The sequence below is a fragment of the Sturnus vulgaris genome, chromosome 12, assembly GCF_052056855.1.
Source record: "Sturnus vulgaris isolate bStuVul1 chromosome 12, bStuVul1.hap1, whole genome shotgun sequence".
Taxonomy (NCBI): Eukaryota; Metazoa; Chordata; class Aves; order Passeriformes; family Sturnidae; genus Sturnus; species Sturnus vulgaris.
Window position 1 is genome coordinate 18,228,203 of NC_142254.1, and position 71,626 is coordinate 18,299,828.

Below are 71,626 nucleotides of genomic sequence, written 5' to 3' on the forward strand. Positions count from 1 at the left end.
CCTCAGGCTATGCAATAGCTCGTGGAAAGTCCAGGAAGAATAAATATTTCTGTGCAAGTGAGGAAAGAGCTGCATGAAATATCTGTTTGTTAATTCCTGGGATGGAATACTTAGGACTTTTGATAAAGAGGACTCCAGGAAGAACTATTCATCTTCAGACTGATCTTTTGGTTAGAATTTTGTGTCTATAGAAACTCTACTAGTTTGCAAATATAATAACATCAGCAAAACTCGATTATGTCCATAACTTCCTGGGGATTCCACAAGAACAATTTATTTAAAGGAGAGGTGATTTGAAGATCTGGCATGAAAATACAGGCGTGCAGAGTGAGCTGAATCTGTCGATTTTTTTTGAACAATCAGCTTTTCCAAGTTGCTAAACTTGAGCAAACTGCTTATTAGAGCACATCTGGCATCACATCTCTTTGGAAAAGTGCTTGTCTGATTCCTGATAACTTATTAAAGCAGCAGCTTGAGGCTCAGCCCTTGTCCAGCAGGGCTGGGATGAGGACAGAGCTCTGCCTCTGGAATTTTGGGTGGGATATTCTGGCTGTTCTCTGGAAAAACTTCATGGACAAGCACGGATTGGAAGGAGTGACACAAAGCACAGGTATGAGCAGCACTGGTGACATCCAGCCATGGTCATGGCTGTGGATGTGTTCACCCTCCAAGTCCAAGCCCCAGTGAAAATCATTTTTTGCATTTATTGCCCACCATGCTTATGTGATATTTATTTAATTTATAGAATCCTAGAATGGTTTGGGTTGCAAGGGACATTAAACCTCATCCAGTTCCATCCCCTGCCATGGGCAGGGACACCTTCCACTGTCCCAGGTTTCTCCAAGCCCCATCCAGCCTGGCCTTGGACATTCCAGGGATGGTGAGTCCTAAAATTCCCTGGGCTTAATTTTTTTTCTCACAAGCCTTCATTTCCCCATCTCTCTAAGAGAAACACAGCCTTTCTGTCCTTGTAATTCTGTGTCATACATTTAAAACCTTTGCTGGGTTCTTCCAAACTGTGATGGAGAATTTGACAAAAGAGAAAAGAAGAAAAGGTGAAAAAAAAATTACTAAAACGAAAAAAATGTTCTTAAATCAGAGACCTGTCAATAGCATCATGCAAACTAAATTTAACAGCTAATTTACTGGTGACAGAAATATAATCCATATAATTTATGCATCTAATATAATCTGTCATTTGTGTTTAAGGAGGAGAGCAAGGCAGCATCTAATAAAATGTAGAATAAAAATGAGTTTGTGAGGTGAGTGACAGAAATGTTCATTACCTCAGTTCTTTCCTGCAGTGTTCCTCTCTTTTAAGGCAGGAATCTTAAGAATTTGATCCTTATGAAGTAGAAAATTACTACTTGAAAGGACATTTTTTTCCTTCCCCTTTCTTGTCAAAACCTAAAATGGTTCCAGTTCAAAACCAATCAAAGAAGAAACAGAAGATTCTGACTTCATCCCTGTCCAAAGAGAGCAAAGAGAAAAGAGGCCAAGGGCTCCTTCAGACATGAAAGACCTGTGGGAGTTAATTTGAAATCACCATCAGTAATTCAGGCCGTGCATTAGGTGAGTGGAACAGGTCTGGATGCTCTGCAGCCTGTGCTGGGCGAGAGGAAACCCAAATTGTTGGAAAGATCCCTGAATATGTGGTGCTAAAATGATCCTAAAACGAGCTCATATTGGAGTTGGAACCACAAAGCAGCAGTGAGGAAAATGTGGGACATGGAAAAACACCTGGAGGAAAAGCTGAGAGAGATCCTGGACGGATTTTCCTATTGCTGTTGTAGTTGCCATGGGATAATTAATGATGCAAAAATCCTAAAAAGCAACACCCGTGGTGTGGTTACTGAGCTGCAAAGAGAGGGGAAAGACAGCAACACACACGGATTTCTTTTGGGGGAAAAAAGGTTAAATTTATTGTATGGACAAGTCGTATTTAAAGTGTGTTATGTGCAGCTAGGATAGGACAGTAGTTTATTGGATAGGACAGTCGTTTATTGGACAATTGGGAAAAACATTTTCGGGACATTACCTCAGGATGTATCCCACGGGAAAGACACCAGGTGTTAATTTTATATTATGAATTTCACTCTGTTTTTTACCATATTATCACCCTGGGAGACTCCTCCCTAACTGAAGCTGCAGTCAGCTTGTCAGCCTGGGAATGGAGCTGAGAGTCAGGAGAAATCCAGGCCTGAAAAGAATTCCCAAGCTGGAATTCCCCAGCTCTGTGAATGTGTGTGTGTCCACTCCGTGGTTGTAGCAGCACAAAGTGCTGCAGCTTCTCCCCCCAGCCCAGAGTAACCGAGGCTGAGGAGCAGGGGAGGAAGGGATAAATAAAATCCTGCTGTGATTCTCACCGGGACTGACTCGCTGCTGCTCCACCCCGCTTTGGGGATTTTGCTCTCTGCAGGTTCAGCAGCCTCACAAAGCTGATTTCTGTGCAATTTGAACCCTGTTAATGTGGCATCTGAGCAAAGACACGACTCCTCCAGTTAAGAGCGTCTTTGAGCGGTATAAAATAAGAAGCTTCTCTGCAAAATTGCATGAAAGCAACTTCCTGAAAAATCTAAATCTGGTGTAAAATCCTTCTGGCTGTGACAGACATTAATTCCTGTAACAATGTTTGCTATTTATTGCACGTTGGCATTTGGGAGTTCAGAGATACTGCAGTACATTCAGACAACGTGATATTTATGTGATGTGATAAACACATTTATCCATAGGCATTTCTCTATTAGATTAAGACAAACTGTTGATTTATAAAATGAAAAATATTGTGTTTGCAGAGCAGACAATGGAGCAGACAACCTCTGGCTTTTTGTTTATTTCTCTTGTAATCCTATGATATTATTCCTTTAAAGCAGAAGGCCAGCTCCCTTGCTAATTTATGATAAATATCATAAATACATCATTTTCCATAAATCTTTTTCATTTCCATAAATCGTTTTCCATTTAGCATGGAACAAAATACATTTTCTATAGGTTATTCTTCTAGAGACATGAAAACTCAGAACTCCTGTGGCAGGTTTTAGAACTAACACTTCTATTTAAGTACTTTTAAAAAAATTAAATGCCTCAAACACTGAAATATATAGGCTTGAAATAGCACCAACTTTAATCACTTTTATTTGAAATAAAAGGATGAATCTGGAGATGCAGTGTTTCAACAAAATTATGGCTGGATGTGTCCCTTCAAGCAGTTTTCAGATGTTACTTTGGGGAAAGAACTTACTGCTCTAGATTTGCACAATCCTGTTTTTCTACCCCCATAATCTGGTTTTCTGTAGGGCTTTTTATTATAAATTCCACTGAAATCATCACTTTTGAGCTGGTTTCATGCCCATCTCATTGGCCATTTATTATTATTAAATGGACATTTCATTATCCAACATGTTTTTTAGGATCCTCAGTGAGGTTTGGGTTTATTCAGTTACAAAAAACAAGCAACTTTGGAGCTGGGAATCCAAACAGGGACCTGGAGGAGCAGAAGAAAAAATGGCAAGTACAGTGCAATTATCAGTACCTGAAACCTTTCCAAGAATATTTTGTCACAAAATAAAATCCCAGTTTTTCCACAATAGAATCTTTCTATGAGTCCATACCCACTTCAGGAAACTGAACTTTTGAAAGAGAAGTCAAAATGACATTTCAAGAAAAGCCAAAACATTTCTGAAGGAGAACTTGTGGGTTTTTTTGTTTATTTGTTTTTTAAAGTGTGTTAATTTTGTCTTTAGAAAATACAGTACTGAAATCAAATATTTCACTTGACTCAAAAAGCCCAACGTGCCAGCTTTATAAGGAGCTCTAAACAGCAAAATTAGAGGAGATTTGGGATGAAAATTAGTTTCACAATTGATGTTTTTGTTGCCTTTGGCCTGGGCTGAAAACCAGAACATCTTGCACTGTCACAGAGGTTCCTCAGAAGTTTGTGTTCTCTTTTGGAGTCAAATTTACATCTTGAGTGTGTGCAAAGGAAAAGCATAAAACCGAAAGTCAGTCAGGAGATATCTGACATATTCCAGATCAGAATAAGGTTCAGGGGCCAAAGCAAGGAGTGCAGGACAACTGAAGAGATGCCAAGAGTGGCTGGAATAACAGAGAAGGGAGATAAAGAATATTTTAAAAATCTATCTGACATCAGTGTCAGAGAGGCATTGATTTTTGTGTCTTTACTCTTTTATCCCCATTTTAGAAGCTTTCTCACTTTCAAACCTACAGGCTGAACGTTTTATCCTGGTGTTTAATGTCATGTACTTAAGTGCTTAATCCCTGCACCCAAAACTAATATGAAACCATATATTTTGATTTTAAAACTCTCTACAAAATGTCTTGTTCTTGCCTTAATAAAGAGGATGAGCTCATATCTTTATGTGTCATCAGGTTCAGCCTTTAAGCAGAGGTTGCCAGGTTTGTCCCAATGGTTGCCAGTGAATATTTAGAGTGTCTGGAGGGAATTAAATTCATGCAGAAACAGGATGGGGAACGTTGTGAAGGAAAGGCAAGCTGGGGGAGGGCAGAATTCCCCTGTGCCCTTTCCAGGTGTGGCTGTGCCTGCACTTGCTGGGAGCCTTGCCAGTAATGCAGTCACACCAGCAAGGGAAGAGCTTTGAGGTCACCAAGAATATGAAGCCCCAAAGTGTCTCTAATGCTTCCAGGTTTACTTCAATTTTGGGTTTTGTTGCAGATCCTAAAAAAGAACATGCTTTGATAGTGTCTCATCAGGATGACTTCTTCAGATTAGGCCTCCTTGGATTTTGATGGCACTAAATAAAGCATGGAGAATGCTGGTAAAAAGTCCTTTTTATTTCATTTACTTCTTTGCCATGATGCTCTTTGTTTTATAAATTATTTTGCACTTAATAAAAAAAAAAAAAAAGACAGGGATGATCAGGTGAAAATGCCAGTGACCTGCACTGCAAAGTCAGCAGCTTTGGGCATCAGTGGGGTTGCCAATATTATAATTTCTAATGTGCATTTGGGATAAAAAATGATAACTGTGTATTTCCTCAGTGCTCAGCTGAAATGAGATCCCACTGAAGGAGAATTGCACTGCCTGGTGAGAAGCACACTGCTCTGATGGAAATGGGGGAGAAATGGGAGCTGGTGGGGTCCTTTTGATCACTGATTGTTAATTCAGCTTTGTCAGGGCTGCACCAAAAGAACAACCTCCAGCTCAAACTTCCAGGAGCAAACAGAGCCGAGTGCAGCCTCGGAACAGAATCTCCACATGGATGTTCTGCTGGGATTCGGGAGCTGCTCCTCATGCAGGGGACAACAAGGTGTTGAGTCCATGTGAGTAAAGGACAAGGTTTGCCAGGTGCAGCTCAGCTGACCTCTGCTGGGAAAAGCAAAATTTTCTAAAAACACATCTTAGGTAGTTGTAAAATCACCTCTGCACTGCCAGCCCGAGTGTCACGAGGCTTTAAAACTCTGGAGGAGCAGGTACAGTTAATTTTCTTCTGGAGGTGTGGTTTTGGTGGCAATAATCCATCACTCTTTGGTCTTTTCACAAAACCTTTCCCCAGAAGGGCTGAGAGGTTTGAGAGCAGCTGCCTCAATGGGCATAGAGTTTAAAAAAGAGATAAAATAATAATATTCCTGAGAGAGCCAGGGAAGTGAAGCCAAGTGAGTTATGAAAGGCTTTGTCTCATGATTGCTCTAATTTTGTAGAAAGTGCTATACCTTATAAAAAAACCTGCCTTGTATTCAATTTACATAAAGTGTTTTAGTACCAAAGCAAGAGAGTTATAATTTGTCTCCCCAGAGAACAGTAATCTCACAACAGAAGGAGATATAATGGGTAGAAATAGTGGCACTAAGCTAGCAAAAAAACCCCCACTAAATAATCCAGTTTTGTCACCTAAGCACAAAAAAAAAAAACCAAACAACTGTTGTAGTAATTGTATTCATATAAAAAATAGAGATTTCCATACTTCTCAGCCAGTGAGAAGTCCAAGAGCCAATATTGCCTTGAGCACAGCTTTTCCTCTGAGCAAATATTCAGAACTCTTAAAAAATAAAGTAATTCCTTTTACAGATAGATTGAAGCCAGTGTCTTATTTGGAATGGAAACCTTCTGTGGTCAGGAAAACCTTCCTGACAAAATAGAGAGAGAAGAGGAGCAGTTCAGAGCTTCTGCTCAGCCTGATGGGTTTGTGCTTTCTCTTCAATCTGTAAATCAGACTATTCCTGTTTCTCTGGCTGGAGACACAGCAGCTCCCAGGGACAGCAATTCTCCCCTCTCAGAATTCAGAGAGATTCCCTCTCAGGAATTCTGCCTGAAGAACTGGCTGTCCCTAAATCTGCTTCCTCCCTGCAGCTCCACTGATGGAACCCTGGATACTGAGAGTTTCAGACTTTCTCTGCTGACAGGCACAGACCCTCAAGAAAACCCTGCTTTTGACCTGAGGCCATGGAGAAGGCTTCCAAAATTGAGTGATAAAATTAAGATCATGGTAGTAGTTTGAATAGAAGTGTGTAGTATCACATAGTGAAAATGTTAGAATCTAAGAATTTAATATTTTAGAATATAACAATATATTGAAGGCAGAATGGAGGTTTTAAGGCAGAGGTTTCTTCTTCACCTTCTTCTTCATGGGTCTAGGTGGAATCTTGTGCAATTAGATTAAAAAAATCTGCATTGCAGGTCATGTGTGTTTAGTTATTGGGGTAAAAGTAAAAGTTATTTAAGTAGCACTTCTTAATTGGACAATTTAGGCTTGAAAGGCCTTGTAAAGAGAGAAATGCTTCAACATTTTTAGCTTGTTAGCTAGAAGTGCTATAGAACTCATTGTAACATAGATAAAAATTAATAAACATCTGAGTCCAAACACAAAATACTGCCTCTTTAGCGTTAATCCTGACCCTGGCAAGAAAAAAAGAAGATAAAACACACTCCACTCTTTGGGATCAGTGCTAAAATCCTCCTTGCCCTCTCGATGGGATTTTTATGGCTCTTGAGTAGCCCTGGGAGCCCTGGGGCTGGAGTTGGGTGCCAGAACCTGTCTGCAACTGCAGATTCTGCTCTGCATCCCCAAATCCCTGAGCTGAGCTGAGCAAGCTCTCCTGCCATGGGAAGGTTTTCCTGTCTCAGGGAGCAGGTGGTCATCCCTGCCTTTGATTTGTGCTATTTTTCATCGGGTTAAGGCCCTTTCCCTGTTTTACTCAGCAAACATTCAATGTTTGAGAATTCAGTAATAAAGCAGTGTCTTTAAATTTGTCTTAATGCACCGAGGCTGCAAAGACAACCAAGGTACCAAGGATTCTGCTTTTTTACAGTTCCTGGTTTTTTCTCAGCTGTTAGTTTGTAAAGCAAAGCTGCATTTATTGCCTTTTAGAGCAATAGGTTTTATGGGGTTAATGTGATGGATGGCTTCAGGCAGCACAACACATTTTCCTTTCCTGAGGTTTTTCTTAGGTGTGTGTATGACTGTGCTTAATGGGAGAGTGGAATTATCCAAACAGGGAAAAAAAAAAAAAGGGAGCAAAGGGATGAGCAGGGAATGGTTCTGACTGGAAACTGGAGCGAGGGAGAGAGCAACAAAAGCAGTGGTAAGTACATATTAGAATTTACATCCCGGTTGAACAGTAAAGCACCCAAATGAGGAGAATCCAGCTCCAGATTCTGCAGCACTCGAGGTAAACATATGCAAACTGCCACTTCAAACATTCACTTGTCTTTTGTTGACAATGTAATCTCTTCTTTAATTGACAATCACAGTTACACTTAAAAACCCTGTTTGAGCACACTTACCTCTCTGCAAATTTATCACTGTGATAAAAGCTATCAAAACAATAGGAACAGTTATATATGCTTCATATCTAATTATTTCCACAGATTTAAATTGCTTTCCCTAACTGAAAGTAGCAGGTTTATGCCTTTTTTTATCCCCACACAGTCCCAAATGTCCCCATAACAGTAGATTTCTACTCCTTTGCTTTGTAAGCAGAATCAAAACACGGTAACACAGAATCCTGAAAGTTTCCTAACAAAGTGAGATGCCTTGTTCTTCTGATGCTCTTTCTTTCCATATAGATAACATATATAAACATATTTATAGTTTTTTTGTAAGGAAATGTAAAGAGGACTTTCCCATGCACTTTCCTTCCACTGTGTGCTTTCATATTTTTTTTCTATCTAGGAAAATAGAAGCAGAAGCATCAATACCTTGAAGATGCAGAATTATTAGATAGAGAATTTATAACCCTGCATGGGTTTGTAGATGTCACTTTTCAGATCTGTTTGTAACTGACAATTTGAACTAAAGGCTTAAATATGTAGTAGAGAACACTGAATTTTTATTTATTACGAGAAGAAGGTTCAGGAATAATCTGGACTCAAGATTAAAGTTGATGTTCTTTACACATTAAAGGACGGGCAAATGGAATTGTTGCACTCAAATCCATGTGAGTATTGATTCAAATGCATAATGAATAAAAATAAAAATTATTATTAAAATACAAATTAATGTGAATTTAAAAAATATATTTATATTATATATATAATTTTTTGAGTTAGGCACATAAGCCTCTTCTTTCAGGTAAAGGTGACTGGGTGAGAGGAAACACCCTCAAGTTGTGCTGGGAAGGTTTAGTTTGGATAACAAAAGACATTTTCATGGAAAGAGTTGTCCAGCATTGGAATGGGCTGTGTGGGGACGTGGTGGAGTCACCACACCTGGAAATGTTCAAAAACCTGTGGGGTGGCACTCGAGGGCAGGGTTCAATGTGAACCTGCTGTTGATGGTTGGATTTGTTGATCCTTTCCAGCTTTAACAATCCCGTGATTCTCTGGCTGTTCCTTGATTGTTTTTACAATTTCTTGTAAACTACACCTTAAAAATATTTTGCTACCTTTCAACTAATTCTGCAGTTTGGATTAGAGATTCCTTAATCACTGTCCATATTAAGTTCACAAATAAATGATTCCCTTGCTGTCTCAGCCCTCCTTTGGTGGGTCAAGGCTGAAAAGGCAATAACAGTTACAAAATTGCCAAGTAGCTTTAATGGCCAATGAGTAGGAGCAAATTTTTTGTGACTCCCATAAAAATCAAAAAGATTAAGGCAAATGAATTCTTTTTCTTCTGAATTTGCAGTTGCAAGATCAGTGCTTAGCACATAGTGGGAGATGATAGTCTTTACATGTAATGGTGTTTCATTAGCTTGCCTATTTATTCAAATTATGCTTTTACTGTTATAGAACTGTTCTGTTTATGTTTACATTTTATAGTCCTATGTTTACTTAAGAGAATAACTTGAAACCATTCCACAGATGTAGCAGCACTGAAAACCTGCCACATTCCAGTGAGAAAGTGCTTCGTTAGTAAATGTCATTTAATCAAAACCATTCAGACTGTTAGGGAGAAAAGCCCCACACACTTTTATGGAAATTGCATCAAATAAAGGATGTGCTGCTGTTTCTTGGCCGGGGTGCAGTTGGAGAGTCAGTGTTCATGTTTTCAGTGGCCTTAATGGGAGGTTCAGTGTCTGCAAGTGGCTGAGGCCTCTGAAAGGATGTTTTAGGGAATGAAAATTATTATTACTATTACTATTATATTGCTATTGCTACTACTACTATTATTACTACTATTGCTATCACTATCAGCTGTGGCAGCAGGAAGCTGACATGGTGAAATATTTCACCCAGCTGCTGGAGGAACACTTGGTTGGTGCTGATATCAGAGGGCTTCAGGATGGGGGAAAATAATAAACAAAGTGCAATCCTTCTGCAGAGGAGCAGCAAACACCAAACTAAGGAACACAAGGCAGAGGAAATCCTAAGAAATATTTGGGAATCCCAAATAATATTTGCAAATGGAGCTGGATTTTGAGGCTGTGAGTCAGAAGCTTGAGCACAGCCACACCAGACCGTGCAGGAGGGGCTGGGTCCAGATTTGGGAATGTTTTCTTTCCAGGACACCCCAATTTTCTCCTGGTGGTCTGAACCCCTCTGTGTCAGGGGACAGAGCCTGCACTGGTTTGGGCAGCAGGGAGATGGATTGTGGGAACCTCACCAGCTGGCTTTGGAATTAGGAATTACTCCCAATTTGTGGGAGCAGTGTGTCCACAGCCATTCCAGGTCAAGCAGCTGCAATTCCATAAATTGTCTCCTTGGCTCTGTTCCTGCTGCTCCAAGGGGTTTTTCTCCAATCACTGAGAGGCTTATGCAATGTTTTCTGTATAAGGACCTTGAGGACTTTACCTGTTTCAGAGCAAGATGAGTAAAGATTATGATGTTTAGTAAAATAATTATTAATTTAGTCATTTATCTTGCAAGTCTGCCATGTTCTCATCCATAAGGATTGGAGAATATGAAAGCATTAATTGATATTTCTCATTAATTGACAACGTTTGTAGATAAATCCCAAAGTGTGAATTTTGGCCAAATCCAGACATTTCTGTGTGACTGGGAACTGAGTTCAAAAGGTTTTCATTTTACATTTTGGCTTATTGAGTCTTTTTAAAGAAAACTGAAAGTTAAAAAGCTCATTTAAAAAATGTATTTAAATTAACTACCATTCTTTCAGCTTCAGGGTTCATAAATGTTTTCAGTCGAACCAATATCTATTAGAAAATATTTAAACAGACATTACGAATGTAAGTATAGAAAGAATTAATTTGCAACATTTTATCATAAAGGCATTTGCAAATTGCCTCCTACATTACTCGACTATTTGTAGTTATTTGTTCTTTTTCCACTGGAGCAGACTAAAATTCTCCTTTCCAGCTTCTTGCTGTTATCTCCTGAAATGAATTGTGCTCCTCACACAGCCCCCACGATCAATGCAAATACGCTTTGATGTTTTCACCAAACAATTACCCCTAAATACCAGAGTTCATTGCCAGGTTAGTGCATCTCCTGCTACTGATTCAAACCTGGAGGACTCATTTGTAACCACTTTCTTCTGCCATTATCATTCAGGAGTTGAGTGATGTGATGCCTCACTATCAGTTTATTTCCAAACACAGTGAAATGTTTGATTCTGTCACCTGAACTTAATCCCTTTTCACAATTCTTCATGAATGCAGCAATTCTTCTTTTGATGTGATTTGGGTTGTGAGGTCTCTTTAAAAAAGTGGAAAGTTTTGCCACTTTTTGAGGGACTTGACTTAAATTCAGAAATGCTGGTGAGGATATTATAAAAAATCAAAGAGCACCAAGATGTATTTTGAGCTAAACTCTGTAAAATCACTGTAAAAGGTGAATTTGAACGAATTAACAGATTCAGCTAAAATATTCCTAATCTGTATTTAAGACATAATCATAGAATAATTAATGTTTGAAAAGACCTCTAAGATCATCAATCCAACATGTTCTTTGTCCTTTTTGGAGGGCATGCAAATAAATAAACAAACAAAAAGCAGAATAAGGAAGTGTGCACAGTGAAAACAAGGGCTTGCTCATCAGCTTATACAGGTATTCCATAAAGAATGAAAATATCTGTGTCGTACTACTAGTGGCTGCCATTTTCTGTTTTACCAAATAAACTTCTGAGAGAGTTGTAAAAAGAAATTTGCACAGTGTTTGGGGAGATAAACTGCAGCTCTCTGAACTCAGAGCACCTCAGAGACACCATTCAATGCGCAGTAAGGGGAATAAGAAAACTGTTTTCTTATCTCAGAGGAGGATCTTGGGTTTTTAAAGTGAAAAGTTGCCTTTTTCCCGAGTGAGGATTGACTTCTGCCAGCCTCCAGCTGCACTGGGGCACAATGAGCTGCTTTCAAGGCTGCTCTTCATCACACATTCACTCCTCACATATTTCCCTTTGTTTCGTGATGTTTCTTCTGTGCCATTTACAATTAATGCCTGGGCTGATCCCCAGATTAATGAATTACTTTAAATGCTTACCCTGTAGACAACATCCCACCTGTATTTATTTATTCTGGATTTCTTCCCTGCACCAAGTTATTATTCAATAGGTATTCAATCCCAAGCTATTTTCACAGAGGAACCAAAGTAGAGGATTTCCTCTTTGAAATCCTTTATTAATTGTTATTAGTTGTAAAGGGACTGGTTCTGCCATGTTTTTTGAATGAAATGCACGTTGTTACATTAAATCAATATCAAATCTGATAGACATGAGTCAGATGAGTTCTCAGAAATTCAGTATGGGCAAAGGTTTGACTTTTTTTTGTTTTTCCACCCTAGAATTATAATGAAGACGACAAAGGAATGTTTTGGATCCTGGATCAGTTGCATATCGATCCCTTTTCCAAGCTGTTTGTTTACAGCAGGTTTCCTGGCTCTTCTGACAGCAGCTCAGTTATTAATTCCTCCTTCTGACCTGGGCACAGGGAGCCCTTTGTGCTTAACCCGTGTGTGTTCATTTGGTAAAATAAACAATGTGACACACTAGATCACTCCCACAGACTCGTTGGGGCTGGGAAGTGGCCATTTATTCACTTTTATCTACCCCTAAACCTCTCTGCTGGTGTTGCAGCCTGGCAGTGGAAAGGGATAAGAGCTAAACTGCCTGAGAAGGAGAAAACTTGGCTGAGTCCCAGAGCTGGGGATGATTCCTGGAGAGGCTGACCTGGAACAGGGGCTGGGCAGTGTTAAAGGAATAAAGTGGGAATTTATTGAAATATTGTTTATATTAAAATCCTTCAAAGGATTCACCTTGGGCAGTACAAGAGCCCAGCCATGACTCCACCCAAGATGGACTCAGGGTCACACATTTTCACATTTTATAAGTTTTGGCTCATTTCCATACTGGGGTTCATTGTCCAATTCCAGCTCCAGGTTCTGCAGTCCCATCCTCCCAGATTCTCTCCTCCATTCGCTGCTGTTTGCACTTTTTGGGGCTGAAGCTGCAGCTGTCCTTGGTTGTGGGGCTGGAAAAGGATTGTTTTGTGTGAGCTGGGAGGAGAACTTGGAACACTTGATATGAAATTCAGAGTCACACACCAATGCAGTGCAGAATTTGGAAAATAAAAAAACTGGAATTTAAGGCCTCAGGGATAAATCAGTGTCTGCACTCCACATCCCTGGTGGCTCAAGGCAGAACAGCCAGTCCAGCCCAAGCATCCTCCCGTAGGGTGTTTGATCCTGGATGAGTCCAGGATAAAAACCTTCCTCCCTCACTGCTTGGGGAGCCAGAAAAATGAGTTTGTGAGAGGTAGCTCACACCCAAGTCAGTGGCAGAGTCAGACCAGAGAAATCTTTCCCAAGGAAAACACTCCGTGCTAATAGGGTGACCTGGGTCTGCAGCATTTTTCTTTCCTGTTTGTGTGATTAGAAAGTTCAGAGGTAATTTCACAAACTTGCATCTGACTGGCTCAGGGTGGCTGGATGTCCTCCCACCCGCTGTGATTTAGTGTAATAATCAGATTAAACGTGTTCTCTATTGAAAAATGATCAAGCATTTCCTGCATTCTGCTCCCCAGGGCTTTCCAGAGCTTTTACACTTTCATAAAAAAACCCTCACCATTTTATTAAAGAAAAGTAGAAACAACCTACAGATTTGTGCTGTTGTCCTAATAATTGCTTTATATTTTAAGCAGGCATTTTTTTCTGTAGTTAACCTTGTGCTATGCACATTAAAATGAAGTTCAGAGGAAAACTTCTTTAGTGATGGTGGCATCACAGTGCTTTGAGCATTAATTTGCTGCATTACCTGGAGGAGCAGTACTTATTTACAGGGTTTGCTTCCTGTGGGACACTTTTCTGAGGAGTATTGAATAATTTTCCTGGTAAAAGCAACAGCTGCAAAAAAATCACATCAGTGCCAATCACAAACGCTGTTGTTAATACATAACAGTGAAGCAGATTACATGAATTGTGAATTTTTTCACTTTTCTTGCAAAGATGTTGTTTGGTGAGCTGAGCATAATCCTGGAAGTTGTGGATTTCTGCAATACTGGAAATATCACTGTCAACAGCATTTTGGAAACTTGATTTTCTGTATTATTGCAGTGCTTTATAAAAATTCTCTTTTCTGTCAAATGAAGATCCTTCCTCAATACTGTACTGAGAACAAATATTTGGTGCTTTTAGAAATGAGAGGTTTATCACATTTTTTTTTTTTGCCTTGGTGTTGCATAAAAACCTTTGGAAACTGAATTTGACAGTAAAGTGTAGAGTGAGCCAGAAAGGACTGAGTTTGTTGGGCAGGGATTAGACTGTGCTGAAATCAGGCAGCAGAGACAAAACCTGCCCTGCCCTTGTGCTTCACTTCAACATTCATAAAATCCAGGAGAAATAATTATGTCACATGTTGTAGGAATAATTTCCTTTGATATTAAAGTTGGCCTGGGTGATAGCTCAGTGTGATAAATGTCTCTGTAGTTTTTTTACTTACCTGTGGTGTAAATCAGAGAGCTCTCAGGAACAGCCATTTGGCATTTGGCTTTTCCTGTCCTGAGCATTTGTCTTTCTGGGAGTCAGGATCACATCCCATCCTTGCCAGAGGTACCAAGGTGGGGAAAGTCTTTTGTTTCACCCCCAGGGATGTACTTGTCTGGCTGATGAGTTTATCCTCTCTGCTCTGCATTGGGAGCTTGGGAGCAATAATTGTTTCAGACAAGGTTTTATTGGGTGTCAGGGTGGCCACGGATCCAGGTTTATATCACTGATACTGTCCAACACATCCTGCTGAATCAATTAATGGTGGTGTATTAAAAAAGAAAACAAATTCATTTCTTAATTCTGCCAAGGAAGGTGTTTTCTGCTCTAGAGTAATAATTGACAAAAGAATTGTGAGTGGGATCAGTAGAAGGAAAATTTTTTATTTGAAAGGTTCTTGGAACCTTTCATTGGAGTAACCCCCATTTTTGAAGATGTGGCAGATGCTTCCTCTGATACAGGTGGGGAAATAAATTAATTCATGGGAGTTAATCAAAAATGTCAGAGATCAGTCAAAAAGAGGTCTGGACCATACTTGACTTTTGGTATGTGACATAAATTGACATTGGTTTGGGGGCTCTTGTACAGAGCAGTTCCCAATTTGCTGATTTTCCCCACCTATAATAATCTCTGAGCACTTTTGGAGCAGGCAGTTTTGCATGAACTTAGCAATTGATTCAGAGTTAAACAAAAAGTGATGCAGGTGGAGAGAAAAAAAATTAAAATTTTATTAGGTTCAGCTGCATCAATCCTGATATATTTCCCACTTCATCTTTCTTTCAACTGGAATTAAAAAATGCTGCCTGGTTCTTCACTAATTTTATTATTTTATAACTGGCTTCAAAAATTTATACAAACCCCAGATGCTCAGCATTTTTTGCAAATGTTGACCCATGACTGGTCAATTTAAATTGCAACAAGGTCAGACCTACCCCCATAATTCTCATCATGAAATGCCTCATAAAATCTGGAAAGCCCCACACCAGGAAGTGCAGAGGGAACAGGATCTTCTTCAGCTGTTGGAAAAGCAATAAAAGTGTTGCAGTATTTTGCTGTGAAGGAGCAATAATGAAACCTTTCCAGCCAAAAGTCTGACTTGATTTTAAAGATTTTAAAAAGCATTCAATTTCTTTATAGTAAAGGCATTTTCTGCCTGTATTTTAAACATAACACAGAACTGGAGACCAGCCTGGATAAATAATGTGGGGTCTGCTCTGATATTTTTTTGTGCAATAATCTCTGCCAGGCTTGGATTTCCACAGCTCAGTGCCTGTGACAGGAAACAAGGATTGGGATTAAAAGCAAAAATATGTTGTGGGTAAATAAATGCTCCCCAAACTGCTTTGTGGGTTTGCAGAATAACAGCAGCATTTGTTTTATCAACACCTTTGCACTTGAGTGGCTTCTCAGGCTATGCTGGAATCATCTTGAACTACTGATTTTCTGCCTGCATTTAAAACTGTGGTTTAAGAATGAATATGGGACTTTTTTTTTTTTTTTCCCCAATAAAAATTTTTCTGAAATTTTATTGAAGTTAACCTGGGGAGAGAATGTTGCAAGTTTTATTAATGCATCACCTGTGTCCAAATGACTAAATGCCATCTCCACTGACAGCTTGGATTAATTTGGGCTCTCCTGAACTGGTGCTGGTTTAATTGAGATCATTTGAGGCATCCATTGCTCCCCAAGGATAAAGCAGATTAAGCTCTAAGAACATTTGTTGCTCTGTGATGCCCTGCAGTTGCTACAGCACAAAATAAACCCAAACCAATGCACAAAACACTGTCTCATATGAATGATTTCATACCTGCTCCAGGACTGCCTGTGTGGTTCTTACATTTGTGCTCATCTGTGGGTTGGAATTGCATTTTCTTTTATGTGAAGAATAGGGAGGTACCAAGAACTTATTTATATTTGCATAGATCTTGATCTGACAAAGCACATGAGTCCCCTGTTGATGAGCAGGATTTAAATGTGTGTTATCCCTCCTGCTGAGCTGCAGCCAGAGTTTGTAGTGCTCAGTGGCAGTGGGGACAACTCTGTTTTGTAAGCTGTTAAATAGGAAAACTTGTGTGTGGAAATTTCTCTGCCATTTCTCCAACACTTAGAATTATTTACATTTCATACTTAAATGGGTGGCTCTTGGGTAAGGGAAATTATTTTGCTTTGCTCAAAGGTTGAGATTATGGTGTAGTTTTGGGGTCTTGGACAAAGCCTGGAACTCAAGTGGGAAGGGTAGAAATGACACATTAGAGTGGTGTGTCATAAAATGGGTTTAAAAATGGATCCATTTTAAGGAAAAAAAAAAAGGATGAAAAGCCAATAGACATAAAGGCATTACTGTAATAGCAGTCAGAGTATGGCTGAGCAAGGGAAGCCAGGGCAAAGATTCCACGGTTTCAGCAGAAAGTACTCCCTAATTTAACATACTGATTATTATATATATAAATACATATATATATACATATATAAATGCTGCTGGTATCATCTAGAACCCATCTTCCAAGCAGCAAACTGGAGTAGCAGAGAAACTGCCTTGTTTTGAACAATTATAGAGCATTCTGAGGGTGCTTAAATGAAAGCAATCAAAGGCTGTGATGCCTCCTGGCACTCCCTCCTGGCTGAATTGCAGCTCTTGGCTGTGGCTATTTTCATTTTCAGCTAAAAAGGTGTCACTAATAGTAGAAAAGTAGCATGCTGTAACCTCTTAAAAATAGAGATTTCTGTGTGCATCTCCTCGTTCCCATCCAGAGGACATTATTCACAGTGGGACATGTCTGAGGACGTTATTCACAAGGAGATTTCGACTTGTGATGCTATTTGGGATATTTAAGGGAGGCTTCCCAGCTGCTGCTCTCCTCTGGGCTGGGCTGGGCTGCAATGCCCCACGGGGAAGATTTCCTGAAGCAGCGTTGCCCCTGGCATGAGGCCACTGCAGGGATGGGGTGGGCTCTAAAGCCCCGAGGGCAGTGGGTGAGCAGCAGCACAGGGATGTTCTGTGTGTGACAGGGATGTTCTATGTCACAGGGATGTTCTGTGTGTGACAGGGATGTTCTGTGTCACAGGGATGCTCTGTGTGTGTCACAGAGATTCTGTGTCACAGGGATTCTGTGTCACAGGGATTCTGTGTCACAGGGATGCTCTGTGTGTGTCACAGGGATTCTGTGTCACAGGGATGCTCTGTGTCACAGGAATGCTCGGTGTCACAGGGATTCTGTGTCACAGGGATGTTCTGTGTGTGTCACAGGGATGCTCTGTGTCACAGGGATATTGTGTGTCACAGGGATTCTGTGTCACAGGGATTCTGTGTCACAGGGATGTTCTGTGTGTGACAGGGATGTTCTGTGTGTGTCACAGAGATGTTCTGTGTGTCACAGGGATGTTCTGTGTGTCACAGGGATGTTCTGTGTCACAGGGATGTTCTGTGTGTCACAGGGATGCTCTGTGTGTCACAGGGATTTTCTTTGTGTCACAGGGATTCTGTGTCACAGGGATGTTCTCTGTGTGTCACAGGGATGCTCTGTGTGTCACAGGGATTTTCTTTGTGTCACAGGGATTCTGTGTCACAGGGATGTTCTCTGTGTGTCACAGGGATACTCTGTGTGTCACAGGGATGCTCTGTGTCACAGGGATGCTCTGTGTGTCACAGGGATTCTGTGTCACAGGGATGCTCTGTGTGTGTCACAGGGATTCTGTGTCACAGGGATGCTCTGTGTCACAGGGATTCTGTGTCACAGGGATGCTCTGTGTGTGTCACAGGGATTCTGTGTCACAGGGATGCTCTGTGTCACAGGAATGCTCGGTGTCACAGGGATTCTGTGTCACAGGGATGTTCTGTGTGTGTCACAGGGATGCTCTGTGTCACAGGGATATTGTGTGTCACAGGGATTCTGTGTCACAGGGATTCTGTGTCACAGGGATGCTCTGTGTCACAGGAATGCTCGGTGTCACAGGGATTCTGTGTCACAGGGATGTTCTGTGTGTGTCACAGGGATGCTCTGTGTCACAGGGATATTGTGTGTCACAGGGATTCTGTGTCACAGGGATTCTGTGTCACAGGGATGTTCTGTGTGTGACAGGGATGTTCTGTGTGTGTCACAGAGATGTTCTGTGTGTCACAGGGATGTTCTGTGTGTCACAGGGATGTTCTGTGTCACAGGGATGTTCTGTGTGTCACAGGGATGCTCTGTGTGTCACAGGGATTTTCTTTGTGTCACAGGGATTCTGTGTCACAGGGATGTTCTCTGTGTGTCACAGGGATGCTCTGTGTGTCACAGGGATTTTCTTTGTGTCACAGGGATTCTGTGTCACAGGGATGTTCTCTGTGTGTCACAGGGATACTCTGTGTGTCACAGGGATGCTCTGTGTCACAGGGATGCTCTGTGTGTCACAGGGATTCTGTGTCACAGGGATGCTCTGTGTGTGTCACAGGGATTCTGTGTCACAGGGATGCTCTGTGTCACAGGAATGCTCGGTGTCACAGGGATTCTGTGTCACAGGGATGTTCTGTGTGTGACAGGGATGCTCTCAGTGACAGGGACCCTGTTACCTGGAAACAGCTGCAAAGGGAAACTGGCCCTGGGGAGCTCCAGCTGCAAGGGAACACCTGACACTGACACCCTGGTGTGTGCTGAAGTTATCAGCATTCACACTTTCCTTCTGCCCCTTCCCAAATATTCCTGCTTGCTCAGCTACCTGCATTTTTTTCCTCCTTAAAGATGCAGCAATTTCCAGCACAGATTTCTCCATTCAATATCACTGCAGTGACACAGTGAAGATGAGGAAAAGCCTGTGCTTTTTGTAATTGGCAGAGGAATGCCTAGTTCTGTTAGTTTGTTAGGAACTGAATTAAAGGATTTTTTTTCCTGTTTAGCCTAAATAATAACTCTATTCAAGGAAGTTTTCAGCTCCTTGTGATAACACACCCTGTGGAAAAAGTTGTTTCCTTCCAAGCTCTAGTTACATCAGTACAAAGGAAAGAACTGGAATTAGAATAAATGTATTTTTAGGCTGAATCTGTGTTCCCTCGTGGTGAATGCATGTATCTTCCTTCAGTTTTCTCCCAGCTGAGAGTTGTGTTCTCTCTCCAGGCCATTAAAGGGAACAGGAGAGAGCAGGAGTGCTCACTCTGACAAAGGTGTTAGACAGACTGGCACCTACTTCTTGCTCAAATAGCACTTTCTATTTGAAAAAGAAAAGAAAAAAAAGAAACAAAGCAAGGGCATCAGCTGCTGTGTGAAATCAATCTTCTTATCTGACACAGGACAGAGCTTGCTTTGTAAAGAGGAGGGGAAAAGCCTCTCCTAAGGGATGCTCCATTTCTGGGTTTGCTCAGCGTCCTTCTTGGCACTCTTCTTTCAACACTGCATCAGATACTTAATAGGCTACAAAATATTAGATTAATTAGGACATGCAGCTGCCAGGGTATTAATGATGGAGTCATTGCTAAGTCACTCATTCATTCTGAGGAATGATTCCAGCCTGACAATTCCCTGATTGTCTGTAGGGACTGGTTTTTGACTATTGTGTTTTCATACTCATTTTGAGAGAACAGGTGAGACGTGGAAGCTTCTGGCTTGATGGAACACAAGCAATCCTCTACAAGGTGTCCATTTCCAATTATTCCCTTTATTAATCTCTGTTGAATAATATAATGCCTCCTTCATCAACAACAGAAGGAATCTCAAGTAATTCTGAGCTAGGTCCTTCATATGAGGAAATTCAAGCCCAACCAGGTGAGCCTGAGCTTCAGGAGTCTGCCAGCAGCCTGGAGTGGGGTCCCATTAATAGAGCTGCTTAAAATAATTAGGGATCTCTTCTTCTGTCAGCTCTGCTCAGGACCCTTTCAGTGGCATGAGAGCCTCTTTCTTCTTCCCTGTAATCCACGAGGCTTAAGGAACATGAGACCTTAGCAGGGAAAAGTTGGGAGAATGGGGAAAGGCAGAGAGATTAGTGCTGCCTAATTTTAGTGATAAATGTTAGAAGCTTAGAGAAATTAATCTTTTAATATGATAAATAGGGAGAAGAACCCTGAGTTAAGCTCAGAAATACCTGGTACAGGAACATTCCTCACTTCCAAGGAACTGGAATTCAGCCTTGGGAAATTGGGGTGGATGTTTTGGGTTTCCCTTGTAATTTGATGTCTGTAGTAAAATACAACATATCAAACAGAGAATTGCATTCTCCACCCCGGTATTTATAAAAATCAGGCAGTCTGATCACTTGTGATCCTGTGGGTGATGTGTATTTAGAATTTTACTCAGCTTCCTCTCTGCCATTTTCCTACACAGTTACTCTTTTGGTTTTTGGCTGTTCATTTCTGGGAGGAAGAAATTCTGCAGAGCTGGAAATTGCAGGGATGATTCTTCTGAAGATGATGAGAACAAAAGTGCACACACCTCACTCCTCTCCCACTTCTGCCCAACAAACTTTAAATTTTCCCTTTAAATTTAGCATCGGTCTTGCACCATTCAGTTCACATTTTTCAAGCTGTTGTGAAATGTGCAGCCTTTCAATAATCTTTGTATTAATTTCCTCACACTGAAAATAAGCAATTACTCGCATTTTTCAAAATGTGATCCAAATTAAGAGGCTCCACTGCCTCTTCTCTTGCTGGTTATTTCAGGAGAGTTAATCTACAACGTGGGTGACCTTTTCCAAATTTGGACCCATCTGGCATTTTCAAATGGAATTGAGTATTGATCCCCACACTGTTAATTTATTGTTTAATTAAGAAATCATCGTGCTGTGATGTGGTTTGATTGCACATCCTTTTCCACATCAGCCAATTAACGTGGAGAGCCATCACAAAACTATCACTTTTTATTATTTTTGTTTAATGGAGCTTCCCAGAAATGGAGGCCTCCTCTCGTGGAGTAATGGCTTGGCATGTGCTTTAGCACAAATGACCTGCAGGAGCTGCTGTGGGAAGTAAATTCTCAGTTTTTATCGTTTGGGCAGGACCAAGGTGCTGCTTCCTGCCCTTGATGGAGTTTCTGGAATTCCTCAGTGCAGCCCAGGTCACAACACCTCCATGAAATAGAGAAGTGGTTGTTAAGGACCAGTCAGAGCTGGGTTTGCTTATTAGGGAGAAGAAACAATATTTCTGCCAGGAGGCACCACCATCAAGATTTCAAGGGTCAAGTTCCCTTCCTGTGAGTGAAAAATATTTAAAGCAGGCTTGTGATGTTGCCAAAGTATTTCTATTTCACATATCTAAACATGTGCCTAAGCAAATGTGAGTTTCATGTGTTTTCTGCAGAACATTTGGGTCTTAAAAGACACCTCTCTCAATATCTTATTGATCCTTGTGTTTTAAGGATTTTTTATTTTTAGTTGTTTGAAAAGAGTTCCTATTGGAGTGTCATCTTCTGCCTCCCCAGCCTCCTGCTTAATGTTCCATCCAAAATCTCCTGTGAATGAACACTGAAACCAGGAGTCCTGGTTGGGATACTCGAGCCAAGAACTTCTCTTACAGTCAGATCTTTGGGGTGTATTAAAGTTATCTAAAATATTCTTGCTTGACCAGGCACCCCCAGCTGTGTTCAGGGAGCAAATCTGATCATGGAAACTTAAATTATAAACTAACAACTTTAGGTCCAACATTTATTTTTTAAAAGGCTGCAAAAGCAGTACAGGGAAAGGAGTGGGATTGGTTTTTTTTTTTCTCTTCCTCCTCTTTAAAGTTTTGCCTAAAAGAATCAACATTTTTCCTATGTAACTTCTTTATTTCACAATTATGAAATCAACAGCTCCTCTGTAGATTCCATTTCTTTTTCATTAGTCAGTTCTGAGGCAAAAAATGAATAATATTTATGTATTTATCAAGTAATTTCTGACCACAATGAAAAGTTACCCATAATATTTTGATTTATTGAAAGTAGATATATTTTTAATTGCCAAATAATTTAGTAGAAATAATATGAGCACATCGGGCACGAAAGCATCCAGAAATAAATCACAGTGGTGTTAAATTTAATTTGGTCTGAACTTCAAACAGAAATCATTATCAGATAACTTCAGCTTAGTTATTCAAGTCATCCTTGCAGTTCCAAGTCCACTCTAAAATAAATAGCCTGTCAAAACAACACATTGTTAACAGCTTCAAGGAATTACAGGACCAGAAGCTCCAAAATTATGGCACTTTTGAATGAGGAACAAACTACAAAAGTTCAAGGAATATTATCGGAAAACCTGGTGAAGAAATGAAACCTTGGTGCTGTTTTTTGCAGATAAAGGTTTGTGCAAAATTAAGACACTTTGAATTCAACCAATGAGAATCCAATGAAAGCAAATTATATCTGATTTTCTGAGAAGAGCCTGCAGTTTGGTGTCATTTAATATCTTGACTGTAAGTGCGAATAAAAGAGGAAGGGAATCTGAAATAATCCCTCTCAATTGTATTTCTCGAGGAGTTTCAACTCTTGGAAGAAAGAAAACAACAAATTTTACTCCTGATTGTGATAATGTTCTTTCCTCAGAATGTAAGTCCCTCAGTGATGCAGAACTGTGACAAAAACGCACATGGAAAGGATTTAAAACCTGCTGGTAAACCAAAATTATGATCTAAAGCCCACTGAAATGGAAAAATGGGATTCTTCCTATCGACATCCCTGGCTTTTAGATCAAGCCCTTGATTTATTACCAGCAAAAGGATCTTAAAATTTCAGATGCAGTGTCAAAAGCAGGTTTCCTTTTAATACCCCATAAAGCATGGAGGGTTAGAAAGCTGCAGAATGACCAGGTAAAGTAGAAAAGCAAATGCTTTTTTAGCAGGTCAGAGGAAGGTCACTTGTTTTACAGTTAAGAAATAAGCCCTCAATTGAGAGTGACAGCAAGACTTTTACTCCTCCAGCCCACGGAAAGTGATGGGTGCCAGGGCAAAGAGCATTCCAGAGGGCTTTCACCACTCCCAGGGCTGTGACATCCATTGAAGCCAGGGGACAAGCTGGACAGGTGAGAAACACTGAGAAGAGCTGGGATTTAGGGAGGTAGAAATCTTTAGCAGCAGTGAGGGATGTGCCTGGGATGCCCAGGGGTGGTTGCCAGGATTTTTGGCAGGTGCTGGGAGGAGGCTGCAGGTTCCCCGATTCCCCCTGCACACAGGGAAGAGTCCCCAGGTGAAAACAGCTCCTGGTTTCCTTCTGCAAATCTTCTCCACACAAGTTCCTGCTCCCTGGGAGCTCTTTAGGGCTGCTTTGAGCTGGGTTAATTGGAATTTCTGGTGTTAGTTTGCTCTGTGGTGGTGCTGAGCCTCTTTTCCCACTCTCCACATCCCTGTCACTGTCCCCTTGATCCACACGAGCAGCGCCATGGATGAGGGAGTTTGGTTCCTCTGCTCACATGGGAAAACCCAGCAACAACATAAATGTCATCCCATTATTCCATCCCATTATTCCACCCCTGAATGCTCCAATTTATTGTTGTCTGAGATCTGCTCTGGCAGGAGATGAGCCTGGGCCCCCAGTCCTGCCTGTTTTACACACAGCACCACATGACATCGTTAAAGTGGGCATCTAAATAGAGCAGATCAGCATAATTAATTCAGCATAAAGAGCTGCACAATCATGCCAGGTACTGAGATAGGATTGTAAACATTGCTGGGTTTACTGCACGTGGACCTGAGTGATGCAGATGTACCACAGGGTGAATTTAAAAAGCACTGGGATCATAAAAACTCACTTTTCATAACCATCTGATTATGATTAATTGTACCAATACAACTTATTAATTAAACTTGGGAAGCAGCATAATGGGAACTAGCATTCTCAATTCACTTGAATGAGTTTCAGCATTTATTCTGCAGCTCTTTTAATGAGATGCTGAAATCATCTGCGTATCAATCTATTCATTACCAAATGAGACAAATGCAACAATCCTAAGTATTCATGAAAATATCTTCATTAGAAAAATCATATCATTAACCTGGAGTGTTCTCTAAATGAAGCACCTCAAATGTTACATATTTTCTTTCATAATTGCAATTTGAGAATATTAGTTTCTCATTCTCCCTGATTATATTTCAAGTAAAAATAGCATTCAGCATGATTTGAAATCTTTTGCACAAAAGAATAAACTTCAGGGAAATACAGGCAACGTGGGCTTTGTTCCCGGGTGGTTTTGCTTTATTTTCTGTTAATGTCCATTATCAAAGACTGTATTTTAGCAAGAATTGATGTGGTTGTGGGTGCCATTTTTGTGCTGAAGTCTCTCTGCAGCTCTGCTCATGCCACTTCCACTGAAAGGTTTATTAGTCCATGATATTTTGCCTTCCCCTCATCTCCAAACACTTCAGTTAAAATGTACAAATTATCTCCATCCTGAAACTTGCCAAGAAACGCCAAGCACTGACTCAAAGTCTGTGTCAGCTTTTGAGAGCCTTGCATTTGAGGAAACATCCTTTGTTCTGGTTGGAAACTTTGGATGTTTCACACTGAAGGGGAGCTGCAAATTTACCTGGAGTAGCGAATTTTGCCCAGCACGTCCTCGCCTCTCCTTTCCTCTCCAGCCAGCAGTGACACCACACAAGAGTTCTTGCTGTGAAGCATTTCTGGGGCTTTGAGAAGCAATCCTCACCAGCTGGAATATCCATGGGTTGTCTGGTGATAAGGAATTTTCCAGAAATACTCGTAGGGACCCTAAAATTGCTGCATGGTCTGGTTTCCTCTTCTTCAAGCACGTTCTGCCTCTCTGGGGTGTGTGCACTTCTCCTCCTGCTCTTGTTTTCCTTCTGACATGGCACAGGCTCCTCTGGGTTCCCTCAGGACCTGATCCTGAGTTTTCAGAGACATCAGAGCCCATGGAACAGCCAGATATGGATGGACTGGGCTTGTCTTAAATATGCCCCCTTTTTTTTTTTTTTCCTTAAGGAAATGAAGGGATCAAGTGGCAAAGATGTGCAGGGATCTGTCCAGTTCATATCATTAAAATGGTTAAATGGTTCATTATCATTAAAATTTGCATTCTTGACTCATTTTGAGGGCGATGGGATAACCCTGGGGGGGGAAAAAGGGAACTAAAAGAGACCCCACACAAAAACAGGGGGGGAAAAATCCCCAAGAAGATATCTTCATTATCTACTGCAAGCAGGTGCCAGCACTCCAAGGACACCTGCTCCAAGAAAAGATGACGTGAGCAGTACATGTATCCTGTTTATTTTTACCTGGAGATGAGAGGATAAAAGGGAAAATGGGGAAACATGACAGGCACAGTGTACAAAACCTGACAGCTTGTAAGGAGTCTGACAGAGAAGCAGCACCACTGATGTTCCTGGGAGCTTCCTTCCTCACAGGCTGGGTGTGGATTTGTCTGGCAGGATTTGTAGGAATGCAGAACCACTTTATCTCATTTGAAGATCTCTGAATATTTTGCAAGCACTCTGCCTTTTCCCGCCCCTATTAATACAGAGGGATTTCCCTGACTCTTAATTAAGTGTTAGGTTATGAGTATGCTTGGATATTAATAGTATGCTTGTCTCTAGAAGACTGCAGAATTTTAAAAATAAGAATAGAGTTTTAAGCATCAACCCCTGTTTATTTTTAAGGGTGGAGGACACAAGGAGTTAATAGAAGGAGAATTTGCATTTCCTAGAGGGAGCTGTGAACATGACTTCAAAGGAGTCTGTGCCCAGCTGTAACAAGTGCCTGAATATTTCTACTGTACCTGCTGGATGATTGTGATCTCTGTTTAAACAAAAGATTTCTTCTTTTTGATCCCTCTATTTATCCTCCTTTCAGTGAAGGATTTTCAGCTCATTTAATTAGAAGCTGCTCTCTAAGAAATTATTGGGACACCATGGCTTAACATCCTAACTTGGAGCAATGATAACGAACTCCCTCAAGGAAATTGATTGAAAGGCACTTCTTGAAATACAAGTTACCATCAGTCATTATCATCAACAGGTGAAATTCTCATGTTCTGGTGTCATTTTTTTAATCTAATACAACAGGTTATCTCTTTCAATTTGGTTTAGTAAGGAAACAAGATTTATGAATTCACTGCCTCTTTGTTCCTCCAACAACTTTGGATTCTATTTGCTATTTTCAGTGGAACTTGATAAAGATATAGTGGCATCAAAGAGGTTTTCTGTTAACACTTCTGCAAAAGGAGGCAGCTGGGCAGGGAGAAGAAAACCAGCCTGGTCTGGTGGGAATTGTCCCTGCCCATGGCAGAAATTGGAGATGATTTTTAAGGTCCCTTCCCACCCAAACCATCCTGGGATTGATTCTGTGTTGTCTTTTGTTATCAGACACCAGCAAATCTGCACAAGGCAGTGCAGGTGACTGAGATTTATGAAGGCTCATGAAGGAACAGTTCCTGTAGATGACAAGATAAAGAGCATTTTTATGCAGAAATGACATGTTTTTACTACTATTTCCTCTATAGAGGAATCCTACACTATCTTGCCAAATTGGTGTCTGCTATTGCTCTGTGTGTTGAACTTATCTCTGAAATATTCCAATTTCCTCACTTTGGTCATTTCTGCCTTTCCCTGAATTTGAAACCGTCCTTTGTGGAACTCCTACATGAAGTCAGGGGAAATTTGCTTCTGATTTTGGTGGGAAAAGAGACCTGAGGACAGTGAGAATTTAGAGAATTCTAATTTTGTCATGCATCAGGGCTGTCTGGAGCTCAGCCCACCAAGGGAATGTAGAAAGACAAGGCAAGAGATGACTGAAAAGCAAATCCTGTTCAGGTACTGCAGCTCCATAGGAAGCAAGATTTAAGTCTGAATGTTCTACCAGACAATTAAATCCAAACCTGGTGAAATCCAAATGTACTTACAGAAGGTTACTGATCATCCTGATACAAAGTTTTTGTGGAAACTGCAGAAGGTGAAGACTTCCTGGGAAAATTCCTGTTTAAAGATCTGAAATCCTTGGGGATGTTGGCATCTCAAAACCCTGAGTCCTTCAGCTTTACAGGGTGTCAGCTTTCCAAGCTGAGAAATCCAGAAGCAATTCAGCAGCTTATTTCAACCTGAGGAAGGGAGGAAAAAAAAATAAAGTTTCACAGGTGCCATTCACTTTTGTGGGGTAGATCAGCTGCTTCCCAAAAACAACCTGAGAGCAACCCAGTCATCACTTTCCCTTCCTGCCCAGGGGCTGGGAGTCTGTTCCAGTACAATCCCCAGGCACAGACCACACTGCCTTGTTTTATCCTCTCCATGGAGCACACAGAGCTTTGTTGTCTCGCTGCCTCTGAAGGGATTTCTCTGCTGGTCACAAAGAAATGACTTTGCAAGCAGTGGTTTTATCTCCACCCCGCTGCCTCTCGTTTTCTTTGGCTCCAGGATTTCTCCTGCATTGATTCTGTAAGTTTTTTCCTTCCATGCTCTGCTGGCTTGGACACTTTCCCCACTCCAAATACTGAGCCTGAAAAAAAAAAAAAAAAAAGAAAAAGAAAGAAAAAGCTGCAAGCCACTGATTTGACATTGTGAAATTTGTTGTGTTTAATGGGTTTTCTGCAGCAGGGAGTTGTTGAAGCCTTTCTGTCTCTTGGTTTTCCTACAACATCATGGAATTCAAATCTGGAGCTACATTTTCAATCAGAGAGAAGCTTTTTATTTTCAGGGCTATAGATGGAGCATTCTGAGTAGCCTTAATCACATACATAAAGGTTTTTAGTATTTCTATTGTGTGATATTTTATGTGTCAACCACTGTAGCCAGAGCCATTTCTGAGATTCGGGATGGATCTCATCGCAGAGCTGAGATGAGAAATTTACATCTTTATGGAAGATGTAAAGGGACCTGGAATATAAGAAAATGGGGCATTTTATTAAATGATGCATTAATGAGGCTTTCTATTTCCAGCATAGCACCTGTTTATACTGCCAGCACTGGAGTCCATGGGTGTAACGTTCTCATATTGAATATATGGCTTGTTCCTGCTCTTGTTACAGCCTGATTATTCTGGTGTAAATGCACCACTGCAGGTAGATTCTTTTTTATTGTAGAACAGCCATCTGTGTTTTTAAAGTCTTGATGAGGCTCTGAAAAGCCAAGCAGCATCAACTGCTTACAATAGCCCAATTTTGATAACTTTAGAATCAGAGCATTCAGAAATAATCTCCAGCAATAAGTGAAACTAGATTGTGTGGTGCGATGGGAGCCTTGTGTGCTGATTGGCTCTGTGTGCTCTCCTCAAGCATCTTTTTTCCCTCTGCTTGCCAAATTTAGGTATTAGATAAAAGATTTTAAAATGGTGCCCTAGGCTCCACTTTGGTGGTCTTAATTATTTACTGCCTCCTTGTGCACAGCCTTCCCCACTTAAGTAATTGCACTAACAAATTACAGTATTAAAGTGTCTGTCTAAACAATTTGTAGGTGCAGCCTGATATTTAGATGCTTAAAGTGCTGCTCTGAAATCCACAGTTTATTGTGCATGTGAAATTACACTTGAAAAAGAGGAGTGTTCCTGAAAAATAAGGGTCATTTGTGCGAGTGTATCCTGTGGTTGGAACCGGGGTAATTTGCATAATTATAGAAAAGTGCTGTGCTGGATCCCAGGGTGACTTCATTGGGGTCTGTGATACCTGTCAGGTGGAATAAGATGCATTATAGCCTTTGCCTCTTAAAAAATACACCTGTAAGTGATGCCTTGTCTTGATCCTGCCTCTTTCCTGGGATTCAGCGTTGGCTGCACATTAATTTTACACTGGGCACTGCTATTTCCTCTTATTACTTTCACTTCTGGGAAGCACTTGAGGTTCTAAGCCAGCTGAGGGAAATGAAGGGCCTTGCCCAGGGTGACATGCACAGTCAGTGACAAACTCAGAAAAGGAACATGGATTTTTATTTTACCTCAATTACTCCTTTGGAAAATTGGGTCTTTATCCTGTGTCCACGTCCAGGATCATGTTCAGCACTGCAGGAAGGTGTGAAATCTTTGCTGGGTGCTCTGAAAGAGGAGAATGGAATCCTTCATTTGTCCTCAGATGTCTTCTTCCAGCTGGTCTGGCAAGTGGAAGAGTCCAGAAAGTGATGGTTCCATGGCCAGGCAGTGCCCCCTGTATCTCTGGGGGCAGTGGGGATGGGTGGCTCAGACCCCATGCCCAAAATCATCCCAGCAGAGCAGATAAATTAACTCTCACCCTGAAGACACAACCCAGGTCTTCCCTCTTTGCAAAAAAGAGGTGAAAAAAAGCTCCCAGTAAATTAATCAAGCCAGCATTTAGGGCAGAATTCAGCTCCACGGAGCTTCCAGATATCTCAGTTTCATCACAAATGCTGGGAATGCTTAGAAACCTCCTTGGAGGGAGAAGCAGAGCCCTGGGTGCCTCTCCTGTCTTAAAGGCAGGTAAGACTCAGTGCAGGCTCATGCAGTGACACCAGGACAGAGCTGGGGTGTCCTGCATTCCTGCTGGAGGATGTGCTCCTTCTGGGATGCCCTGCACTCCTCCTGGAGGATGTTCCTTCTGTTCAAGAGCCCTTGGCAGGTGGGATATAAAGGCTGAAATGGGGACACCTTCCTGCCCATGCTGAAAACAGACCTGGCTGAAAGTCCTCGACAGCAGAGACCTCAGCACACTAAAAACAAGCACAAATACAGCATGAAGTAGTGAGGACTGGTATTTTGGGGAAGAGGGGGGATAACTGTAGCAGAAATTGTGGAGATTTATCTTTAAATTGAAGTATCTTGATAGAGATCTGTGAGTAAGTGAGGGGATAGTACAGAAAAGGAGTGAAAATCCAGCAAGAGCTGTTTTTTCATCTGATTTGGTATTCTCAACAGTGGCAGATGATGTTTGAAAGCATTTGCATTGCATCTGTCCTTAATGTTCACAATGAGATAACAGAAGCAGAGGGATCTGATCAAAGCACAGCCCTGTGCCTCCCATTCTGAAAGCAGCAAAATATTCCAGGGGAAAAAAAAAAAAAAAAAGAGAAAGCTCAGGCAGGTGTATAGAAGCAAATTCACAGCAGATATGTGATGGCTGGGAGGAGATAGTGCAGAGGAAAGAGGTGCAAATGGAAACTCTGGGTTTGAGCTTTCTGGTCAGGCTGGATGCAGACACTCTCTTTCCACTTAGTTAAGTACAACAGGGAAAGTGTTTGTCCATCTCTTGCAGGTGAGAGATGCCTGTAAACAAATCAGTGAGGGGAAAAGAAGAGAGGGCATGTTCCTGCATTTAGAGTGGGATATCACCAGTGCAGGCTGTGTGTGTTTACAGCCCTTTAGGGAAGCAAATTGACAGGCAGGTGATAGTGATCTGTGACTCCTTCTCCCAGCAAGCCCATCTTGTGCTTCTGTACCACTTCTCCAAGGATTTCTGGGATAAAGAAATGGAGGAAAGACCAGCTCAGTTATAAATTAATATCTTAAGAGTCGAAACTATATTGAGATTTTTAATACAGATGGGGGGGTTTCGTGCTGGATATTTCCTATATGGTCTTTCTCTCTCTGGATAAATACCAAATTACCCAATAAAGTTCAAAGATGTAGTAGTTTGGTGTTTCAGCATCAAGAGCTTGGTGACAGATTTAATTTGTTTCACAACACCTTGGATAAAAGACAAAATTCAAAGAATAATTTAAATCTAGTGAAACCAAAACTCATGAATGAGACAAGTGGTTGTGTTGAGAGCAAAAACTTGCTTTGTCTGTGGAAGGGACTCCTGCTTTCTGAGCTTGTCAGTGCTGTAGGAGCTGCAGAGAAAGAAGATGACACCACCCCAGGCACTTAAATGTTGTCTTTCCAGGCTATTGAAGCTGAGAGAGATTAGACTGATCTCAAGAATAAAGCACTGCATGGAGAGCCAAGGGGCATCACTTCATTTCCCAGCCCTGATACAGTTTTGTCCAACTGTCTCAGGCAAATCACTTAATGTCTGTGTTTATTTTCCCCTCTGCAGATTTGCAGGAGTGCTTTTCTACCTTCTTGTGGTGGTGGTTTGATTTCTGGAGATCTTACCAGGAGCAGGGTAAAGTATACAATATAGAAAATTTATTTTAATAAATGTCACTTCATCAATAAGGTCCATGAGGAAATAGCATGGCCTCAGGAGATTTTTGATGGAAGAACTGTGCTCTATTCCTCAGAACTTTTAGAATAATGTTGACAAGTCTGAAACTGAAAGGTGCAACTTAACTGAAATCAAGGGAGCTCTCCCAAGAACTGATTTATTCAAATTGTTTGAAAAATGAGATACTTGTGGAGTGGTGACTGAGAGATTAGGAAATATTGTGAAAATCAGACCTGAGGCACGCAGCACAGGACTCCTGAAATGATATTTCATCTGACTGAGAGTGGAGGTGAGACCTTCACCTAATTACCCAGGGGGGAAAGCCTGAGCCCGGCTGGAAGCGATGGGAGCTGGAGTTGAAAGGATCCCTGCCCTGAGGGTGCTGTGGCATTGTCCTGTGGTGAAAAATTGAAAACGCTGCACAACATCTGCTTTCCTTTGCTTTGCTTTGTCCGAAGATTCCCAAATCTAAAAATACTTCATCTGGGAGGGGGCAGGGGAAACGACCAATGTTTCCAAACATTCTGCTTCTGCCTGAAATGCCAAAAACATTTCTTTTGGAATGCTGCCAGCGTGGCTCCTGTCCCTCCCATGGCCCGTGTGCGTCTCCAAACAGGGAGCGTTTGCTGCAGGTGAAATTCCCTTTGGCACAGCCACGTCCCAGGCAGGTTTAACAAGGCTTCAGGAACCCGGGGGACTGCAGAGCTCACTGCTGTGACAGCAATTTATGAGCTGTGAATAGAACACTGTGCTGATTCTATTGATTCTGAAAGCTCCCACCAAGGCTGCCGCTCATTGACATTCTTGTTGGCAGCGTGTCACGGGAGCTCCATCCACGTTAGAAGTGAGATGTATTAATGCCACGCTTGTCACAGGTGTCTGCACTCCCACCCAGACACTGCAGGCTCCAGTGGGGTCATCACCAAGCTGCTCTGGGTCCTGGGCGTTTGGGGATTTCCTTGAGTTGGGTTTTACTGTAATCTGCATGGAATCATCTGAAATATTCTCTTTCTTACCTGGAAGAGCAGTCACAGCATCCCACCAGCCCATTTCCCCAAGCTCACACCTGTGAGGGCTCCAGGATTGTTCCCAGAAGGAAATGGGGACAGCACATTTGTTTTGGGGTCAGCTGCAGTACCTGTGGTGACACCTGGAGAGGCTGACCTGGAACAGGGGGTGGGCAGGGTTAAAGGAATAAATTGGGGATTTATTAAAAGGCCTTCAAAGGATTCACCTTGGGCAGTACAAGAGTCCAGCTATGACTCCACCCAAGATGGGCTCAGGGTCACACATTTTCACACTTTTATAAGTTTTGGCTCATTGACATATTGGGTTAATTGTCCAATTCCAGCTCCAGGTTCTGCAGTCCCATGCTCCCAGATTCTCTCCTCCAGTCGCTGCTGTTTGCACTTTTTGGGGCTGAAGCTGCAGCTGTCCTTGGTTGTGGGGCTGGAAAAGGATTGTTTTGTCTGACTAAACTGTGAAGAGAACTTGCTGACACTTGATATGGAGTTCAGAGTCACACACCAATGCAGTGCAGAGTCTATAAAATATCAAAAAGCTGAAACTTGAGGCCTCAGTGGCAGCACAGGGGTGGCACTGCCTGGCTTGGAAAGTAGGGCAGGGCTCTGGCTGCTGTGCTGCCCACAGCCCACCCCAAACTGCCAGCAAAGGCAGGAAATTTAATGAATTCCAAAGTCTTTTTGAAAACCTTGTGGGGCTGGAACTCTCCCTCATCTCCCTGCAATAAGGAAAGTCTTTAACTTTTTTAATTGCTTCCATTTTTTTTCTCCTTGATGGTGACATTTCTTCCCCAAGTGGCTCCAATGGTGGCTCATTTATCATTTTTTTCCCTTTCCCAAGCCCATGTGACTTTGTTTTCCTTAATTTTATTTAATTGATTATAACTAATTGACTCTCACTTCAGGGACTAGAGGTTTCTGAGCCTGATCTTAATTTATTTTTGGTGAAGTCTTTTTCTTCCAGTCTAGGCCTGAGCTATAAGGTTATACTTTTAATAAAAAAAAAATAATTACTGAATGGAGAGATGCCTTACCACAAACTGAGTCTGTGGCCTTGGAAGGCACTGGAAACTTACCTTAATATCCATTAACTCTTCTGTCTGCTTTTAATTTCACCATGCCTTGGATGCAAGCACAGCCTGGTCTCCTGTGAATCAGGCTTTTAGATTTTATCTACATAAACATTTCTTTCCTTTCCTTTCCATTCTGGAGCATGCATATGTTGTTTGAAATCTAGGAACAAGGCACAGTGGCTTAATCCAAGGCTTCATCTCCACAGCACAATAGAAGCTTTGCTCTTTTAAAAGGGAAGGAAAACAGATTTCCTTGGCAGGGAAAATAATTTCAGTTCAATCTCTGGCATGTGGGTAATTATATTTATTTTCTTATGCAAAATACTTGGAGATCCTCGAGAGAAAATGGTGTTTATTCAAGAGATCCATTTTAAAAACACTGGGTTTTCTGCATTTTGATGATACCAGAGCATCCCAGGACAATTTCGTGGTGACAGGAAATTTCTGGAAGTGCTCTTCATATTTGACCACTTCTCCTCCCCACACAAGCTCTGCCACATTTTCTGCTCTGGGTTTTAGAGGACTCCAAGTCATCCCTTGATTCTGAACAGATTTTGATGGAGCTGCCAGCAAAGCTATTTATTATTTTTGCTATTTTGTGGTTTGTGTGTGCATGAACCCAAAGGGGTGAGGGGCATTTCTCAGTGGCACAGCCCCATTTCCATCCTGTGCCTCCTGTGCCTCCCTCTCTGCTGCTGCTGATCATCACAGCATCCTCTGCAGATTAGGAACAAACTGTGAAGGAGTCCTTGCTACACCGTGAAAGCCAAGGGAATCTTAATTTTATTTTATTTTATTTTATATTATTTTATTTTGGTCCAAACGCTGTGCTTTGCCCGAGAGCACCATCTTCTGGCTCTCCATTTCTGGGAGCTGAGCTGAATTCTGCTGCCAGGGGAAGGGAAAGCTGGCAAAGCTGTGCCTGGTGGGACATTCGCTGTCATTTCCTGTTTAAAAAGCTCTCTCTGAACCATTTTCACTTGCTTTGGCACAGCCTCCTGACCTGTTCCTTGATGGCAGAGCTGGAGAGGGGTTTCAGAATTCCTTGTAAATCCTGGCTGACTTTGGACACTCCTCTGCATGCTCCTGCTATTCTTGATATCCTTGCAGTGAATTCCCACTTCTGGGATCCTATGTGATTGCTCTGGCTTAATTTTATTCCTCAGAGCTGCTTTCTGACCACTAAAATCAGTGTATCTTGGCCAGAAACACTTTGAACACCTCAAGAAGAAATTCTCTTAAGAGCTCATTTTGATCCCATATAAGATTATATCATTGATGTAGGATTTGGGAGAGATTTTTGGATGGAATTGATATTGGTTCAGGTCAAGAGAAATATTATTTAAAAGCCTGTCTTTAAAAATTGAAGCATTATGTCCAGAAGATTCTCTTTTGAATGAATGCCTCTGTCACAGCAAAATCAGGTGGGGACATTAAATGTGAAGAGGACCCAATTAACAATCAGGCCAGGATTAAACTTAAATTCATTTCAGCTCATAGATGCACTCTTTTCACAGGCAACAATTTAAACTTTTTTTCTATTTTTCCATTACAGTGTGAAGGATAAAGCCAGAACTGGAATGAAGTTCATCACAAAACTCCTATCACTTGTTTGGTGTCTTGGACAGAAGAGGAACAGGGACCTATCAAATGTATCCCAGCCATGTGTTCTAAGTAAAAAAATCCCAACCAACCCCTGCAGTGAAATGTGTGGGATGGAGAAGCTTTGCACTGTTTGCCATTTCATGAGTCATTGAAACCAGGGGAGATTTCCCTTCCTGGGAGAAGCTTTGGGATTGCAAGGGTGGTTAAGCACAGAAGAGATTTCCCTGGGGATGGTGAAGTTTTTCCCTTTAGAGGCTTTCAGAACAGATTAGAGAAAGTCTGCCAAGGGTGGTTTGTGTGGCTGAGGCTGCCTGGGGCAGGGGGATGGACTGAGGGACCCCTGGCAGCTCTGTTTGGATGAGGAATCCTCAGAGGGAGCTCTCACACTTGGTGCTGCTCTGCTCTGGGCCAGGAGGTGAGCACAGGGCTGTTCTGCACGGCCAGCTGAGCATCACCCATGGATTTCACCCCCAGTGCCTGCACTGCACAGTGGGGAGCTGCTTCTCTACAGCCTGGAGGAGCCTGAGCTCCCAAAAATGATCTCTGGCATCACTGCATGGTGCTGAGCTCTGCCAGAGCCAGGACGATGCCCATGCTTCAGGTTTGGGGTAGATTCAGCTAAACCCAGCTACAAAACCTTCCTTCTGTGTCCAAACATCACTCAGCTCATATTCATGTCAGTGAAATCTCTATCCATGCCAGTGAAATCTTCATTTATGCCAGTGAAATCTTTATTCATCTCATGTTCCTGTTTCACGTTTGGGGTAGATTCAGCTAAACCCAGCTACAAAACCTTCCTTCTGTGTCCAAACATCACTCAGCTCATATTCATGTCAGTGAAATCTCTATTCATGGCAGTGAAATCTTTATTCACCCCGTGTTCCTGTTCCCAACACAGACACTGCACGTTGTCCTAGCAAGGCTAAATAAATCTGAGTTTCCCAGGGCATCTTCTTAGGTAAAACTGGAGAATTTAGCGTGGCAGGCCCTTGGGGTGGCTTTTTGGAAGACTTTGGGCATTGTTACAAGCACATATCGTCATATGGGAAGAGATAAAATGGAGAATTCCTTTTGGAAACACTTGGAGACCTCCAGTGCTGCAGTTATCACTCCCTATCTCCCTGACTGACACAGCTGCAGAGACAGAATTACAAGATCTTATCACATGAATCTCATTAGAAAATGCCCAGAGAAGTCTTTTCAAAGAGATTTTTTTCAAAGCTTTCATCTCCCTTCTCCTAAAAATGCATCCACCATGTTTCTGAAGAAAGTCAATGAGAACGTAATGCATCCATCCTTTTTTTTTTCTCTTTTTTTTTTGGTAGTTTCCCTTGATAAACCAATATTTCGCTACCATGAGCCTGGAAGAATAGTGCTCAAGTTAAACATGGAAAACATCGTTCAGCAGGACTTGCTCTGGGTCTTACACACTGTAAATGAGGTCCTATGTTCAAAAGGGATCGAGATGCTGAGGTTTGAGATAGGATTTGCATTGTGCTCTTGACAGGCAGTATTTATGCCTCTGTAAAAAAGTTCCTTGCAGATTAAAGTTACAGCAAGGGCTACAACCAGCCTCTGGGTCTATTTTCAAGCTGCATAATGTGCTGCTCGATATCCTTTGATTATAGCAGAGATTTGGATTTGATTTGAAGAACATGTCCGTGTGTCAATGTGCTGCACGAGTTGCAAATCCATTATTTACAGCAGACACAGGGATTTTCTTCATTGCTTTTAAAGCCAATCCAGTCTGGTCCCTGTGCTGCAGCTCAGTGTGACACCATCTGGCAGCTCTGTGCTGATCCCAGACCTGGGAGAAAGCCACGAGCAGAAGTTTAAAATTGTGATGTTTTGGTTTATTTTAGCAAATATCCTTTTGAGACATTGAAGCTGCAGGATAAATTGTCCTGCAGAACCTCCTAATATGCCTCTGCTCACTCATCCCCTACTCAAAATTACATGTAAATGTGAAAAAAGGAGGTGATTCCAACTGGCAACATTTGGGTGTGAAGGGTGAGCATCCACCAGCAGGATCTGGGCTGAGATCACTGGAACAGCAGCACCTCAGTTTCATAATGGTTGAAATAGATTTCAGTTTAAAGAGACAGGAGTGACTGCTACTGAAATTCATATTTGGATCCTGAACATCCCAGAAGCCCTAGAGATATTTGGAAATAGATTTATCCTACACCAGACCCCTGAAGTGTGTGAACAGTGAGATTATTTTAACCCCTTTTGTTTCGTCATCTTGAAATATCTTTCCCTATTCATTTTTCTTCAGGGTGCCAAGGATTTGGAGAGATATGGAGTTACTGCTAAAAGAGAGGAACAGCAAGGATCTCATCTGGATGTCACACGGCCTGGGGGCCTCAGGAAATGAAGTTTTGACAGGGAGCAGTTTGTCTGTCTTTGAGGAGCTGTCCCTGGAGGCAGCATGAAGGACCATGGGTGACCTCTGTCCTCACAGATCTGCTGCTTCTCTCCAGATTATTTCTAACCGTGCAATTGTATGGCAAAAGGACTTGTGTTTCTCTTGATGAGAATGTTTACAAGACCAGCATTTGTGATGCTTTTAAAACTGAGATTATTTAGTCTTCTAATTTTAGAGCTGTTCCCTTCTCTCTTCCTTGCAAACCTGGTGTTAGCAATTGTAAATTGGCTCCAGCTTCAACACAGAATTTAAAACAGTATGAAACTGATTTTTTAAAATAAGGAATTATCCTTTTCCTCTATGTTGCCTTTCATGCAGACATATTCTGCACTGTGGGCAGTCAGCACATCACAGATTAAAGCTCCCCACAAGGTCCCAGCTTCCACCTGAAGGAAATTTGGGAAAATAGAAAAAAGGTCTCATGAAGTAAAGGTTTCAATCAGCAGACTCATAAAACAGGCAAGTGTTTGTGTGACTGATACCCTGCACTGGGTTTGGGTTTTGAGTGGAGAGCTGTGGCCATCAATAAAAGCTAACAGTGCAGCTCTGGGCTGTGTCTGGGTGAGCAGGGAGGGGAGCTCGTGTGTGGAAGCTGCTGCTGCCAGGATTCACCTGCTCCAGTGTCTGCAGGAGCTGGGGACTCGGGCACAGAGGTTAGAGAATGTCAGACCTCGGCTCTGTGTTTGTCCTTCGGCCAAAACACATTTCGTGCTGGGGAAAGCTCTCAGCTCCCAGTGCTGGAGAAATGTGTCTTCTGTAGTACAGCTGCTCTGGGAGATTCCTCTTCCTCTTGTTTTCTCACCAGTCTCTCTCAGATCTTGTTTTTAATGAGGTTTCTTGCTCCGGAGAGTTACCACAGAAGGCCATTGGTCTGAACCTCTTCACTCCAGAAGAGCCATGAATAATTCAAGCCTATTAGCATTCATCCGCCTCCCACTGAGGCTGTTGCCCAAACGAACTTACTCCTTTTAACTACTTATTCCTTCCTAACTACATTTCCCCCCATCTTCTTTTTCTGTTTTACATTCTACCTCCCCCTCTTATTGAAAACAACACCTGTCTGTCCCACCTGCCTCTTCCCTGGGATCTCTCAAAGTTTTGGAGGACGCAGCCTCCTTTTTATCCTGATTTCCCGGCCGCATTTCCCTCTCTCTTTCCCCATGGGCTGAGGTACTTGAGAGGCACAGACTTCCCGGAACGCCTGATACCTGAAATTCCCCTCTAATGTATAACCCTCCCTTTTAATTTCTAATTCTTACAGAATTCATAGTTTCATCTTTCGATATCCAGTTTCATTTATCAGCAGCCCTACAGTTTGTTTGTAAAGGCAAATATCTTTTCCATTCATCAATCAGTGGAATCCATCCCATTGTTTCTTTTATCTCTCAGTGCTAGCCTTATCTACGAGCAGATCCACAGCTCATTTGTAAAGACAAATTCAACATTCCTCTCAATAGCCAATTTCTGAAGAGGTCATTGTCAATTATTGCTTTGCTCTGGCATCATTCATTTCTTAGCAGTCTGCAGTGGTAAGAACATGCTAAAGCCATTTCAGAGTTTCTGGTGAGGATGTTTCCATTTCTGACCTGGGACACCTCAGTGTCAGAACCTTTGGCTCTGTTTCTTGTTTCCACCCCCTCTGTGCCCCTCACTGCACAGCAAACCTGCCTGCCCACCCTTTTTTTGCTTTTTCTCACTTTCACCTTCGTGTCTCACTGGTATTCTTTTTCCCGAAACAAACCTTGTAAAGATCCAGCAGGCAGGAGCAGCAGCTTTTGTTTGGGTGGGTCAGGGAAAGCAAAGCTTTGCCATCCCTGTGGCACAGGGCTCTCCTGACTCTGGCAGTGACCTCCTGAGTGACTTTATCCTGCAGGGACCCCAATTAGCAGCACTTCAGTCCAATGGGATTTGCTCCAGGCTGCTGAATTCCTGTCATGTATCTTCTGAAAGGCCAGCCCCAGCCTGTCCTTGCTGGATTGGGTATGAATGGGCACAGGAAAGGTGAATTATTCTGTATTCTATTACTTATCCCCTTGGGCCGTGCAGTCTTCCCCTGTAAAGTTGAACTTTAAATATGATAGTTATTAAGGCTTGTCCAGGCTTGAGATTTGGCTCATATAAATTCTGACAGGAACAAATGACTCTAAATTGTGACCAAATCTTTCTTTCTCCCCATTCTCTTGCCCTTCCAGGTCTGCTGCTCAAAGAGGAAACTGAATCAGAACAGCTCAGGAAGATAAGCAGCTGCTTTAAAACAAAGTTATCCAGATCTCTTCCTAATATCAAAATTTACTGCAACGTGCCATGCTGCAGCTGAAAGCAAGATGTTTGTGACAGATACTTTTCTACTTTAAATTGGCTTTTAAAGCAGGTAGCAAGTGGAGGGGAGTGGAGCATGGCAAGCTGCACACAGAGCTCAGGGGAGAGGGAGGCATCGTGGAATTCAGTTTCCTGGGTCAAAGCTCCATCAGATAACACGAGAAAGTGTTGATGGAAAAGCAGGTGGACCAAGACAGATCAGTGAAACGTGGTAGGAAGCAGCTGGATCTGGGAATTAGGACACCAGGCATAGGGACTCTGGGAATTATTTCTGATTGTGCTATTGAAGGTGTCAGGAAAATTAATCCACAAACACCAGAGGTTTATGTCCAAAAAGGAGACAGAGGAGTCCTTTTTGCTTTATTTGAATAAAGGTAGAGGCCATGGGGCATTCCCCTGGGGTCTCTCAAATTTTTGGAGGACTCAGCCTCCTTTTTATCCTGATTTCCTTTCCCTCTCTTTCCCCATGGGCTGAGGCACTTGAGAGGCACAGACTTCCCTAAACACCTGATACCTAAGATTCCCCTCTAATGTATAACCCTCCCTTTTGATTTTTAATTCTTACAGAATTCATAGTTTTTCCTCATTGCTTCTTTCATCTTTCAATATCCAATTTCATTTATCAGCAACCCTGCAGTTTGTTTGTAAAGGCAAATATCTTTTCCATTCATCAATCAATGGAATCCTTCCCATTGTTTCTTTTATCTCTCAGTGCTGGTTTTATCCACCAGCAGACCCACAGCTTGTTTGTAAAAACAAATCCATCATTCTTCTCAAAGGGCAGATCATATTTCCCCACTTGCTCTGCCCCACCTTTTTCTTGTCCCCACTCGTGGCAATCGCCCAAGAGCAGCAACTCTGGGTACTGCAAACTGGGATTAATGTAAGGTCTGGCTCAAACTCACCTCGGAGAGCTGCAACAGCAATTGAAAACAAAGCAGGGCTGGGAGTCTGATTTTTGGGGTGGAAGGGTCACTGACAACACCCAGCCCATGCCAGCCCTTCTCCTGGCAGGAAGCAGCACTGGCCAGGCAGGCTGGTGGCCACTTTGGGCTCACAGCAGCCCCAGCCCAAGGCAAGCCCCTGCTCTGCCCCTGCCTAGGGCTGCCCTGCTAAAGGCAGCACATTAAATCAGCTCAGAGACATCTCTCATGTTAAATAGATGCAGCTTTCTTACATATTCAAGGACTGTGTTCAAGGACTGTGTGCTCAGCATCCAGCCTGCCAGGGCTCTGATCTCACTGGGGATCTGGAAGTAAGGAAATACAATTTTCCCGAGGTTGAAACAACATGTCCTCTGACTCGAGATAATGATGCCCGAGCCTGCTCTCAGTCAATGGTCCCCGTAAAAACCCTCGGTGATGCTGCAGAGGAAGAGAATAAACCCAAACTGTCCTGTGCCAAGTGATAAAACCTTTTGCATATGGTTATACTGCTATCATTTGCCCTTATAATGCCTTTCACAGAAGGATCTGGAGACATTTTCCAGACGTTAGTTAATTAATCTCCATAACATCCCTGTGAATTAGGTGACTTATCTACTATTTTACAGACGTGTGAGCTGAGGCAGTGGAGGTTAAGTGTCTTTCTCGAAGTTAAGCAGCGAATTAGAGGGAAATGCTGAGAGTGGAATGAAGGGCCACAATTCTGTTTAACAGCCCTGCTCCCTGCCCATAAAGCTGCCTTCCCTCCACACCCTGCCCTGTTGGACAGCAAAGAAGTGAAGTTCCAATATTTCTGTGGACGTTTGCAAAACTTTAGCTCATTAGCAAGTGTTTTACCTGTAATTTAAACTCCTGACATGCATTCTTGGGTATCAAGTGGTAGATTGTGCTGTGTAAAACAGTGATTTCTTATTTGAGGCTAATTAAATCTTTCTCACAAGGGAATAAAATTGAGTTTAAAGACATCAACTGCATGTGTATATTCTGACATGAAAGCATTAACACCTCAAACTGAAATGTATATTTTTTTGAAAGGCTTCCAGGTTTGGCAGTATAGGCTCTCTTGTTGCTGAGAGAAATTGATTTTCTGCAAATGTTCAGCAGGATTTTTTTATTATACTTCCCCCCACCCCATCAGAAAAAGGAATTGCTGATTTGCTTCATGTTTCAGCAGACATTCTGGAAGTCTGAGAACACATGGTTTATATTTGCAACTTTTGGCAAGCTGAGAAACGAAAAGAAGTATTCAATACCTGTCCCACATGGCATTGCCTGTCCAGACCAATAAATGCAACAGGAAGGGCAGCACTCTTGTGGAGAGTTGCAGTTATGGTTGCCACCTGCTTTTTGGCAAGTCCTGTATTTACTGGCATAAAGCCCATTCATCTTTGAAATGCTCCAGCTGCTGATGATCCATTCTGTTTTAATAAGGTGTTTAAAAACCTCCAGCTGTTTATGAAGAGCCAGCTCAGAGGAGATGATCAATCTGACAGGCACAACGTGAGTGTGGGGCTCACAAACACTCCACTGTGGCTTTGGTGATTAATATTGACACGCTGGATTTGGCAGCTCTGATGGAAGCAATCCATTGCCAGATGGTGGAAGAAAGGACAGGGCCTGGAAGGGAAGGCAGAGGGATTCTCCACCTGCAAATCCACCCTCAGTGGCAGCCAGGCTGGCTCTGGGAGGGTGGGGATGCACATTCTGCTCCTGCATCCCATCTCTTGTCCATGGCAAGCCCAGAAGAAGTTGTCAGCTCCTCTCCCACTAGGGAAAAAAGCATCCATGGCCTCATTCCAACCCACAACAAATTACCTTTGTTCTCCCAATTAATTTAGCCTTCTGCTCAGTGTGTGGCACGTGTGTAATTAGCTCCAGAAAGGCAGAAATGTTATTTCAAAAAACTGTTTGAAATGTCCCAAAGAGGCATTGCAGCAGGCTTTACCCAGTGTTCCTTTATCTCCATTCCCACTCTAATTACCAATGAGCCTCCTTGTTTAATACTGTTTTATGGAGCTCTTCCTTTCTTCCCTGTTGCTATTAGAAAGTTGCTGATGTGGAAAAAAAAAGAGAAAAAGTGTCATGAGAAGAATCATGGCAGAAAGCTCACTTTGAAAAATCCCTATTCAAAACTGAAGTGGAGGCTTTTTTTTTTTTTTTTTTTTTTTTTTTTTTTTTTTTTTTTTTGGCATGAAATCCTAAAACCCTGAGGGATGGGGTGAATTCTCAGCAGAAAAATTGACTCTGCCATTCTTTCCTGGCTTTGCTTGGAAAAATAGGAGTAGCATGATGGGTGGAACATCATCTCTCTTGATCACTTACTCTGTTTGGAGAGTGGCACAGTGCAGGTACAAAAGCACAACATAAATTTGACTTTCACTGTAATCAGAAATTTTACTCATCCTGTGTTTGTCAAGACAAAGTTGGAAATTCTAGTGAATATAGGAAGGCAGAAGGCTGTTATCAACCAAAAGTGAGATAACAGTGTGATCTGTGGCTTTCTTCCATGGATTCCCTGTGTCAGCACCCCTGGAGTTATGGGTCTTTAATATTCCAAACTGTCACCTGAGCTGGGAGGAGGAGGAGGAAGGCATCAGCAATGCACCCATCCATCCCACCTCACTCACATTGCCAGCCCTCCAGAATCAAAGATTTATTCCCTCACACTGTTCTGATTCTGCCTCGTGGAAGTGAGTTGGTTTTGATTTGTGCTGGGATAATAAAATAGAGAGGATTTTTATTTGGTTTTTTTTTTCAGAGGAACAAAAAGGTGATACAGATTCTTGATTTGTTTGGAAAGAAGCTTGAAACATTGTCTGTCTATTTTAGTAGGACAAAGTAGGCCAGAAATGCTGCTCCCTGTTTGGTCACCAACACCATCTCATTGCTGAGCTTCTGACTGCTTTAATACTTCAATCATCAAATTTACAGGAAGTAAAATCCCTTCTGATTGTTGTCTTTATCTCATGAGCACCAGGAGCAGGGATCTGAGAATTAATGAACACCAGGACCAGAGATCTGAGCACTTAATGAACACCAGGAGCAGGGATGTGAGCATCTCAGGAGCACCAAGAACTGGGATCTGAGCACCAGGAGCACCAGGAGCAGGGATCTGAGCACTTAATGAACACCAGGAGCAGGGATGTGAGCATCTCAGGAGTACCAAGAACTGGGATCTGAGCACCAGGAGCACCAGGAGCAGGGATCTGAGCACTAGGAGCAGATCTGAGCATCTCAGGAGCACCAGGAGCAGGGATCTGAGCACTTAATGAACACCAGGAGCAGGGATCTGAGCATCTCATGAATACCAGAAGCTGAGATCTGAGCACCAGGAGCAGATCTGAGCATCTCAGGAGCACCAGGCCCTGAGATCTCGGCTGTGCTTCCATTGCAGAGCCCAATTCCTCCGAGCTGCCTTCATTGCAGAGGGGACAGTGCCATCTACAGCCCCAGCTCAGCCTGGCTGTGGGACCTGCCTCAGGAATGGGAGAGGATCCGGTGCCTTTATCGATTTATCCTCGTGCTGACTATTTAAGACAGCATTTTCTGAGCCCCCCTGTGGGCTCTGCCTGGTGCTGAACACACTGACAGTAAATAATGGACAACAACACAATAGCCACACAAGCAATTTAGGAATCACGTTATTCTAACCTCTCTCCTCAGTGGTTTTGTGTCATTTTGAAGACTGTTTGACAGGGTTCTTAGAAAATGCCTGATCTTTATCCAAATCACATATAATCCATCGGGTTCTGAAGGTGTAGAGCTCTTGAACTCTGAGTGATTTGTGAATGATTATTGCAGGTACTGTAAAGCTTCCCAGTTACAAACACACACAGATCACAGCTGTTCTGAGAGAGGAAGGGAACTCAGAATCTACTTGGTGGGCCAAAATCCCACAGCAAATGCAGATTGATTCTAAACTCAAACAAACACGGAGGTTTTCTATAGCTAATTAATGAAATAGTGCTGTCGTGGGTGTTTTTAAAGGCTGTACACACCTGTCATCCAGAGGAGAAATGGATGAGATTTGTTCTGTCAGTGTAACCTGGGAGATTTCTGTCCCAGGGCTCTGGTGTTGATGGTTCTAAATGTTTTAGTGCTGCTCCACTTCTTCCCTTCAGGCAATAAATCTGTGCCTGCTCTTTGGAACAGGAAAAATCAGTGGATTGGAGGCTCTTGATTCCAATGGAACAAGAGCACATTTGTAGGTTGTGGCAGTATCTTGCTAAAGGCTGTGGAGGAGAGGAAGTTTGGCTCTGTTTTGTTCCAAAATTCAGGGTTGGGTTAGGTTGGGTCTGGTCCATGTGATCCCTTCAGAGGAGAATCAGTTCCAGCAGCTACACCTGAAAAGTGGTAAAATCAAGGCAATGGCTAAAGGAGAAGATTTATGTGCTTTAAGTTTACTCCCAAAAATCTGGACTAATTTCACTCTGAAGCAAAGCTTCAGCTCTGGTAAGCTCCTGTAATAGAAATGTAGCACCAGTCTGCTTAGGAGAAAAAAAAAAACATATTTCTACTCCTGAACCTATAGAAATATCTGTTTTTTTTGCCACTCAGTTGACAATTCACTGTGTGGAGCACAGTGGGAATCAAATCAGATCACATCAGCACAGGAGGAGGATTTAACATGGTAATGAGTAAGATGGACTGATGTTTAAATAACAAGAGATATTTGGGTGAAGATTAAAGGATTTTTAGTCATGGATCCAAATTCTTTAGTTAAATAAAACTTCTAGTGACATTTGTACAGCAATTCTGGGGAATTACACTGTGTGTATTTAGTTTGTGATAAAGCTTAACCTGTAGGATCTCCTACCAAGTACAAGAGCCTATTTTATAATAAAAAAGTTGACCTGCCTGACCTCTTCTCACTTTTTCTGGTTTCTGACCTTGACATGCACCATCCAAAGCCCAAAGAATTAAAGGATAAGCATGATCCTTGAGGATGGTCAGGCTGGAGTGCTCCAGGATCACAAACCCACTGGGATTTCTATGGCTGAGCATCTGTAAGAGTTAAACTAAACCTGTGAGACCTCATGGCACAGTTAATCTTTGGAGCACACTGAGGGGCAGCTGGCTTCTCCAGCTACTTTCTAGTTTTTTCCTTATTATTCTAAAGATAGAATTAGAGCAAACAAAGCTATAAAACCCCTGCTATGCTGAGTTTGTGGTTCCAATTCCCCACATAACAAAAACAATCAGTTTTTGAGTCAGCTGGCCACAGCCTTTGCCACCTTTAAATTTTTTCCAGTAACTGTACATTTTTGCTGTGTTTTGGGTGTTGGTTCACCCATCACCTTGGAGCTGCAGATATGGTTTGCAGCACCCTGGGGTGCAGCATTTATCATCCCTGTCCTTGCAGCGAGGCCGTGTGCCCTAAGCCCTTCCTCCCTCCAAGAACTGGAACTGTTTATCTCCAAACAATAATTTTTCTACTCAGGCTCAGTTAATGCATGCTAACCTTAGTGTAAACATTTTTTTTTTCCCTAGATAAACTCCCTGAGGAAAACTTTCTGCTTGATTTTTGAGGAGTTGCTTAGCTGTAATCATGCAGAATTCTCGGGGTTTCAAGCCGTGCTCTGCCTGCTAATGACAGGCACTCAAGCTGTTCTTTTTGCTTAGGCAAGGCCACTTGAAGGACACATCTCCACTCCTGCCATCCCTCCCCATCCTGTGCAGGAGAAACTGCAGAACTTTTGCAAAATGTCACAGTCCCTTTGCTCGGCAAAGCTTCCTTGGGAAATACAGGGGTGCTGCTCTCAGGAGGGAGCGTCTTGTTTCTGTTGGTTCTCAGAGGTTGCTGTAAGGAGATATTCCCATCCTTTTCTGAAACAAGCTGTAAATCAGTAAGAAAAAGACTATCTGATATCAAAAATGAAAGCTTTCTGCCCTAAGAGTGAAGATTCATTATGTAAACACCAGGCAGTCTTTCAGAGCAAATTTGGAGTTTGCAGCGAAAATAACTGCTCACTTAGCTCCTGGCAAAGCTGCCTCCAAATTATCTGCTGCTTTTCATAGGAATCAGGCTTATCCTGCAGGGTTTTTGAGACAGCCCTGGTGGTGGCTGTGCCACTGTGGAGCTTCCCATATCACCTAAATCCCAGTTCCAGTGCAAACCCCTCTGCTATTTGAAACGGGCACTGTCCCATGGGTGGCTGGCACTGAACTTCTCCTACAGGTTCATTAGAAAGGAGAAAGATTTGTGTCCAATCCAGCTGGGGTGGGAGGCAGGGATTCGTGTGCTGCACTGCCCCCATCTCCCTGGAAATATCCCAGTCAGGGCATTTGGGAAGGACACAGAGTCCCCCCCTGTGGCTGCTGCCAAGAGCACAGGTGAGTGCTCCATCCCTCCGTGGGCAAAGGGTTGGTCTGGGATGCCTGGGAATGCGATTTCAGTGTTAGACTGTGTTTATACACGAAGTGTCTGGGACAGGAAAAGGTAATGAATCACTCGATGGGCTTCACACAGGCAATTAATAAAGCATTAATGACACAGGCATGGCACTTAAATCCCTGTAAATAAGCTTCTCCACCAATCCCCCTCCTTCCTTTGGCAGTGCTGGGAACACAGAATCATTTACCCTGCCCAAGTGCTCCTGTGTCTGTGTTTATCCAGGGAAAGGCAGAGCCCAGGAGCTGCAAACCTGCACCAGGGACCCCATCCCAAACTCCTGCTCATCCCAGGGCTGGGCACAGCCAAACAGAGAGGAGGCTTTGCAGGAAAATTGGGAAATGAGCAGAAATGCCTGGCAGCCTCAGCTGTATGTATGCATGGAGGTTTCTCTCCCTGCCCACACACACAGGCTGCTGTGTGAGATTTAATTGATGCCTGACAACTTCAACATGCAGGAGGGGCTGCCCCTCCATCCTCCCTGTAGAGCTCTGCATTCATCTGGTACTGATGTTAAATAATCTTTTTTTTTTCAGGTATAAAACATGGAGTTCCAGTGGGCAAAAGCAGCAGGAAAAGCCAGCGAGGTGAGAAGGTTTGGAGATTAAACATGGCTGGGAGAGATTTCAAATTCTAATCATGACTTTTTTCTGAAGTATTTGTTCTGCCCTATCAGCTAATACAGCAATGGTGCATGCATTAACATCCTGAAATTGAAACAGAGATCAAGGGTATAGGGTATAAATTGGTTTTGGAGCATAACATTAAATAATCAAACCACGCTGGAGCAGCCTCTGTGACAAAATGACTTACACTTTTGGTGCTGCTTTTAAAATGTGATTATGCATTTTAATTGTTTAACTTCAGCCTGCAGAGTAGTTTCAAAGATGTTTTAAAATAACTTATGGCATGAAAAGCCTCCTGGTTTTTAAATACACCTCAGGTTCAATAAATTTGTTTTTAATTTTGTGTGATGTGTGGAACAGTGACTTTGTTCAGGGCTTTCAAGGGGGTGGAGCAGGATTTTCTAAAACACTCTGGATTGACGAGGCTACAAATGTGTAAAGACAGTAGAAATTTCCATCCAGTATGTTGTTTTGTTACTCTGGAAGAACACAGGGCTCCATAAATTTCATGTTTGGAAGAATAAGAATGTCCAAGGCCAGGTTGGACAGGGCTTGGAGCACCCTGGGATAGTGGAAGGTGTTAGCAATTAGAAATGGCAGGTGGTGTCATTCTGCTAAACATATTCTGCTCATGCCTGTTGATTTAGAAGTGCTCAAAATGGAATTTAACAGGAGTTTTATTGTGCAAGGACTTCAATTTCCAACATTTCTTGCTAATGAGCAGCACTAATAATCAAACTCATCCATCCCCTTGAATTCCAAAGTGTCTTCAGTAGGAATGTGGGGGAGGAAGCCTCCATCATGTCTGGGATCTGTGTGAAACAATTCAAAATTCATGGTCACAGTTGCTCAGGAGAAAATGGTTCTGGCCTAAAAAAAAAAAAAAAAAAAAAAAAAAAAAGCACAAAAATAACCCAATGTTAATATGAAGATCTTGCATGAAAAAACAGTTAAGAATGTTTAAAACCAGATTATCAAAGCTTCCACTCATTGTCATTAATTTCAACATTTGCTGTCCCATTCATTTTTAAATGAATTTTTTAATTTGGTCTGATTTATATTGTTTCTTGACTTCAACAGCAGAAGGGCTGGTGTCCTTTTTTTGAGTTGGTTTTCCCCCCTTATACAACATTAACATTCATTAACAATCACTCTCCTGCTCTTGGAAGTAAATTTTTTTAAAGACAACAACATGACTGAGGGCCTGTACTTGTGTTTTTCAGCAGGAATTTATACCAGCAAGGACTTAGGTGGTTTTATCTCTGCTGACCAGACATTTGCATTAAATGCACTGCCTTGTAGAGCCAGGAAGAAATTCACATTATTTTTTCTAAAAAGTCTGGTGATGAGCATTGAAAAGTCTTTCTGACTCTTCCCAACTGAACAAATCCTTGCAGACTAAATGTGTTTGCAAAGATCAGTGATAGACCAGACCTTACATATTTAACTATTGCTGTGCTCTTTGAGTTTTTGTAATATCCTTCTACCTCTATGGAAGACTTTTTAAAGTGCAAACGTTTTGGAGACAGGACTTGGCTGAGGTTGAGCCTCTCACAGTCAAACTGAATCAGGCAGCTGCTGTATGACACAAAACTTCTCCTGTTTACAGCAGCTGGCAAACAAAAGGAATTGCTGTTCTGCAGCTGAGCTGCCTCTTGGGAAGCAAATGACCCCTCCCTTTATTGCCACACTGCAGAGCTCAGGCCATGGGCACATCACACACAGGCTTCACTCCTGGGTTTTAATTGCCTAAAAGCCAGCAAACCTCGTGTCCTAAACCTGGTCTCCTTTTCTTCTGTGTTATCAGTTGATTCAATTTTCCAAAAGTAAAGGATTTCCAAAAGAATCGCTGTCCTGGATATCCTTGGCCTCCTGACTCCTTGAAGTACATGTAAAAATAATCAGACAAATAAAATCTTCCTGGAAACCTTCTGGTGTTGCTCTTAAGGAACTGATGTTCCTGTTCCAGGGGATAGAGAGCAGCTGAGTTCAGTGAATTCCTCCAGTGAGGAGGTGAAAATGCAAAGAGCTTTAATGAGATAGGGAGCTGGTCCTCAAAAGAAAACATTTCTGTAAGAGTAAAATCAGAAAGTTTCGTTTATTGGGAAATTCACATTTTCAGAGATGAAGGATTTAGTCTGAGGAGGAAAAAGTAAAACTGGAGGAGCTCTGCAGGTGGAATACCTGGAGCAGCTGGAGGTGGCAGCTGGCAGGACACCAGCCAGGAGCTGTCCACAACCCAGCTGGGATGAGAACATTCCTGTGCCATGAGATGGCACTTGGGCCAGCATCTTCCACCTGGCACCACGTGTGACAGAAAATTGTGCTGCACCACAGGGACACCCCTGCTGAGCACTCCACACTGCAGCACCAGCAGTGCCTGACCCAGGCTCCCAGGGGAATGCAGGGCTGGAGGATGAGAGGTGAGAGCTTTGCTTTGGACAAAAATTCAGCCACACTTGGCACATGCACACCTGCAGTTCTGCAGAAATTAACTCCATCACTTCTCCACCTGTTAATCCCGACAGCATTGAATCCCTCCAGCAAGGATTGCACATTGCACAGCTCTGTAAACTGGAGGAACTTTTATATCTGTATCTAACTACAAGAACTTCATAAATAAAAAAGTCAGGTCTCTAGCAAAACAATGTAAAAGAGCATATTCTATTATTAAATGCACATTTTTCAGAGAGACAATTCCTGCTTGGCCTTCCTGATTTCAGACTGTTTATAAGAGATAAAGTATGTATTCTCATTCTTTATTTTCCTAATGACCTAATTTCATTAACTCTACATCAGAGTGAGAAAAAATTCTCAGCAAGCATTAGGTTGTTGAAAACCAGCAAGGCTTAAAGCCTAGAAGGTGATTTGTGCATCGTCTTCATTTTCTCCGTGGTAAACAACCCTGAGTGCCTTGTGCAATGCCCACACCTCAGCAGCATGTGGCTCCTTCCAGCCCCAGCCTCTGACCCCCACGTTAAAGGTGACACTAAGAAATCTGAGCAGCGCTGCTCCTCGCAGTGGCTGTGCCACTAGAAGGCACTATCTGCTAGAAAGTTGGGAAAAGAGAAGGGTTCCTTAAATGATTCCATGTGCACACCTCCAGGAAAACTGCAGGCTCAGTTAGAGAAACGCTGGGCAGTGTCCCTGGCTGTGGTTACAGCTTTTTCCCAGCCCAGCTATAGAATCAACATTATTTCCATTCGGAAGGCAGTGCCAAATGTATTTACAGAATGAAGGACTGAATTCCATGGGCTTTGAAGTCTGGAGGAAGAGCCAGTGAAGGATTTCAGCACCTGCCCAGGGTTTGGAGGACAGGCAGGTTATACCTGATTTCCACAGGAACCTCTGGCTCCATTCCCTGTGGCTCAGCCCCCTGGGGAAAGGAGCCAGGGGGACTTTCCTGGGGGTGTTGAGAGAGTAAATCTAGACCAGGACAGGAAACATCAGCTGGCACAAAGGCTCCCTGCCAAAACCAGAGTGCCAGAGTGGCAGGATGGAGTCCAAAAATTCCTCTGTGCCACAGTGACACCTGCCAGGAGCTGGGAGACCTGGGTTCACCCTGCAGAAATGGAGGTCCCAAACCTGGCTCTGGCAGGGTGGGTGTCACAGGTCAGTGTGTCACTGCTTCTCTCCAGCTTCATTTAGTGCCTGCAACAGATGCTGCTGGCTCAGAGCTGTGTGTGCAGTCTTATTTACTGTACAGTGCCTTTAGGGCAGAGATTAAATGAAAAATCCTCTTAAGGATATCATAATTCTGGATTGTTTATCAGTAGGTCTAAGTGTTTCAAAACATGCATTTATTAGAATGCTGTTCCTCTGTCCAGAGTAACATTCCTGCTATAAAGACAGGAATTAAGACACCAGAAGAGATGAAACAGCAGTGTCAAATTGATTTGTGTTGCTCAGTGCATAATACACAAACCACACAGCTCCTGTGATATTTCTTGGTTCTCAGGTCTTAATTCCAGCATTCAAAACCAGCACTGCTGTTAAAGATTGCCTGCACAACCTGTGGCTGAACATTTGCATTAGGTCACTCCTAATTTCTGTCACAGAAAAACACTATTTGCTGTTCCTAATGCAGGCCTCTTGTGAAAGAGCATCTTCACTTTGTAGGCACCTGGAAACAGTTTGGAAACCACAGCTCTCTGCTCAGGACCAGCTGAAGTGGGGCTCTGAAGGGTCAGAGGGGAAGAGAAGCAGAAGTGGAAGAGGATGGTCATGGAAATCCAGAGTAGGTACAGGGAAAAGCAGTTAAAATCAGTGAAGTGTTAAATTTATGAGGGAAAACATCCCTACTGAACAACAACTGGAATCTTTCCAGTGACTGGAAAAATAGAGCTGCTTCTTAAAGCTGAAATAATTTCCCTGGAAGTTATTCTGCCAGAGTAAACTTGAGGAAAGCAGGGCTACTGCTGCTGCCCAGGGGAGGGTGCAGGGAAATTCAGCAATGACCATTTGTGCCCCTGGAGAAACACAGCCAGATGAGGATTTATAACATTATACATCATCTATGAGAATGTACATGTATAAACATCATACTAAATGATTATCCACTTTAACATACTTTCCTATATTCTAATTAGCTGCTAAAGTCCAGCTCTGACAGGGCATGAATCACCACCTTTTTATTATACAGAGCACACCTGGATTTTTGGACTGTGTTCTGTGAGCAGCACCTGTGCTAAAGTCTTTTTATAACTTACAACTAAATACAATGTCCCACATAATTATACACTTATGCTAGATTGTGCTTTAACACACATGACCTGACTATTTGTTACCACATAGCAGTTTATTAGAATTTTTTGAAATGACATTACAAAGGCCCTAAGGCTGGTATTACAAGTATATATCGATACATTTCTCATGTTCACAAAATTCCCCTGTTATTATGAGCTTTTATTCCAGTGAGTTTGGAAAAATGACCTGTCATATTGCCTTCACAGCACTCAGGTGCTAATTTGGTGGCATTTAAGGAGCAGTTTAAGTGTGGTCCACCTGCAACTGCTGCCTGCCACTAGTGCTTGCTGAAATGTGCATTTGAAGCTGGAGGAGCTTTGCAATGATTGTCAGGAATAGCTGACATTGGTCATTTTTCTTCACAAGTGACACAGACTCTCCCAAATACACCTTCCATGGCCAAAATGTAATAAATTCATACTCCAGGCCCAAAGATGTGGGTATGATTAGAAAAGCAAACACTTCTCTACATCAAGTATTTTGAAGTTATTCCAAGAAAAGCAAGGCTTTAAAAATCTACCTGGATTCTCTCTTTTTTTGTTCCTCATGTATCACTGCTTTGTTAGCAAACTTGTGTCCAACACTGAAAATCCCCACACAGACATTCCCACACTCCCATCCCTGTCCAGCATCAATCCCAATCCTTTTCAATGCCAGTTATGGATCAAAGGCAATGCCAAAGGACATTGTGAAAGCAGAGTTAAAAACCTTCAGTCCCACAGGGAGATTGTTCAGTTCACAGCTCCTTGTGTGCCCAGGTGTCACAGCATGGGGTGGCAGTGGCTGCTCAGGTGTCTCTCATGGTCAATCTGCATTTCTGGTTTATGCTCCAGGAACACACAGCTCACGTAACACCAGGAGTAGGAGAGATGATTTTGATGTTCAGCGTCTCTTGTTTCCAAAAATCACCTTTGTTACATGTATGAAAGACAACACAATCCTCAACTAGTGAGTGCCTGATGCTCAGAGCTACAATTAATGCAATTAATTAAGTTTCAATCTTGTGCTTCACTCCACAAACTCACGTAGGACAAGGCAAGATTCCCATTTGGTGGGAGTCACTAAATGCTGAGCTATCAAACATGAAACATCTAGAAAAGTACAGGAAAGAGAAAAAAGTGACTCCACAAAAAAATACACTCAGGAGTTGAGATCCCTAAGATCTGTGGTTTTTAATAACACAACCAAGTGATCTTCATAACAAGAATTCAAAAAGTGAAATTACAGTACATAAATCAAAATAGAAACTAGCCCTACCCCACCTATACAATGTACATTAGGAATGCAAGCTCTGTAACAATATAAAAATGCTTTCACACACTGGAGTTGCAAAAAGCCATTCTTTAATTCCAAGGATTTGTAGAAAAAAAGAAAAAGTCATCTTCCATGATTTATCTTGAGTTGTTGGCAACCTGTTGGCAAAAATAAGATTACTGAGAATTAAGAGAATCATGCCCATCAAAGATTCTTATTTCTGGGGTTCAGGCTACTGAAAATGACACTGAGGACAATGAAGACAGTAATGATTTGTATTTTTAACAAGGTAACAGAAAAATAGGTATCTTAACAAGCAAGACTATATTTGTTCCAAACACACAGCCCCACTGTAATACAGGGGCAAGTCAGCCATCAAAAATGCTTTAACATATCATACAATTTACCTTTCAGGGAATCTCTTTCTCCAGGGGCACTGCCCTGGGACAAGGATTGCCTCATGCCTGAGTGCCCTGCAGGACACTGCACAGTGACTGTGGGAGTCACTGCTCCCTGCCAGCTCCAAGGTGACACACAGGAGGAATTTAGAGCTGAGGGACAGTTACTCCTCAGCAGCCCCTGTGGCTCCACAGCCTCTATGGGCAGTCTGTTCCAAAGTCTGACTGCCTTTTCCATGAAGAAATCCCTCCTGATGTCCAACCTGAGCCTCCCTGGCACAACTTGAGGCTGTTCCCTCTCATTCTGCTGCTCCCTGGGAGCAGAGCCTGACCTGGGGCTGTCCCCTCCTGTCAGGGAGTTGTGCAGAGCCAGGAATTCCCCCTGAGCCTCCTTTTCTGCAGGCTGAGCCCCCTCAGCAGCTCCTGGTGCTCCAGCCCTGTGCCCTTCAGCACAATTCTCTCTCTGTGTAATCCCGCTCTGCACAACTCCCAGACCCCCTCACAATCCAAGGAGAAGCTCCCTCCCTGTTAAAGTCAGTAACTCCAAACACCCAGGGGTTTGTTCCAAGAAGCAATTTACTTTAGCCCTTGTTGGAGGCCGGGGTCTTGTTCTCTCCCTCGAGCTCCTCCACGCCCGCCTGCATCATGAGGTCGGCGATGTTCCTCTCCAGGTCATCGATGCGGCAGCTCATGTCATCGACTGCCCAGGGGTCAAGGCAAGGACAGGGCCTGGCTCAGGGAACCACAGCAGGGACCTGGCAGCCCCTCACATCCCGCCCCTGCCATGGCAGGGACACCTGCCACCGTCCCAGGCTGCTCCAAGCCCCAGTGTCCAGCCTGGCCTTGGGCACTGCCAGGGATCCAGGGGCAGCCACAGCTGCTCTGGGCACCTGTGCCAGCCCACCCCACCCTCACAGGGGAGAATTCCTTCCCAATATCCCATCTAATCCTGCTCTCTTTCACTCTGAACCCATTCCCCCCATCCCGTCACTCCAGGCTCTTATAAACAGTCCCATTCCATCTTTCCTGTGGGTTCCCTTCAGACACTGCAGGGTTGCAGCGATGTCACCGTGAAGTTTCACTTTTCCAGGTGAACAATGCCAGCTCTGCCAGCCTTTGCTCCATCCCTCTGACCACCCTGGGGCCTCCTCTGGACTCTCCAGCAGCTCCAGGTCCTTCCTTTCCCAGGCCCCAGCACTGAAGTGGATAACATTCCTCTACAGGTGGCTTGGTTTAATTGTTTTTCTCATTACAACTTTGATCAAACAGTTACGGTCACTTCAAATTTATCTTACAAACCCCACTGGCAAACAGACTTCGTGACACTTGTAATCCTGCACCCATGTGAGTTTAGAAAAGGATACTTCTTCCAATGATTTGGTCAGACATGGTTTGAAACTTGTCCTGCATTTGCTGGAGCAATGTCTGCACCTAATAGAAAGGGAAAAAAAAGAAATGTTTGGTTTCCTTCAGAGGCTGTTACCCAATCTCGTGTAGTAAGTACACTGTTCTTTCACTGCTAAGCTCAAAACTCTGCAGTATAATTATATGTACAGGTAAAAATGGTGCTTAAATACATGTATAACGAGGTGAACTGACGCTTACAGAAAACACCTGTAAGATCCAGAAACCGCCCGTGTTCCCCAGCCAGGACCAAACCCACGACAGCGCCTTGCACGGTCCTGTCCATCCCATGGGGACACTTTTGTGGGTAACACGGAATGGTTTGGGATGAAGGGACCATCTCCTTCCACCCCCTGCCACGGGCAGCCACCCCTTCCGCGGACAAGGCCCATCAAAGAAAAGGCTTTTCCCTCTTTCCTCCCCCTCCCCAGCCCGTCCCCGGCCCGCCCGCCCCTCACCACGGCCGTCAGGTCCTGCACGCTCTTGGGGTCGGTCTCGGCCATGGTCGCTCCGGCGGCGGCTCCACTTCCGGGCCGCGCCCCGCCGCTTCCACCTCTCGCGAGAGCACCCACCCCGCGGCATTGTGGGAAACGTAGTCCTTCCCCCTCCCCCGGTAGTCCGCAAATCCGGAACAATTATTAAAACTTGTCACTATTTATACTTATACATTTATATATATATTTCGGCTGAAAGCAGTGTAGTTCTCTTATTAATTATCCTGCTGTCTTCTGTTGGTTATTAGCTCCCTTGGTTGGCGGGTCGTGCTGGTAATACCAAGGGCATTGCGTTCAATCATTCCATATAAAGAGCTGCTCTGCTCTAAGGATTATACATTCTTGTTTGATGCACAGCCGTTGTCTCTGTTTATGCACCTCCATGTACAATTTTGTTTCTGAAGTCTCCACTTCTTTACACAAAGAAAAAAAATAATTATTTATATCCCAGTTTTGTTTTGTTTTGTTTTGTTTTGTTTTTAATGCACAATACTGAAATGTTCCTTTCTTTTTATTTATTGCTTTCTTCTGGACGAGCAGCTAAGCTTAGGTAGGTCTTACCTCTCGGATGTTAACAATCTACCCAGAATCAGATGAAAATTTAAAGGATGACATTTCATTAATATTTCTTGGGGAATCCGTTGGCATTTCCGCTGCTTTGAATAGACAAAGCTGAATGATTTGATTATAAATACTTCATGTGTGGAGGAGAATAGCTAATTATTCTCAGTGCCTGCTCCACTGAGATGTTTTTTCTCCTCTGTTACTGAGTTAAAAGAAGTTTGGCAAATCAATCACGAATTTACAACTATGGATCTCAGACTGAAATTAAGGACAGTTGAAATTTTTTTCCTCATGGAAATTTGAAATGTGTCCTTCCAACTCCAACTCTATAAAAGCAGGAGAGAAGCACCATTTGGAGATGGGCAGAGGTGCCATCTGGAAAACAAATGGACACCCATGAAGCCAGTGTGGAAGCCAGCAAGGAAACCTGGCCAGGAAAAGGGGGAATTACACGGCTCTGCAGCCACTCTCAATAATGGGCAATTCCAAAGGCTTTGCAAAATGTGCAAATCTGTAAGCCTGGAGCAGTGACAGCCCATCCCTGCTCTGGCTGAATCTGCTGTTAAACTCCCCTGATCACAATTTCAACAATGCTGAGCTCTTTTTGCAAAATCCACCCAGTGAGGAGCGGATAGAACCAGCATTTGTTTGTTCAGTGTCATGATGGGAGAGGAAAGGGTTTCCAACTGCACATTCCAGGCTGAGAGTCTACATTTACCTTCCCAAATTGCTCATTACAACGACTTCTTCATTTTCTGCCCAAACTCTCAGCACATGAAAATCTGCAATTGGCTCTTCTGCTGTGGAGAGATTGTGATGTTCCCCTGCTTTAACCCAGACTATTCTGAATTTAGCAACCTCAAAAGTGATGCTGGTAGTTTCCTGTCGTTTTCCACGTTCTTAAAGAGTTTTTCATGATGGACAACAACAAAAAATAGTCCCACACTCATCATGCCTCTGCTGGTTTTGAGCCATGTGGTTGGCAATCCAGCATGAAGCAATAAATACTGTGCTGTTCCTCAGCTCCAGCCAGCTGCTTCCCTGGGTTCTGCTTTGCAGCCTGTTTGCTTGGCACAGAGCAGCTCCCTGCTGCATTATTCACTTTGTTCCCTGCCCAGCATGCTGGGTGCTTCTGACATGTGAGTGAAATTCAATCGCTGCAGCCCATCCAAACAAACCCTCAGGAGCTGCCTCCTGGGGGAAGAGAGCTTTGGATAATGTGATCATCCCCCAGGCTGTCCCTGCTCTCCCAAGGGAGGCATTAATAGAGCCAAGGCAAGATCCTTTTCCTTAGGTGCATTGGATCAGGGTGGGCTGAGAATGAGCAGGAATCAGGCAAGGAAAAGGATCCACAAAAAACTCCACAGAAGGAAAAGGGTCTCTCCAGCAGCCTTGGTGGGGTCTGGGGCTCACATGGATCCTTTTCAGTGGGGCAGTAAAACAAAGTGCATCTATTCCAGTCATGTCTGGGGCAATCCCATGGGTGCTGCAGCCTGACTTCTGATTTTTGAGTCTCCAAGCCTCTGGCACGAGGCACCCACCACGTTTATAACCAAATCAGCTGCCTCAGTGTGGGAGACTGGTTCATGTTTGGAGAAGGGGTTAATGTGGACACACACATTCACAGAGCTGGGGAATTACAACTTGGAAATTCCTTTCCAGGCCTGGATTTTTCCTGACTCTCAGCTCCATTCCCAGGCTGACAAGCTGACTGCAGCTTCAGTTAGGGAGGAGTCTCCCAGGGTGACAACATGGTGACAAACAGAGTGGAATTCATCACCAACATTAACCCCTGGTGTCTTTCCCGTGGGACACATCCTGAGGTGCTGTCCCAGGGATGTTTTTCCCAATTGTCCAATGAGCTCCTGTCCTGTCCTGGCTGCACTAACACACTTTAAATACAAACTGTCTGTACAATAAATTGGCCTTTTTTCCCCAAAGAGCTCCGTGTGTGTTACTGCCCTTTCTCTCTCTTTTCAGTGCAGTAACCACAGGTTAAGGGATGGAGTGAAATGTAAAATCCTCCTCTTGTGTGTCCCTGTTGCTCCTGCCCCAGGAAGGGCAGGTTGTGTGTATAAAAACTGGCAAATTAGTACTGTAACATTTAAACCTTGAGATTAGATCTCCTCCAGCTGTAAATGTGATATGGAAGCCACACATGTATCACTTGTTCTACCACACAGCAAAAACTGATAGCACGAGTGAGATTGGATTTTTTTCCCCCTTCTAATACTGGGGAAATAATACCATCATTTGTTTTAGTCCCTTCTCTTTGTCAGGCAAATTTTGCAATGTCTTCAGTAGAAAAAATACAGAAAATTATTATCACAGACAAACTTGAAATGCCACCGGTGAAAAATCAGCACATCAGAGCTGGCAATGTGAAGTGCTTTAAAGGAAAAAACAAAACCTGCTTTAATTATAGACAGTATCTCACAGCAGCACATTGTCTCTTTTTTGAGCCCTTTCACTTTACCTGCAGGAAGAATGAAATTTCCCCCATTTTCCTGAGCCTGATGTGCCAATCCCCAGGCCAGGCTGTGCAGGAAGGTTTGTGGGAAGGATCTGTTCCTGTGGAGGTGTGTGCTGGGCTTTGCACCACTTACTACTGGTTTGTCATCAGTCTCGTTTGTTTTTCCTCAGAGCCAGGATTAATAGAAACACGATTGAGGTGATCCTCGTGGTCAGGCTTGGATGTTTATTGTATTTTATCAGAAATTGCAGAAAGTACGACAGCACCTCCAGCTCCTTGCTAGAAGTAGGAAAAATGGCTACAGCCGAACTTGCTTCAAGGCTTTTTAAAGTTAAACAAACCAATAAAAGTTTAACACCTACATTATTTATCGTTTTGACCCAATAATAGATTCCCACAACCCTTAGAGTGACTTTTGACTGACCAACCAAAGGTCACTGCCTGAGTTCCGTGAAGAAGAAGGAAGAAGAAGATGAACAAAGAAAAAGACACCACTCAAAATTCTCCATCTTGTCCCATATCCACCACTATACTATAAAACTCTCAAATTTAAAACCCATCACCCAATGAAAACACACACATCTAACCCACTACACATTTGTGATTTCTAATTTATTATTCATATTTACAAGTCTTCTCCAAGGTTTCAGACCCAGAGCAGTGTTTTCAAGGGGGTCTGTGCCAGGAAGCACAGAAATCTCAAAAACTCCAGATTTCTGGGATCCAACACATTCCCTTTCCAGGCACTGCCTGGGGAGCAGGACCCAAATCCTGCACCTCGTGTTGCCCACAGCAGGCAGGGAGCCCTGGCTGCCAGGCACAGCTCACCCAGCTTCTCCTGGGCTTCCCATGTCCCTTTCCAGTCCTGTCCCAGCTGTGCTGTAAATCTCCTTTCCTGCTCCTACCTGCACAGGCACCAGAAGGGCTGTGATCCTCTGATGCTGCCTCACCTCATCCTTTAATTTCAATCTGACTTTCAGATTATCAGTGCTGTCTCTATCCATCACACTGCTGCAAGGTTTCCTCACGTGAATTTAACAGCAGGTCACTTCTAACACTGGGCTTGTGGTTTTGCAGAGATAAAGCCTCTCAGTGAATGGAAATCACTTAATTCATGCCTGTGAAAAAATGACCACGGGTCCAAATTTCTTCTGCCTCTGTTCCCAAGCAAGCATTTCCAATGTGAAGCTGTGTCTCCAGCTCCTCATCCTGGATTCAGTGGGTTGTTTTATCCCTGACACAATGCTAGGAATATGCTGTAGGGCTGTTCCCTTGCCAGAAACGAAGAAGAACTGTTTTTATCTCCCTGATCTTTTTTCCCCTTGCATCTGTGAGAGGCTGATACTGAAAAAAACATGTTCTTTCTTTGTGTTATGAACTGTAAAAAGATTTTTGGAGCACGTGATGAATGGAAGTTACACTTTTGAGAGAACATAACTCTTCTTGGGCCTTAAAACACTGCCTGCTTTTTAGACTGCATTGATAGTACAGAATTTTTTCCAGTTCTGAGATGTCATACTTTAGCAGTGCTTATTTGTGCAGCAAAATGCACAAAAATATACAATATCAAGCCATCAAAGTGTGGCCAGGAGTTCTGCCATCATCTCCATGCATGACTGTAGTTCTGTCTAGTTCTGTGCCTGTGCCAAGCAGGGTTTGGAAAGGATCACACAGCCATAGCCCACTGGGATGAAACACCCAGCAGGTTTAACAAGAAATTAAATTAAACTGTAACCCTAATTGCATGGCAGGAAAATTCAACTCTTGTAATTCTGGTTACTGTAGCTTAGAAAGGTTTTTAGTGTATCTTAAGCTGTAGAACGAATCCATTAGAAGCAGGAAGGAACATGGGGGTCATCTTTCATTTCCCTGCTCTGAGGCTGCACAGGCTGAAAAATTTCAAGCTATTTATTGTTTCAAAAATTGTATCTGCATGCACGAGTGCCAAGGGAAGAGTTAAGGTTAACATATTATCAATTTCCTGCTTTCAAATGTCAAAACACATAACTTAAGCAGGGTCAGTAACACAAGCACATAAATAAGAGAATGATGGCAACTGAGAGGAATCCCATTTGGAAAATAAATTGGAGGTGGAAAACAATCCTAGAAACAACGTGATAAAGGCTTGTGAATCAACACTTGTCAATGTGTTATTTGTGCACACTGGGATTTTGTTATCCAGCCAGCCATGAGTAAAACTCCATCTCAAGCTGGTGGCTGCTCCCCTGCACTTCCCATACTCGTGATCATACTGACTGCTGGCATGAACCTCGTGCAGAATAGTGACAGATTCTGCTGCTTTCATTAGCCCTTCAGACCTGCACCACCAGGGTCTGGGCAACTCACAGAGGAGGACACTCAGAACACCCGAAATTATTGCTGCAAATGATTGAAATTATTTTTTTCTTGCCCAAAAAAAATTTAAAAAAATTTAAAAATAAATTAAAAAAAAAAATTCCTTTGTTAATCCATTTTCTGGTGTGAGGCTAGGCTAGCTAAAGAAGAGGAAGGCACCAAAGGTGCATTGGGGTGTTAAATGGGGGATGAAGTTCTCTCAGCAATTTGGCCATTACATTTTTACATCTATCAATTTGAGTAACACCACAGTTATTGCATGCCAACATCTTAAGAAAATCTGTTAAAATGTCATGAAAGGGTTAAAATAATGGCAATAAAAAGGACTTGTTTCACCACTGCAGCTTGTAAGTCAAAGTTCTGCTCTGGTGGCAAGAGACCTATGGAATATTCTTGGAACTCATTTCTCACTGTCCTGCAGATTGCAATGCAGATTTGAAATCAGCATCTGCAGGTAATTCCTGTTGTGATAAAAATTGTTCAGAAATTAGGCATTCAGAGAAGAACTCAGCCTTGAGCGAGGGCATCTCAGGAAGCTTTTCACCATCACTGTCCCTCTTGGGCTGTGTTTTCAACCCACTGTGAATAAATGAGCCAGCACAGCTAAATGTGAGGGGACAAAAACTTCACACAGCAAGAGCAGGAAGGGTCACCAGGCTGTGCCTCTGCCCTGCTGCTCAGCCTCTGCTCTGCCTGCAGAGCTGCATTGCCATGGGCTGCTCTTAATGCAGGACAGTCTGCATCTTGATAAACTCTGAAATCAATTTGCTGAGAACATCCTGGCTGTGAACAGATTGGCTCAAAGAATTTTTGGGTATCAGAAAAAAATGAGCAGATTAGATTTACTTAATTTTTAAATTTGCATTTCTTATGATCCCAAATGTCCACTGTGTTCAGAATTGTAATTTCTGGGGCCAATGGGACCTTTTGTTGGGCTGTGGATCAGGTGAGTGCTGGTGCTTTGGCTGGATCTGGAAAAGAGAAGGAAAAGCCTTTTTGTCATCCTTTAAACCAAATGGCAGCCATTGATTTCAGCAGCAAATTACTGCTCCCAGCAGGAGGAACTCTGGGGACATTCCTCCCCAAAAGCTCTTTTGCTTCCAAAGGATGATGGAGTTGCTTCATTTCACAAAGTTCCCTGAGTTTAATTTTCTGCCTTCATTTATTCAGAGTGGAGAGTCCTGGCAATCCCTGCAGTTCCATGGGGGCTGACTGGCCCTGGGAGGATCCCCTGGGGCAAAACTGAGGCAGGAGCTGCCCAGGTGGGTGCCAGAGCTGCTTTTTGCTCGTGTCAGAGTCCCCAAATTAGTCCCCAAATTGGCAGAGTTCTGCTGCTTTGTCAATCTGCCTGATGCACCAGTTAAATAAATGCTTATTGCAAAGTCGCATCAGAGCACTTAATAAAATCACAATGCACTTGTTAGTTTTCTGCTCTGAATAGTTTGGGAGAGCTCAGTGGTGCTGGGACAACACAAAAGCAATTTTGCACCTGCAGCAACCAGAGCCAGGGCAATCCATCAGGGTGGTGCCAGCGCTATTGATGTGGTCTGGGATGGAGTTTGACTTGAAAGATGAAGAGGAAATTAAGTATAACAGAGTGATAATGGAATGATCAATGCTGCTTGCGCAGACTTTGTGTGTGCACTGAAAAGGAAGAGATTCTGTCCACGGTGTGTAAGCGAGGTGATAAGTCTTGTCTGAAATGCAAAGCTAAGTGGAAGTCATTAGTCGTGGCAGAGTTAACACTGGGGCTTTTCTAACAGAGCAGGGAAAACAAGAAGGAGGAGATGATGTCCCAGTCTGTCTCTTTCAAAGAGCATAAACAGTTCTGGGGCTTGTCATGAAATTCCCTTTACTCAGTAACCACGGTTCTGTTTTCTCTCATAAACATGGAGTGTAAAGATGGCATTTGTGGAGAAAAGTCCCTTTCCTCTAGCATTTGAGTAGCCTGGGTTGTGAACCAGAAACCTGTTCTCATAAAAACTCTTTTTTGTTATTAAAAGTCTGATTTCCCTGGGAAAAAATGCATCGGTTTGGGACAAGGATTTTCTTTTTAATGGGAGTCTTTGTAGAAGGAGTCTTCACTCAATAGGAAAAACTGTGCTGAGTATTATGGGCCTCAGAGTCATCTACATCTACCATGAAGCTTTTTGGTCATAAGTGTTCCTGAAAACTGATCCAGGCAGGAAATCCTGTGTCCCACCTTGGGAATCCTCCACAGCCAGTAGCACTGTTCTCTGTGGCAGACACGTCTGCAACGTTCTCTCTAGGCAGCAGCATTTGGGATTTTTGATGATGTTAATGGTTCCCACAAGGGGAAAGGAGACTTCTGAATGTCTGATTGCTTGTAGGATGTGGCATTTATTATTTATCCTACATGCTTTTGTCGCTGGTTATTGCTGAACATCCTCATCCTCGTGGGTTCCAGTGCTTTTATAGGATGTCAAGTTCTCAGGAAGTCATTATGGGATTCATTAGGGACCTCCATCTATTTCCCATCCTTCCATGCATGTAGGAGTTTCAGTGTCCCCCTAGCTCTTTTATTTTGACTTGTTGCAAAGCCCAAGGGATGGATTTCTGCCCTCTGGATTTATCACCAGCCAGTGAGGTCTTTATTGACAGCATCTGATCCACTCTCTGAAATGTTTTTAGCTACTTTCCTCAGTAATATCAGATTGTGAACTAGATAATGGGATTGCCTTATCCCAGTCATATGGCTTAAAATATCCTGTGGGGTCAAAATTTCATTATTTTAATCTTCCATTGACCATTCTGTGAACCCTTGCAATTCACTGTGGCTTTTCTACAAAACTAAATTGCTTAGCAGTGGCTTGCACCAAATCTCTTTATAACACCCTTGAAGAGTCAGTAGCTTTCTAAGGCAAGATCTTCTTCTAAAATTCCTTTTCCACACAGTAAACTTTTATTTCTTGGCATTACTGGCCATTCAGATGCTGTGTCATTTACCTTTGTTTTCTATTTAATGTTAAACCAAGTTTTAAGCCATTCACAGGGCAATCAGCATTTTGGCTTTACATTTGTGTAGATAAATTGCATAGAAAGTTTAATTAACTAATTATGTATCCACAGTGAGTCATAAAAGCCTTGTAATTCAGAAATGAAGCAGTCTGACCATCACCAGAGCAATTCTGTTTGTGCTTTAGGGGATGCCAATCACTACGTTGGTGCTTTGGAATTGGCACTTTTGGTCAAAACAGGAAAATTTAAGGCAAACAGAAGAGAATTGAATTGATATTTGGGGAATCATTTGAATATGGAAGCCAGCCATCGGTTTCAGAGATCATTGGAGTTTTAAAAGCCTGGGATGAGCAGGAGTTTTTCAGAAATTAAGCATTCAGAGAGGAACTCTCCGAGCCAAGGCATCTCAGGAAGCTCTTCACCATCACTGTCCTCCTTGGGTTGTGTTTTCAGCCCACTGTGAACAAATTCCAGTCTCACAGTACATGACTGCATGGATCTTTATAATTAATTGCATTCAAAATTAGAGTTTGGGGAGATTTTCTTCTTTTTCCTCTATTTTTGTGAAAGGTTATTTGTAAGTAGGTTCATTTTCAAACTGGATGCAACCTGAGCCAAAACTCTGGAGCGTTTACTCCAGAAATCTGCATTTGGTTAAACACTTTATTTCATATCTGCATACCCCTGATTTTTACCATCCCTTCCCCTCTTGAGGCATCAAGAGTAGATAGCAAAAATCTCACAGAGCTGGTCTAATGATCCCTTCAAAATGAGCAGGAAATAAATTACAGCAGGAGCCACACTAGGTGGATGACATGATTTAACTGAGCTGAGTCCCTGAAGAATTATTCTGGTGATTATGGGAAGTGTCTTTTTAAATGAGGTAATTTGAAATTAAGTCTCTTTTTCATATCTAGCACAGTCTATTGTTCAGAGTCTGTGGCTCAGGTTGGTATCTGATGTTTAAAGCAGCATTGCCTAGAGTGTCTCCTGATGAGTTTAAAGTAATTTGAGACCCTTTCATTCTTGAATGTTACACCTGCAATGAGATTAGGAAGCAGAGTGGTTAAAATGAGTTTTTCCCACTGCTAAAAAAGATACTGCTGTATAATTCAGAACTTCTCAAAAGAGAAAATAATTTAAAGGACTGGAAGGCTGAAAATAATCCACCTTGAGAGACTGCCTGCTGTCCAGAGCATGGAGCCAGCTCCTGCGAGCTGCAGTTCCCTTTGCTTTCTGAGGATATTCCCCATGGGTGCCTCCCAGAACAAGCACTGCTGGTTGGAAATGTGCTGGGGAGCAGAAATTCATGAGAGCTTGGGCATTGTGCTCTGTGCAAACAGGCAGCAGAGCCATTCTCATTCAAACAGCAGGAGAGAGTTGTGATTTCAGTTGTTCAGGTCTCTGCCTTTTACACTCTCCTGACAGAAATCATTAGGGATACACTGAAATATCCCATTTATTACAGTAAATTCTGATGGCTGGTGACATGAAGTGCTCTTATGGGTCTGGGTCATGGCTGCTGCCAGGCACAGGTGGGGTCTGGCTGGGTGAAGGGGCAAAGAACTGGATTATTATTATTATTATTATTATTATTATTATTATTATTATTGTTGTTGTTGTTGTTGTTGTTGTTGTTGTTGTTGTTGTTATCTCTTAAGGCTGATGAATAAGGCCCAGATTTTCCAAAACCTGGGTAGATAGGAGAGTATCCCAGATAAGTGTTGTCTGCCTTTTGAATCTGAGGGTGAATTCAGGATCAAGCCTTGATGCTTGGGTAGATCACAATTGTCTGAGCTCTCTCAGCCATTCCAAATTGCAATTTTTTGCTTTTTTTTGGCCTCTGACTGAGGCCAGCTCCTCTTTGTGCACTGGATGTGCCCAAGGAAAGGAGAGAAAGCTGCAGCTACACAGTGATGAGGTTACAGGAAATTACACTCCCCACTCCAAACATATCAGCATTACCACAAACCATTAAATGGTTTTCTCTTCTTTGTGTCCAACCTGTCCTGGCATTCTTGCTCTGCAGTTTGAGTCAACCTCAGCCTTTGACTTCCATCCTGCACAGGGAGGTTTTCAGCTGGACAGTCAGAAATCAGGCAGCTTACAACACAAATTCAGTGTCTTGACTTCCAAACAATTTTCAAATTGCAGTTTCAGTATGTAAAACGAAGCAATTTGTAAATTGGCAGTGGATACGAGGCTCCAGTGCACACTGGTGGGCTTGGTGAATTTGACAGGCTGAAACCAGCTGCCTTCCAAAGGAACAAGTCCTGCTCCATGATCCTGTGTCAGATAAGCCTGCTAATCTTCCAGATTCAGGTAGATCGGGTTTAAATTCTGGGTTTAGCCATTTTAATCTGGAATGAAATGCAGGGATGGAAACTGTAAATTTGTTTGTCTCACTCAGGTTTCTCTTGTTACAAGGCTGCTTACCAGAAATAATAAATCCATGCACTTTTTTCTTCTGAAACACTGGCGAGGTATAATTATATTATGATTTATTTTACAACATCAAGACCAGGACTTGAAATATTTACCCAGGAAAACATTAGAAACCACAGAGAGTAATCAATCATTCACAACTAGAGAGCTGAAATTCCTTCTGTGTCCATTTAGTAAACTGAGAATAACAGAATAACCCTGTTATTGGGATCTCTGACAGAGGCAAAGAATAAAATTCAGGCTTTTTGATTTCTAATGCCCTTTCAGGCTGAGCCTTATTAATGCATCTCATCCTGAGTAACAGGCACGAACAGCAGTCCAGGCTTTTTAATGCCAAAGACACAAGGGATTAGTGGAAATAGTGACCATTTGGGGCCCAAAAACTCAATTATATGGCATGTTGTTGGGTTTTGGGTTTGTTGGTTGTTTTTTTTTTTAATAGTCAGATCTACTCCAAAAGCTTCCAGCTGTGTAAGACTGTGTTTGGGTTTTGGTGGAGGGATGTGCCACTGATTTTTTACCTGTGATATTTCCCTTTTCTCCAGGCCCTGCTGGGCATTCCTGATGGATTGTTGTCCTCCTGGGCGTGTTTTCAGGTCCCAACCAGTGGCTGCAGCTTTGGATGCAAACAGAAAAACTTCTCGTGGCATTTAACTGTGTGGGGAGACAGAAGTGCATTACAAATCCTCAATGGGTGAAAAAGTGCCCACCACAGAGCTGTAATGGATGGGAACCAAGCTGATTTGAGAAAGAACAATCACTCTGCCTCTGAAAGAATTATCCCTATTTTCAAGCCTGAATTTTCAAGTAACTGTAGATCAGCATTGCAGAAAATTATTTTTCATATCTAATTTATGTTCACTAAAAGGATCATAAAATTCTCCAGATTCTGCTTCTTCCAATTTCCAGCTGTCTCAGGAAGACTAAGAATTGCCACCATAACTCTAACTCTTGATGTGTGTTTAGTTATCAAAACACTTTGTTACATCACTCCAGAAGCCTTGACATTAATAGTCAATTCTTCAGCTCTTCATTCAAGTGAATGGTGAGCTCAGAATTCTAAAATACAATGGAATTGGTGTCAAATTAATTGATTATTCAATGAAAATTCAGATAACTGAGCAGGCAGATAACCAGACCTGAATCACACAATGAGGTCAGCTGCTGGGGTGGAAATCATTCCTGTTTCATAATTTCATCATTTCAGTCGGTTCTTGGGGTTTGTTCTGTAGCTTGTTAAAAATGAGATGTGGTTTTGTCATGGTTCCTGTCCCCTCAAAATGAGCTGGGCAGAGCAACCTCACACAGTTCATTTCAGAAGTTATTCACTAAATCTAAAGTTGGTTTTGTTTCTTTTAGTGGAGTTTACATCAGCTGGGGATATAATAGCCTTTTCTTTGGATTTTCCACCAATTCCTGCAAATCCAGGAGCGAATGTGAATGACAATTTGTGCCTGTGTGGGTTTTGAGATGTGCTGTGTGTGGAAGGATTCTCAGCCCCATCTACCAAATATATGCAGGTGCATTTTGGCCAAAACACTCTGGAAATGGTGCTGTTCATATCTTTGATTTTGAAATGGAGCATTCACTGAAATTACAATGTTGCAGTAAAATTGAACAGATCTACTTTCTGGTTTGAGGTCTGTTAGGAAAGTTATTTTCCAATGGAAATAAACCCCAAATCTGCCATTTTATTCAGACTGCAGGAGATATTAATCTTCCAAACTGGCTGTTTGCAAACAGGAATATCTGCTCAGTTCTTTCTCACAGTTTTTTTGTTTCTTTGTTTGGTTGGTTGGTTTTTTTATTGTTCCTCACTCCAGAGAAACATTTTCCAAATTTCCCTTCCAGCATGAGCTCTGTCTCTCACTGCAGGTCAAATGAAGTCCTTCTTTCCCTAAGAAATTCATTAGGAAGCCATAGAATAATAATTAGCTGTGAGGGACTTGCAGCAGATGTTAAATATTGTAGCACTGATAGTTTTGTACTTGGAGATGTGAGATGCTGGGAGCCTCATTCATTACTGAGGAATGGTTACTGTCATTTCCAGGCACTGGCTAGAGGAATTTAGGAGATAAGTCAGCCAGTGAATATATGAGCTGATTAACAAAAATTCCACACCAGCCTGAATTCAGAGCCAGCTCAGAGTCTCAGTTGTTGATGCAATGATGCTTCAACACTGGAACTACAAATCCAAGAGGCTCCCCTGGGCTCCCTGAGCACTGATTTGGGTCGAGTTTCTCTAAAGAGGTACAAGGCAGCAGCAAGCTGGGTACCACAAGTGGGCTATGCAGGAGATGGAGAGCAAAGCCAAGCAGAGATAAAAGGAGCAAGGCTTTTGAAGCCTGTTGTAACGTGTCTGATCCCATTGAGAGGAATGTTCCACGTGCTTTATTCTGGATAAGCAGTGTTAACATTTTCCTCCTGCAGATTATCACAGCGTGGCTTGCCAGTGTGTGCTGAGTGCCAGGCTCCAGGGACAGAGAGCTGTGTGCTGCCAAACTGACAAGGAATATTGAAATTAATGAATTCAGGAAGCCAAAGTTGGTTCTGGAGCTGGAGGGGAGGTTCAGTGCTGCCCTACACCCCCAGTCCTGCAGCATCCTTCTCCTCACAGGTCACTGCATCCCTGCCAGAGCTTCCCTGGGGCACAGAGCACCCCGTGCCAGCTGCTGGGGCCAGACACTGCCCTGGGAAAGGTCTGAACTTCCAGGTGACCTTCCCAGCTGCCACCCTGAGGTGCCTTTGATCCCAAGGAAGGGCCTGGCCCCGTGCACACCCATTAGGATCCCTAATTTTAGCAGCTGCATCTGTTTAATTGGAGCTCTCAGCAGAACAGGGAGCCTGGGGGCAAGTAAGACTTCACTCAGATATGAATTGCAAATGTCTGAAAGCTTCCCTCTGTCCTGGATAAAACCTTCCAAGGGCTCTGATGTTTGTGCTGCTCCCATTCCAGGTTGGTCTCCTGCACTTGGATAGGAAGTTTCTTCCTGTGCAGAGAATATTTAATGGGTGTATACAAGAGATCTACTTAAAATGTTCCATCTCATTGTCATACAGCAGGATAATAAATATTTCTCAGAGCTACTATAGATATCTGTACATTTCAAAGGCTATTTTAGACCATTTTCAGAACTTTCTGCATGAGTTAAGTGCTGAACTCTTTGTGTTGATAGCTATCTAAAGTCCCTTAAGCACTAAAATCTCTTTACAAGGTCCAAAATCTAAGCCACCTTCCAAAACCTTAAGCATTTTGTGGGAGTTTTCTCTGTGTTTTATGTTACTAAGATCTATATTTATCATTGTGACTTTTATCTGTTTATCAGTCCTGAATGCCACTGATATTGCAATAGAGAATTTGGTGGGATATGCTGCTGAAAATTTATAAATTAAAAATAAAAGGCAAACTTGATGTAGGATTGTGCTGGGAGGTTGGCTTTACACTCACCATCTTTCTCATTAAAAAAAAACCAAACAACTTAGCATTTTCTAAATATCTTACTAAATTATAAGTTCTCACAGCATTTTGTCAGTGGTTTGCTGACTCCTCTTCAAACTCTGCAAACCCCTTCAAACAAAGCCTTGTCCAGCTGTGCCAGTCTCTGATCAGTGGTGCAAGCAGAGAGTGCCTGATTTATAGGAAAAAAAAATTATTATTATTAGTGCTAGGTTGTCAAAAAAATTACCAACACTAATGCTTCTTGATCCCTACTGTTCTGTATACAGTTTTTAGAAAATGAAGTATTCTGGAAGAGGTAGATGGGAAAATATTGCTGTTGAAAAAAAAAATTCACCTTACCAAGCCAGCTTTTGAGAACCTTGGAATCCTTTTTCCTGAAAAAGAAACAAAACATTTCGTCCTACTTTTCTAGAGATTAGCTTTTGTTTAATCTTCCAATCTTCTGGCATCCTGAATCACTGACTACTCCAATAACAACATACCACTTAATCCTTATGAAGCATGTAGTGATAATTCAGCCTAAGAAACAATTGGTGCTTTACTTTTAGCTGCCAGCTAAAAGCTTAAGCTAAACTTTCTGCTTTTTCATTAAAAAAAATTTAAAAATTTAAAAGGAGGGCTTTTCCCCCTTTTTTTCCTTTTTTTTTTCCCCTCCAGTGAATTCTCTAATCATAAATCCCAGTTATTTCAGGCATCTTCATCATGATGGCCAGCACTTACTGTGTTTTATTTTATATTCTTCTGGAGCAAACTGAAGGTCCACCCTTCCACTTTGTCATTAAACAAGTAAGAAAAAAAAACCTGTTAATTACAGGTGGTGCTCATATCTAAAGTTCTGCTCTTGCTTCACACAAATCAACATTTGTTGTCTTTGGAAGGAAACAGCTGTTTTGTAAAAAGAAAAAAAAATATAGATTGAAAAAGGTCTGCAGAATGCCATTAATATTTTCTGATGATATGAAGAAATATGTTTTGAGAAAAGAAAGTTCATAATAGATCATTCTCCCTTCTTTGAGCTCCTGTGAGCAGACACCCATCCTCTCTACAGGTAACACACTCAGGGTAAAATTTACAAATTTTATTCAAGGTAAAATCTGCTGGACGTGCAGAGAGGGAGTGAAGAGTAACCCTGGGTCAGACTTCGATTCTGTCATTTCATCAGCTTCATGTGAAACAAAAATCTACAGGCCAGGCTGGGGTGATGATCAAAATCATGTTTGCTCTTACATGACTGACTTGAATCCTCCTTCGGTTTTGTGGTTAGATTTTTAATCTGATTTAATTTCAACAGAGATTTATCTGCAGAAGAAAGGCTGAGGTCTAAAGAT

At 42.5% G+C, this 71,626-nt stretch overlaps 1 protein-coding gene and 2 long non-coding RNA genes across 3 annotated transcripts; 1 reads left to right on the top strand and 2 right to left on the bottom strand.

Annotated features, from left to right (window-relative positions):
• Positions 1 to 22,288: 22,288 nt before the first annotated feature.
• Positions 22,289 to 27,857, bottom strand: LOC148222415 (uncharacterized). Its single transcript, XR_015806357.1, has 3 exons — positions 27,415 to 27,857; positions 27,137 to 27,331; positions 22,289 to 23,687 (listed from the first exon to the last, which is right to left on the bottom strand). It is a non-coding gene; the product is annotated as an uncharacterized LOC148222415 (long non-coding RNA).
• Positions 27,528 to 38,587, top strand: LOC148222416 (uncharacterized). Its single transcript, XR_015806356.1, has 4 exons — positions 27,528 to 27,665; positions 31,208 to 31,276; positions 34,969 to 35,065; positions 37,297 to 38,587. It is a non-coding gene; the product is annotated as an uncharacterized LOC148222416 (long non-coding RNA).
• A 13,918-nt stretch (positions 38,588 to 52,505) lies between these two features.
• HSBP1 (heat shock factor binding protein 1) lies at positions 52,506 to 56,058 on the bottom strand. Its single transcript, XM_014874526.2, has 4 exons — positions 55,987 to 56,058; positions 55,489 to 55,555; positions 54,705 to 54,824; positions 52,506 to 53,884 (listed from the first exon to the last, which is right to left on the bottom strand). Exons 1-3 carry the CDS (start codon positions 56,029 to 56,031, stop codon positions 54,706 to 54,708), a joined length of 231 nt encoding a protein of 76 aa, XP_014730012.1. The 5' UTR covers positions 56,032 to 56,058; the 3' UTR covers positions 52,506 to 53,884; position 54,705.
• Positions 56,059 to 71,626: the final 15,568 nt, after the last annotated feature.

Excerpts from the sequence above, each read along its gene's own strand:
- HSBP1 (XM_014874526.2), bottom strand. The coding sequence starts at position 56,031 with ATGGCCGAGACCGACCCCAAGAGCGTGCAGGACCTGACGGCCGTG. Across the intron at positions 55,556-55,986 it reads TGCAGGACCTGACGGCCGTG|GTGCAGACATTGCTCCAGCA; the intron begins GTGAGGGGCGGG and ends CCTTTCTATTAG. Across the intron at positions 54,825-55,488 it reads TGACCAAATCATTGGAAGAA|TCGATGACATGAGCTGCCGC; the intron begins GTATCCTTTTCT and ends ACCCCTGGGCAG.